General features: G+C 35.8%; 2 protein-coding genes across 14 annotated transcripts; both read left to right on the forward strand.

The window, feature by feature from the left end:
- The first annotated feature begins 36,701 nt into the window (after window positions 1–36,701).
- LOC110892799 lies at window positions 36,702–37,082 on the forward strand. Its single transcript, XM_022139946.1, has one exon. It carries the CDS (start codon window positions 36,702–36,704, stop codon window positions 37,080–37,082), a length of 381 nt encoding a protein of 126 aa, XP_021995638.1.
- Window positions 37,083–44,009: 6,927 nt separating this feature from the next.
- On the forward strand, window positions 44,010–48,365 carry LOC110894801. 13 transcript variants are annotated; one of them, XR_004874924.1, is made up of 11 exons: window positions 44,010–44,280; window positions 44,386–44,501; window positions 44,568–44,782; window positions 44,894–44,937; window positions 45,211–45,266; window positions 45,361–45,402; window positions 45,506–45,574; window positions 45,658–45,757; window positions 46,944–47,742; window positions 47,842–48,035; window positions 48,117–48,365. XR_004874924.1 is itself a non-coding variant. In XM_035980985.1 (10 exons), the coding sequence occupies exons 3-9, from the start codon at window positions 44,736–44,738 to the stop codon at window positions 46,218–46,220; spliced, it is 381 nt and encodes a 126-aa protein (XP_035836878.1). In that variant the 5' UTR covers window positions 44,011–44,280; window positions 44,386–44,501; window positions 44,568–44,735; the 3' UTR covers window positions 46,221–46,254; window positions 46,944–47,036. The 13 variants fall into 13 exon arrangements, 1 of the variants encoding a protein (XP_035836878.1); XR_004874923.1 differs by having other exon boundaries at window positions 47,948–48,035; XR_002566702.2 differs by adding an exon at window positions 46,198–46,254 and having other exon boundaries at window positions 44,020–44,280; window positions 44,568–44,744; window positions 46,944–48,035.
- The last annotated feature ends 23,724 nt before the right edge of the window (window positions 48,366–72,089 follow it).

Raw genomic sequence — 72,089 nt, forward strand, 5'->3', positions numbered from 1 at the left:
TTATGCCAAATTCTCGAAATGTGAATTTTGGTTGCAAGAAGTACAATTCTTAGGAGATGTGGTAAATCACGAAGGCATCCATGTAGATCCTGCTAAGATAGAAGCAATTACAAAATGGAAAGTCCCGCAAACAGCAATGGAGATAAGAAGTTTTCTAGGCTTAGTTGGATACTATAGACGATTTATCAAAGATTTTTCTAAGATAGCCGTACCTTTAACTAAGTTAACTTGTAAAGCTGCTAAGTTTGAATGGGGATCTAGACAAGAAGAAGCCTTTAAGATTCTAAAGCATAGATTGACAAATGCACCAATCTTAGCTTTACCCGAAGGAACAGAAGACTTTGAAGTATATTGTGATGCTTCAAAATTAGGCTATGGATGTGTGCTGATGCAACGCAAGAAGGTAATTGCGTACGCTTCTAGGTAATTGAAAAAGCACGAAGAGAATTATACGACTCATGATCTAGAATTAGGAGCCATAATCTTTGCCCTTAAAATCTGGAGACATTATCTGTACGGAAGTAAGTTTACTGTCTATACAGATCATAAAAGTTTAAAGTATATATTTGGGCAAAAAGAATTAAACATGAGGCAAAGAAGATGGATGGAGATGCTGTGCGATTACGACTGCGATATTCAATATCACGAAGGAAAGGCAAATGTAGTCGCAGATGCCTTAAGTCGTAAGTACCATGAAAAACAGAAGCGAGTCCGTGCTCTGAGATTAAGTCTACAAGTAGATTTAATGGCACAAATCAAAGAAGTTCAGAAAACAGCAATCAAAGATGATGCTGAAGGAATGAAAGGTTACCTAAAAGAACTAGAACAAGGAAATGATGGAATTTGGAAATTCCATAAGAAACGAATTTGGGTACCTAAGCAAGGAGAGTTAAGAAATAAGATCTTAGAAGAAGCTCATAAATCTAGATATACCATGCACCCAGGAAACAATAAAATGTACCAAGATTTAAGAAATAATTTCTGGTGGATAGGAATGAAAAAGGATATAGCCGAATACGTATCCAAGTGTTTAACTTGTTCACAAGTTAAAGCGGAACACCAGAAGCCTTCAGGATTACTTCAACAACTAGAAATACCAGTATGGAAATGGGAACTCATAACAATGGATTTTGTTACTAAGTTACCCAAAACCAAAAGAGGTAATGATGCAATTTGGGTAATTGTAGACCGATTAACCAAATCAGCTCATTTCTTACCAATGAAAGAAACCTTTAGCATGGAAAGGTTAGCACAACTGTACGTGGACGAAGTAGTATCCCTACATGGAGTCCCACTCTCCATTGTATCGGATAGAGATAGTCGATTTACTTCTCATTTCTGGAAAAGTTTTCAGAAAGCAATGGGAACTCGACTAAATCTAAGTACTGCATATCACCCACAAACAGACGGACAGAGTGAACGGACAATCCAAACGTTAGAAGACATGCTCCGAGCATGTGTAATTGACTTTGGTGGTAATTGGGATAGCCATTTGCCATTAATAGAATTCTCCTATAACAATAGTTATCATTCGAGCATCGAAGCTGCTCCATTCGAAGCATTGTATGGACGCAAATGCAGAACTTCAGTATGCTGGGCAGAAATAGGAGAAAGTCAATTATCAGGTCCAGAAATTGTGCAAGAAACAACTGACAAGATAACCCAAATCAAAGAAAGACTGAAAACAGCTCGAGATCGTCAAAAGAGCTATGCAGATAATCGTCGCAAACCTTTAGAATTTCAAGCCGGAGATAAAGTACTTTTAAAAGTTTCTCCTTGGAAAGGTATAGTACGATTCGGTAAGAAAGGAAAGCTAAGTCCGAGATACGTTGGACCATTCCCTGTGATTCAACGAATAGGACCAGTAGCTTATCGTTTACAACTACCAGAAGAATTAGCAGGAGTACATGATGTATTTCATGTATCCAATCTCAAGAGATGTTTATCCGATGAATCCCTGGTAGTCCCTCTTCAGGAAGTAGAGGTAAATGAAAAATTGAAATTCATAGAGAAACCATTAGAAATTGAAGATTGAAAAGTCAAATTCCTCAAGCATAAAAGACTAGTATTGGTCAAAGTCAAGTGGAATTCAAAGAGAGGACCAGAATACACTTGGGAGCTGGAATCCGAAATGAAGCGAAAATATCCTCATCTATTCCAGTAAATCTCGAGGACGAGATTTTTCTTAAGGTGGGGAGGATGTAACAACTGTCAATAAAACCGGTAATTAGGATAATAATCATTCAATAAGAAAACCCTAATTAAGACACCCAAGTAATTTAGCATAAACCCTGAAATTTCCGGAATAATCGGAATCAGGATCAGGGCCCCTAAAACTCGTGGGGGGGCAAACCCTAATTGATAATTATCTATTTTAATACGTTGCTAAGATCTGATTGGTTGGAATTTTTGATTCATCAAGGCTAGAACCGAACTCAGCTAGGCTAGGAAATAGGGTGCAAGCTTTACGGACCGTAAAGGATTAGCCTTACGGACCGTAAGCTGACCGGGTTCCCTTACGGACCGTAAGGGCTTAGTCATACGGTCCGTAAGCCAATCGAAATTTTAGCTATAAATAGCCGACCTTGGCATGTAAACTGGGGTGCCAAAACGTTTCACAAATCCTCTGTGGACGTTCAGTTATTTCGAAATCAGTCTAAACACACACACACGATCACGAAACGCTGCCGCAATCAGGGTAATAACTCGATCGCTATTACGATTCAACGTCCGATCGATTATAACAATCCAATGGTAGTCCGGGTGCTGCTCAATTGAGCTTGTACTTTGATTATTCGTCGTGATTTCGACTTGAATATTAGAGTGCTGTTCGAATTCGGACTATGCTCTGTTATTCGTTGTGAATCCGATTGAATTATCGAGTATTGCACTGATTAACCGTTGTGAGGGTTTAATCTCGTGAATTGACGTAACTGCTGTATTAGTTACTAACCTGTCTGTGTGTGCATTGTGTTAAACTAGGTGTAATCAAGGCTAATCAGTAGGCTTGTATCTATTTGCTCGTTAAAACTGCAATGTGAGTCATTCTTCTTTTTAAACTGTTTTCTCACAGTTTGTGAGTAAGTATTACAAAACTCCAAGTTATTTTCAAAGTTATAATTACAGGGATTAAGTCTTTGTAATCACCAAATTACAGCTGGTATGTGGGGTATTGTGCACATTACTATCTTTATTACTCTGGGTGAGTGAACCGTCACTAATTGGGGCGACGGGACCCAATAGTGGTATGACCACAGTCACAGATCCGGTCGAGTGACAAATACCTATTCTTGATAATTGGTTGATGAAAACATTGTAATTCCCCTTAATACTGTAATTTATAACTAACGGGTCGTTTTAGAAAATTGAATGATTCACTCAGTATTTCCCCGCTGACAAAACCTTTTTCCAACATGTTTCAGGTGATCTGTGTGATCCAGGAAAAGTGCAGTAAAGCACTACCAGCTCAGAGAAGTGGCTCAGTGTGAATAAATCAATAAAACATGTTTTGGAAAATAAAGATTTCTGTGTGAAATCAACGTATTGTAAATTATGGGATTTATCCCCTAAAACTTTGTGTAATATATTAAACGAGCATTTTCCGGTGAAAAGATCCTGTAATAAAAGACTTCCGCTGTCGCATAAATTAAATACCACGAATACCACGGGATCTGCCTCGCAGCCCCCGACTCCGTCCAGGGTGGGTCGGGGAGCCGTGACAGGTATCATTTATTTTGCGATTATCGATTAATTTTTATTTAATTTAACCTGATTTTAGGAAATTATGGTTATATGTATATTTATGTTTATGTTTTTTTAACTTTTTTAGAAAAAACAATTGTTTTAACATGTCAATAATTTTTAATTAAATTTCATTTATATAGAGATGCTATCTAGGTTAGATGTTATCATATTTGTTGTTGATCTGCAAATGCTAATATTAGATACAACACATAGAGGAGTGAATTCTGTTATGTTTCTCAAAACTGATAAGTTAGAAGGTGCACACCAACTGCTCGATGAAATGCTTCAACCAAAATTTCCTTTAGTACTGGTATGGTTAATATTATAATATCATTTAAAAAAGTCTACATAGAGTAGAATGTGCATACCAACTACTTGATAAAATGCTTCAACCAAAATTTCCTTTAGTACTGGTATGGTTACTGGTGTATGTAGTCTCTCTCTCTCTTTTTGAGATCAAATTTATGGACTGCTTCCTCTTGAGATTCTCTTATCATTCTGAAAACATTCTGAAAACTGATTCGCTCTTTTGAGTACTTTTTTCATTATCATTTTCTATAGCTTTACTTTACATAGTTAAATACTTTGCTTGGATTTCCTATAAGTTTAAAATATAATATGATGTACAATATTTCATCACAAATAAAACCAAGCTACTAAGACAAGCTACACACATGTCTGCTAGAAGCCTAGACTTGATACATTCAGTTGAGTTATCATTTGAATAGAAATCAAAAGTTAACATTTTGATTTGTGATGAAATAACGCCCAGTTGAGTTATCATTGGATTTCCTTAGTAGCTTGGTTTTATTTGTGATGAAATAACGCCCAGGTGGTGGAGCAAGGACCGCTTCCTCTGCTGGTGGATCAACCCCTTCTTCCACCATCTCTTAAGGTTCTCATCATAATAGAATTTATTAGTGTCCCCCAACTTTGCCTACAAACATCAATGTAAACATGATGTATGGTGGCTATACATGGGTCTATTAGTAATAATATGGTTTGTAATCATATATAGACCATTCTTTTTTCTTTATTCATAGTATTCCAAAAGTGAAAACTGTGTTTGCTGGTCGGCCCAACCCGTTTTGACTTGTTACCCAACAGGCACGGCCCGCCCAGTTTCTACCTCTATTTAGGATAAGTTGTACTTGTTTGTCCTGGCGAGGCGGTAGAATCCTACCCACCATTTTTTCGAAAAGCATGGCCCCCAAACCGAAGTCGCAACGCCCTGAAGTCTTCCCAGATGCTTTACTTTGTGAATCAGCAGAGTTTTCCTTCAACGTTTATCCTGATCCAACATTGAAGTCCCATACGACCAGAAGAGTTATTTCATTTTCAACGTTTCAACAATGTAATGTCAAATAATCGGAATCAAAAATCCAGCTATAAGAAAATATAAATTTGTGACAACCTGCATGGGAGAACGACCAAAAGCAGGTGTAGGACCATGTTTCGGGACCGAAACTGTGATTCTTGTGAGATCAGTTCAAGACGAGAGAGATTAGAGACGGATAAAAGTACTTACTTGTATAGATTTGAAACATAACAAAGCAAGTCGGCCCGATTAACAAGCTAACCGAACCATACCAAAGGAGTACACATCCTGGGAGAGACCAAGTGGTGATCTCTCCCTGGTGAGGTCTCAAACCTCCTAAAATCTCCAAGTGTTTGAAATGGCAAGGGTTTTCTATTTATAGTCACACCCCTTGTCTTGCAAACACACACGGTCAACCGAATAACCCTCTCGTTTGACCACTTCAAACGAGCGGGTCTATACACGTTCGATAGACCGTTTCACTAACTATTACAAATTCAGCGTAAAATAAAACTGATCTATTCGACAAGCATCGGACACAAAATCTGCATCAACAAATTCCCCCTTGTCCGTTGCTGTCGAATGCTGAAAATGCAAATGCAATCGATCTTCAGTCAAGTATTCATCTTCTTTGTGTTACCAAAATTCCCCCTTGACCGATGATCCAGGTAAGTAGTATCTTGATGCTCCTGGTATAATATTTCCCCCTTAAAGTACGCGTATCCGTGTTGGGTGTTGTACAATTTCCTTAATTGGCCGATCTTCCGCTGATCTTCCAATACTCCAAACGGCATTTGATAAGGGTTCCATTCTTTAAAAACTGCATCAAGTCTTGATCTTCAAGCATACTACATTGATAGAGATTTCTGGTGAACTGTCTTCTTTAAACCGTCTTTGTGGAATCGACCAAGTAATGCACTTTAATCTTCAGCATCAACACTCAGGAAAGTCAGCTAGACCAAGTGTATCCCTTGCAAGCTCAACCAGCATGCTTAGTTGATCTACATCCAGATCTCATTGTCTTGCCTTTGTGAAGTTGACCACGTAATGCACTACGGATCTTTAGCATCAGTACTCAGGAAGTCAGCTAGACCAAGTACATCGTTTGCAAACTCAACGAATTGAGTTACCCCCAGATCCCTGTAAAATCCCAAAGAAACATCAAACCCAAAACCGAATCCTGCAGGTCTTCAGTCTTGAACCATCAGCTTTCATAAAGATTCCCACAGGTCTTCAGTAAACAGCGCTTTGAAACAAATGTCGACTTTAGATACCTGTATGTTTCCGTGCAAAACCCTTCACGCTGGCTGGAGAATTAATTAAAATCCTCAAATATGTGTCTGTGCAAAACATTCCACGCCGAACCGTTTGTATCACCAGAAAATCACAAAGTCTACCACCTGTGATTGCGTTTAGAAATTTACCGAAGAAATTCAACATTTGAAAAATTTTTATTCCCCCATTTCTTTGGTAAAATCTCTAACCCATAACAGATTCTCTCCACTTCGAAGAAACTGTCATCAATTTCATAGAACAAATTCTCTCCACTGAGTAGAATTTATCTTCAAATGTTCACCAATTCCCTCCACAGAGCGGAACTGTCGTCAATCTTCACTGAACAGATTATCTCCACTGAGCAGAATCTTTCAAACATTCTCGGTTTTTCTAAAAATCATGAAAGCAATTTTCTTCTTTGCATATTCTAGTTGATAATGAAAGTCCCCTAGCCCCATAGGATCCGACTTGTATCCCCCCAAAGTTCTGCTAACACCTAATCTGAAAACTTCCATCATAGGCATAACTCTTCGACTTTGTGAACTCGTTAGGACCTGTCTTGGCTCTCTAGGTTCCTCCAATCGTTACCAAATGCGAGAATATGACAATAAACAAAATTCTTTCGAGCATGTACGAACACCGATAATCAATCATAAACATTGACGTGCAGAAGTGAACATACCGTTTTGTTTTTGGCCCATAGTAGTCAAGTCACCAAAATTTGACGTTTGCATCGGTAACCGAGACTACCCCACATTTTTCAAAAAAAAAAATAGTTTTCATCATCAAACCCTTGAATTTCTATATAAAAGTTATCCTTGCAAAGAACAAAAAAAATTCAAGCCAAGTATTCCCTAATTTGTCACTTACCATGTGGGCCCCAACCATACTAAAAATTCATAATTTCAAATGTGGCATAAATGTCGTCATTTACACCTTCATGGTGGGTCCCAAGAATAACCAAATGAAGGTGAGATATGAAACCTTAAAACCCCATTCACAACAATTCAAATTAATTCATCTCCTGTTCGTTGGCTGGACCCAATAATCAAAACTTGTGGCCCACAAAGAAAAAATCAGCTGCAACAAACAGGTGCCATCATCTTTTGTGAGCCCAAAAAAAAATCATTCCATTAGTCATTGGGCTCACATAACCTAGCCCATGCAACCACTTAACTTCCAAACCTTATCTGCAACTTTTTCAGCCGACAACATACTTCCATTCTCTCACTTCTGCGATGCACAACAAGCAGAAATTTCAAACCTCAACCGCCACTGACTTCCAACACCTCTTTTGAATTTTGAAAGAAACCAGAGGATTTTCTGAAGTATTGACTCTCTGTGAGCGCATAAAAGGGGCATGATATCCATCTGTCCATTCTTTGGAGACCTGTCGACATTTGAATAATGATTTTGCAGGAAGGTAACGGATGATGTGATTCTTCGCCACTTCTCTCATTTCATCTCCTTCCTCTTTGATTTCCCTGAATACCGAGTCAAACCAGCGAGTCGAACAGACTCAGCAGCAGCCCGGGCAGCGGCGAAACAAAAGGGAGATCTGGTCCGACGAAACAGGTTGGAATTGATGTGCGACGAAACAGTTGGGGATTATGACGAAACTGTGATGTTTTGTTAAGCGACGAAACTGGTCTTGTGTGACTGGTCGACGAAACAGGAACACTGTGTTTCGCCGAAGGATTTTGTTTCGTCAAGGGTAGTGATGTTTCGTCGGAAACGCTAAAAAAATTTTAACAGCCGCCACCATTTCTTCAAGAACACAGCCTCTGTTAACTTTGCAGATCTGACGAAAATCCTTAAAAAACATGATATTTGATGATGAAAACTTGTTGATTTCGGTGTGAAACATAAAACCCAACACTTTGTACGGTCCGACTCAGCTCAGATCCGTATATTCGGTCTTGAATCTGGGTTTTTCTTCATTTTCACCATTTTTATATCTTGAACAAAAAGCACAAAAATCACAAATCTAGAGCACATGTGACTTAGTAAACGGTTAGATTTACTAAATCGGGCACCATGGCTCTGATACCAATTGTAGGACCGTGTTTCGGGACCGAAACCGTGATTCTTGTGAGATCGATTCAAGACGGGAGAGATTAGAGACGGATAAAAGTACTTACTTGTATAGATTTGAAACATAACAAAGCAAGTCGGCCCGATTAACAAGCTAACCGAACCATACCAAAGGAGTACACATCCGGAGAGAGACCAAGTGGTGATCTCTCCCTGGGTAGGTCTCAAACCTCCTAAAATCTCCAAGTGTTTGAAATGGCAAGGGTTTTCTATTTATAGTCACACCCTTGTCTTGCAAACACACACGGTCAACCGAATAACCCTCTCGTTTGACCACTTCAAACGAGCGGGTCTATACACGTTCGATAGACTGTTTCACTAACTATTACAAATTCAGCGTAAAATGAAACTAATCTATTCGACAAGCATTTGACACAAAATCTGCATCAACAGCGGGTTCTGAAGCACTGCGGTTATGCATCATATTTATGTTGTTTCCGTCTGCCTGATAGATAGACGCAGATGGCACTAAAGATGACACTTCCATTGCTGATTTACTAGATAAAACCCTAGGACCCATCTGCGTTTGTTGATGGTGGTCATGTTGGGCACCACCACCAAAGGTTGATGGAACAAGCGGCGGTAGGCCGTCAACAACACGATGTGCAGTGTTATCAATAAGGTTGAGCAATTTACCAACTATTTTACCCGGAGCCACTAAGTTTGCATAAAACCCCCCTTCATTCAGTACAATATTTGGGGTTGAGCAATTTACCAACTAAGTTTAAAATATAATATGATGTATAATATTTCATCACAAATAAAACCAAGCTACTAAGACAAGCTACACACATGTCTGCTAGAAGCCTAAACTTGATACATTCAGTTCAATAAGTTGTTTATATTATAAGATTACATGTACGCAGTTCGTAAAAACATTTATTTAACATGTTAAGAAAATATTTATCTGCTTTTTAATATAGTTAACATGATAAGAATATAACTTTTTAATATAACTTGTTGTGCTTATATCAGATATCAAATCTAAATTTTAAAACTTGCGTAGGTTTTTTGTCATTTAATTTAAGTGATTTGTGTTCTAAGATTACAGGTATGCAGTTGGTAAAAGCATTAATTTAACATGTCAAGAAAATATTTATCTGCATCTAAAGATATTTAACATGTTAAGAATATAATTTTTTAATATAACTTGTTATGCTTATATCAGATATCAAATGAAAATTTTAAAACTTCTATAGGTTGTTTATCATTTAATTTAAGTGATTTATATTCTAATATTACATGTATGCAGTTAGTAAAAACATTTATTTAACATGTTAAGAAAATATTTATCTCTTTTTAATATAGTTAACATGTTCAGAATATAGTTTTTTAATATAATTTGTTGTGCTTATATCAGATATCAAATGTAAAATTTAAAACTAACATAGGTTGTTTGTCATTTAATTTAAGTGATTTATATTATAAGATTACATGTATGCAGCTAGTAGAAACATTTATTTAACATGTTAAGAATATATTTTGTATTGTTTATAATTATTCGCAATGGTATATTATCGGGAAAGCTCCTAACCTTCTATGAGGTGATGTATCTGATCTCACCCAGATCACTGGTGATCTAGGAAAGCATGGTGACACAAGACGTACCTTGCGATTAATAAAAACTAAAATATTAGTTTATCAATATAACTTGTTATGCTTATATCAGATATCAAATCCAAATTTTAAAACTTGCGTAGGTTTTTTGTCATTTAATTTAAGTGATTTGTGATCTAAGATTACAGGTATGCAGTTAGTAAAAGCATTTATTTAACATGTTAAGAAAATATTTATCTGCATCTAAGGATATTTAACATGTTAAGAATATAATTTTTTAATATAAATTGTTGTGCTTATATCAGATATCAAACGAAAATTTTAAAACTTGCATAGGTTGTTTGTCATTTAATTTAAGTGATTTATATTCTAATATTACATGTATTGTGACAACCCGACTTCTTGAGGTTAGTATTATCCTATTTTCCAACTCCCGTGTTGTATTTACATATCCTAGATCCTTGTGTTAGTGGGTATATGTGCAAACTTGTACTTGTTAATGAGTAACGTATTGGAATACTTAAGTTAGACTAAGACATCTTTCAACCCAAGATCCTTCGACCGAAGGATCCTGGAACCGAAAGATCCAACCTTCGAAGGATCCAACCTTCGAGGGATCACGAAGCATGGGACCTAACTTTCGATAACTTTCGATCCGAAACTCTATCTTTCGGAGATCTTTCGATGTAAGAAAGATCCTTCGATACGAAACTTCATCTTTCGAAGATCCTTCGAGCCAAGGCCCAGTCTTTCGACTAAAGGCCTTAACCTTCGGCCCAGGCCCAAAACCTTACGTATATTAAACGGCAGTTACGTAGTAATGCACAGAACCAATCGAAATTCCAAACCCTAGAAACCTGTGGGCGACGGCAGAAGTCAGGAACTCTCTGTGTGATCATCATCATCGTATCATCTGTCATTCGGTTAGTGTTTTATGTTACTTTTAAGATTGTGCGTCTATGTGAAACCCTTGTGTTGTATGTCGTGATAACTGTGTAATTAGATTCAATGATCCGAAACTATTAACCTCTGCGATACCTATACAAGTATGTGTTAACCGATTGTTAGTGGCATTTGTGCGTTTCGTAACATGGTTGGGGTTATCGGAATGGGTTAGAAGTCGTATAGCGATCACATGATAAAGCGGTTAACTGTTATTTCTTAATTGATTGTTTGGTTATACATGAATTGTGGAAATCCTTGTGAAATCGTATGAACTGAATGATTAGCAGTTAGATCGTATGATTAGGGTTCTGTAACCGAAAAATGTTGAAACCGTTTGTTAATTGGTAATTGTAACCGAAGGATAGCTGTAGTAGTCGAAGGATAACAGGCATAGTCGAAAGATGAACAGTGAGTTCGAAACATATCTGTTGTGCTCGAAAGATAACTGTGTTAGTCGAAACATAACGGGGTTTGTTGAAAGATAACTGTGGTTGTCGAAAGATAGGTCATGTGTCGAATGATATCTGATATGTCGAATGATGATGTGTCGAATGATAACCTATGTGTCGAAAGATGAGTGTGTCGAAAGATGGTTGTTGTGTAGAATAGAAATATGAACCGAAAGATGATACTTGTGTGCACTAGCTTGTGATCAATGTGAAACGATATGTGATGTGCTTGTATGCAACTGACTGTTAAATGTGAATATCATAGGGTTTGGTAAATCGCCGTGGTTAAACGAATAATTAATTCTACCGAGCTATCCCAGGTGAGTTCACTACATTCGAGCATGCGTCCCAGTGGTTGGGGACAGTCAGTGGGTATCCCATGGGGGGGGATAAGTCTTTGGGTAAAAACGGGTATATTGGTTAATATTCTCACCTATCATCTTTTGTAAGTCCCTCATCGGGTATTAGTTAGTAGCGCTACTTAGGTTTGGCACCCTCACCCCGTGCCTGTAGAGGACGGAGGTGAACTAATGACCCAGTCTGGCCCAGTACTAGATAGGAGTACGTGGGAAGGGCAGTCCGTGAGCCGTCCGTGTTTGGAAACGAGATATTAACAATATTACTTGCATTGGGTATTAAACTGTTTTACATACACCGGGTAACAAACGTTTTCTAAAACTGTGAACTCGCCAGCTTTGTCTGATACGTGTGTTACATGCTCGCAGGTCCATAGGTACTATGAAAGCAGGAACTTGCTGGCTGGAGGGCGTGAGTGGTCATGGTTGCTTGCTGGATTTATTATCAGACTTTTTATACTATGTTCGTTTGGGATAACACTTATATTACGTTACATTAATGCTTCCGCTAAGCTTAAGGTTTTTGAAATATGTATGTTGGGATTTTATTATCGTTAAACAACGAAGTTTTATTTCAAACTTGTGATTCAATGTAATTGGTGGCTCATTGCTAGTCGTCACACGCCTAACAGGGACACTCCCTAGGTGGTAATTTTGGGGGTGTGACAGTTTGGTATCAGAGCCACTGGTTATAGTGAATTGGTTTTAAAAATGTTTTATAAAACCAGACTATAACTGAACTGATACGACATACCGATACGACATGGACCATGACACTCAGCTCCAGGCAACAAGGTTCGTCTCTTGTTTACTATTGTAGGGCATAGTTAGTATATACTCATGATTGGTATCACACTCGAACGCACATATGATGTTACGATATGAATTGCTATGCTACCTGTCTATACTACGTGTTTTAAGAGTAGGACTCTACTTGTGTTTGCATGCGCTATGTTATGATATCGACGGTCGTACTGTATGAATTAGGGGAAAACTTCTAACATGAGTAGGGAGGAACTGAGATAAGCATGCAAATCAGGTTATTATTATGGGTGCACACATAATAACAACGTGAGGTGCATGTGAGTCCCAGTAAATCTCGACTAGTGTGAAAAAGGAACCCCGCGTTGTTAGTCAATGTTGTATTAGAACCTCGAAAACTGTGAATGCTATAGCAATACTTGACACTCGCCTGCAATGGTCTGTTAATTTGTTACCTCTTTCCATACTTATAGAATCATGAACGGACATGGTGGAGGTCGTCGTGGTGGACGCGGTGGACGTGGTGGAGGCCGTGGTGACGGACAAGGCGAAATTCATATGACTCAAGCTGAGCTAGAGGCATTACTCAATGCCCAGGTGGCTGCAGCCTTGGCAGCTTATCAGGCTGGTATGACATGTACCAGACATTCTTCCCTTTAAATCGTGAACTTGAGTCTTACTTGTTGGTTTATTTTCTTTCGTTAATAGGTCAGCCGGCGCCACAAAACCAGCCTCACCCACCGGTCTGCACTTTTAAAACTTTCATGGATTGCAAGCCACAGACCTTCAGTGGCACTGAAGGGGCTGTAGGACTTATACGCTGGTTCGAAAAGGCGGAATCAGTGTTTGCGATATGTAACTGCCCAGTTGGGGATAGGGTAAAGTTTGCAGCAGGCACGCTTCAGGATGGTGCCTTGACCTGGTGGAATGCCCAGGTCCAACTGCTAGGTATTGAGGCGGCGAACGCCACTACGTGGGATGACTTCAAGGAACTGATGAGAGAGGAATACTGTCCTCGAGATGAAATAGCGAAGTTAGAGAATGAGTACTATCATCTGACAATGGTGGGATCTGAAATCGAGGCGTATGTGAAGCGGTCGTATGAGTTAGCTGATTTGTGTCCGAACTTGTCCCGACCCATGCCTCGAAGAATCGAGTTGTTTATTAAGGGGTTACCTCCACGGGTGAAGGGTTTAGTTACAGCAGCGAACCTCAATAACCTAACCCAGATTGTTAGATTGGCACATAAAATCGTTGACCAGGAGGTGGAGAGCGACTCATTGCCACCTCGTATTTCTAGCACTACCACAGCTGCCACTACTTCCACTGTATCTGCTGCAGATGGCAAACGTAAGTGGAACGATACGGACAAGGGGTCCAACTCTACACAGCCTCAGAAGAAGACGGATACTGGCAGCACCCGCAGTTTCAGCCAGACAGCATCAGTAAATCAGAACTCGAGTAACAGATCAGGGCAGGGATCATATGCGGGAAAGCTACCCTTGTGCAGCAAGTGTGATCTTCATCACAAGGGGCAGTGTACTCGAGTTTGTTATCGGTGTAATCGACCGGGGCACAAGGCCAGGGATTGTAGGACCACACTTCCAGCTCAGCAGCAGCCAGTGCAGCAGGCGGATAGGCAACAGCCTCAGCAAACTCAGGGTAATCAGAAAGGGTGTTATCAGTGTTGGGCCGAGGGGCACTTCAAGCGAGACTGCCCTCAGCTGAGACAGAACACAGGGGGTGGTAACGGGAATAACAATGCAGGGAACAACGGGGGTAATGTTGCGCGTGGGCGCGGGTTTGTGCTGGGAGCTGGGGAAGCGCGGAACGACGGCAACGTGGTTACTGGTACGTTTTCGGTAAACGGTGTTATTGCTTCTATTTTATTTGATTCTGGTGCCGACTGGAGTTACGTGTCTTTAGAGTTTAGCTCCCAATTAGGGTTAAGTCCTACACTTCTTGTAATGAAACACTTAGTAGAAATCGCAAATGGTAAAACAATCGAAGCTACACATGTTCTATTTGGGTGTAAAATCGATCTCCTGGGTCAAGTCTTCGACATTGACTTGATTCCTATTACTCTTGGAAGCTTCGACGTGATTGTTGGTATGGACTGGTTGTCCAAGTATCAAGCGGAGATTCTCTGTAAGGAGAAGATCATACGTGTTCCCCTTCCCAGTGGGGAATTTTTATCAGTTCAGGGTCATCGCAGCGGGACCCCAGTTAGTATTGTTTCGGCAATGAAGGCTCAGAAGTATTTGCGTAAGGGCTATCCTGCTATATTAGCTCTTGTTACCGATTCATCGTCTGATGAAAGGAAGATCGAGGATCTTCCAGTTGTTCGGGAATATCCTGATGTATTTCCTGAGGAACTCCCTGGGTTACCTCCACATCGTCAGGTGGAATTCCAGATTGATCTTGCCCCAGCGGCAGCCCCAGTTGCTCGTGCTCCTTATCGTCTAGCGCCGGGAGAACTGCAGGAACTATCGAACCAACTCCAAGAGCTGTTGGATAGGGGTTTCATCCGACCTAGCTCTTCCCCCTGGGGAGCCCCAGTCTTGTTTGTGAAAAAGAAGGACGGGTCCTTACGAATGTGTATAGATTATCGCGAGCTCAACAAAATGACGATCAAAAACCGATATCCTTTGCCTCGTATTGACGACCTGTTTGACCAATTACAAGGGTCGAGCTTTTACTCTAAGATCGACTTAAGGTCTGGTTACCATCAAGTGCGAGTCAGAGAGGAAGACGTTCCCAAAACCGCGTTTCGGACTCGATACGGTCACTATGAGTTCTTGGTTATGCCATTCGGGTTAACCAACGCACCAGCAGTTTTTATGGACCTCATGAACCGCGTGTGCAAGCCATACCTTGATGACTTCGTTATCGTTTTTATTGACGATATTCTAATTTACTCCAAAAACAAGGAGGATCATGAGCGGCACCTACGCCTTATTCTAGAACTCCTGAGGAGGGAGCAGTTGTACGCAAAGTTTTCTAAGTGTGATTTTTGGATACGGGAGGTACATTTTCTGGGGCATATAGTCAATGAGGTAGGCATACATGTGGATCCTGCCAAGATTGACGCCATTAGAAATTGGGCGGCACCAAAGAATCCTTCGGAGGTGCGGCAATTTCTCGGCCTAGCAGGGTATTATCGTCGTTTCATTCAGAACTTCTCAAAGATTGCACAGCCACTAACCTCGTTAACACAGAAGAAAGTAGTTTACTCTTGGGGGACGAAACAGGAGGAGGCTTTCCAGCTTTTGAAACAAAGGTTATGCAGTGCACCCATCTTATCTCTACCGGATGGTACTGAGGATTTTGTAGTTTATTGTGATGCTTCGATTCAGTGTCTCGGTTGCGTGTTGATGCAACGCGAGAAAGTGATAGCTTACGCTTCTCGACAGTTGAAGGTTCACGAGAGGAACTACACGACACATGACTTGGAGTTAGGAGCAGTAGTGTTTGCGCTAAAGATCTGGAGGCACTATCTATACGGTACTAAATGCACCATCTACACTGACCACAAGAGCCTTCAGCATATTTTCGACCAAAGAGAATTGAATATGCGACAGCGTCGTTGGGTGGAATTGTTCAATGATTACGAGTGTGCCATCAAATATCACCCAGGTAAAGCTAACGTTGTGGCGGATGCACTTAGCCGCAAGGAAGCAAAACCTAAACGCGTCCACGCATTGCAGCTCATTATCCATTCTAGCCTTCCTGATAGGATTCGTACGGCCCAGGCTGAGGCGTTGAAGGAAGAGAACATTAAAACTGAGGGTTTGCGCGGTATGGAAAAACAGCTTGAACAGGGGTCTGACGGCATCTACTACATCATGGGAAGAGTATGGGTTCCTCTGTTTGGTGAACTTAGAGAACTTGTAATGGATGAAGCACACAAGTCACGATATTCTATTCACCCGGGATCAGACAAGATGTATCACGATCTTAAGGTTATGTATTGGTGGCCGAATATGAAAGCTCTCATCGCCACGTACGTGAGTAAATGCTTAACTTGTGCTAGAGTTAAAGCGGAACACCAGAAGCCTTCGGGTCTACTACAGCAGCCAGAAATACCTAAGTGGAAGTGGGAACAGATCGCTATGGATTTCGTTACTGGATTACCAAGAACTCAGGCTGGAAACGACACCATATGGGTGATTGTTGATCGACTCACGAAATCGGCACATTTTCTAGCAATCAAGGAAACAGATAAGTTTTCGCAGCTTGCAGCAGTGTATCTTAAGGAGGTCGTTGCTCGGCACGGAGTGCCAACTTCTATCATCTCGGATCGAGATCCGCGCTTTACTTCTGAATTATGGCAGTCTATGCACAAATTGTTCGGTTCGAAACTTGATATGAGCACCGCTTACCACCCACAGACGGATGGTCAGAGTGAGCGCACTATTCAGACACTTGAAGACATGCTGCGGGCATGTGTGATCGATTTTGGGAAGGGATGGGAAAGACACCTGCCGTTAATAGAATTCTCCTACAACAACAGCTACCACACAAGTATTCAGGCAGCTCCGTTCGAAGCATTGTATGGGCGGAAATGTCGTTCTCCTCTCTGTTGGGCAGAAGTAGGTGACAGTCAACTCACAGGTCCTGAACTCATTCTGGAAACTTCGCAAAATATAGCTCGGATAAGGGATCGTATGGCAGCAGCGCGTGATCGTCAGAAAAGTTATGCTAACAAGCGCAGAAAGCCTTTAGAGTTCGAAGTTAATGATCGGGTTATGCTGAAAGTTTCACCGTGGAAGGGCGTTGTACGCTTTGGGAAGCGTGGCAAGCTTAATCCACGTTACATTGGGCCATTCAAAATTATTGAGCGGATCGGTAAAGTCGCTTACAGACTCGAGTTACCTGCGGAATTGGGTAATGTTCACAACGTCTTTCACGTTTCGCAACTAAAGAAGTGTCTGGTTGATGAGACACTGGTTGTGCCATTTCAAGAGCTCAAGTTGGATGACAAGCTGCAGTTTGTTGAAGAGCCTATTGAAATCATGGATCGGGAGGTCAAGGTGCGTAAACACAGTCGAATTCCGATTGTTAGAGTTCGTTGGAATTCAAGGCGTGGACCGGAGTTCACGTGGGAACGCGAGGATCAGATGAAACTAAAGTACCCTCACCTCTTTCCCAAAGACAAGGCAGAGTCAAGCAAAACTAGTGAATCTCGGGACGAGATTCCCCTTCAAGTTGGGGATGATGTAACACCTGGGGAAAATCCGCAACAATCTTGAATTGTCACTTCACCCTCTCGTACCTACTTGCTAAATTTCGGGACGAAATTTCTTTCAAGTTGGGGATGATGTGACAACCCGACTTCTTGAGGTTAGTATTATCCTATTTTCCAACTCCCGTGTTGTATTTACATATCCTAGATCCTTGTGTTAGTGGGTATATGTGCAAACTTGTACTTGTTAATGAGTAACGTATTGGAATACTTAAGTTAGACTAAGACATCTTTCAACCCAAGATCCTTCGACCGAAGGATCCTGGAACCGAAAGATCCAACCTTCGAAGGATCCAACCTTCGAGGGATCACGAAGCATGGGACCTAACTTTCGATAACTTTCGATCCGAAACTCTATCTTTCGGAGATCTTTCGATGTAAGAAAGATCCTTCGATACGAAACTTCATCTTTCGAAGATCCTTCGAGCCAAGGCCCAGTCTTTCGACTAAAGGCCTTAACCTTCGGCCCAGGCCCAAAACCTTACGTATATTAAACGGCAGTTACGTAGTAATGCACAGAACCAATCGAAATTCCAAACCCTAGAAACCTGTGGGCGACGGCAGAAGTCAGGAACTCTCTGTGTGATCATCATCATCGTATCATCTGTCATTCGGTTAGTGTTTTATGTTACTTTTAAGATTGTGCGTCTATGTGAAACCCTTGTGTTGTATGTCGTGATAATTGTGTAATTAGATTCAATGATCCGAAACTATTAACCTCTGCGATACCTATACAAGTATGTGTTAACCGATTGTTAGTGGCATTTGTGCGTTTCGTAACATGGTTGGGGTTATCGGAATGGGTTAGAAGTCGTATAGCGATCACATGATAAAGCGGTTAACTGTTATTTCTTAATTGATTGTTTGGTTATACATGAATTGTGGAAATCCTTGTGAAATCGTATGAACTGAATGATTAGCAGTTAGATCGTATGATTAGGGTTCTGTAACCGAAAAATGTTGAAACCGTTTGTTAATTGGTAATTGTAACCGAAGGATAGCTGTAGTAGTCGAAGGATAACAGGCATAGTCGAAAGATGAACAGTGAGTTCGAAACATATCTGTTGTGCTCGAAAGATAACTGTGTTAGTCGAAACATAACGGGGTTTGTTGAAAGATAACTGTGGTTGTCGAAAGATAGGTCATGTGTCGAATGATATCTGATATGTCGAATGATGATGTGTCGAATGATAACCTATGTGTCGAAAGATGAGTGTGTCGAAAGATGGTTGTTGTGTAGAATAGAAATATGAACCGAAAGATGATACTTGTGTGCACTAGCTTGTGATCAATGTGAAACGATATGTGATGTGCTTGTATGCAACTGACTGTTAAATGTGAATATCATAGGGTTTGGTAAATCGCCGTGGTTAAACGAATAATTAATTCTACCGAGCTATCCCAGGTGAGTTCACTACATTCGAGCATGCGTCCCAGTGGTTGGGGACAGTCAGTGGGTATCCCATGGGGGGGATAAGTCTTTGGGTAAAAACGGGTATATTGGTTAATATTCTCACCTATCATCTTTTGTAAGTCCCTCATCGGGTATTAGTTAGTAGCGCTACTTAGGTTTGGCACCCTCACCCCGTGCCTGTAGAGGACGGAGGTGAACTAATGACCCAGTCTGGCCCAGTACTAGATAGGAGTACGTGGGAAGGGCAGTCCGTGAGCCGTCCGTGTTTGGAAACGAGATATTAACAATATTACTTGCATTGGGTATTAAACTGTTTTACATACACCGGGTAACAAACGTTTTCTAAAACTGTGAACTCGCCAGCTTTGTCTGATACGTGTGTTACATGCTCGCAGGTCCATAGGTACTATGAAAGCAGGAACTTGCTGGCTGGAGGGCGTGAGTGGTCATGGTTGCTTGCTGGATTTATTATCAGACTTTTTATACTATGTTCATTTGGGATAACACTTATATTACGTTACATTAATGCTTCCGCTAAACTTAAGGTTTTTGAAATATGTATGTTGGGATTTTATTATCGTTAAACAACGAAGTTTTATTTCAAACTTGTGATTCAATGTAATTGGTGGCTCATTGCTAGTCGTCACACGCCTAACAGGGACACTCCCTAGGTGGTAATTTTGGGGGTGTGACATGTATGCAGCTAGTAAAAACATTTATTTAACATGTTAAGAAAATATTTATCTGCTTTTTAATATAGTTAACATGATAAGAATATAACTTTTTAATATTACTTGTTGTGCTTATATCAGATATCAAATGTAAATTTTAAAACTTGCATAGGTTGTTTGTCATTTAATTTAAGGGATTTGTGTTCTAAGATTACATGTATGCAGTTAGTAGAAACATTAATTTAACATAACATGTTAAGAAAATATTCTGTATTGTTTATAATTATTCGCAATGGTATATTGTCGGGAAAGCTCCTAACCTTCTACGAGGTGATGTATCTCTGATCTCACCCAGATCACTGGGGATCTAGGAAACCATGGTGACACAAGACGTACCTTGCGATTAATAAAAACTAAAATATTAGTTTATCAATATAACTTGTTGTGCATAATAAGATAAGAAATGTAAAGATTAAAAATTGCATAAGTTGTTTGTCATTTAATTTAAGTGATTTATATTATAAGATTACATGTATGCAGTTAGTAGAAACATTTATTTAACATGTTAAGAAAATATTTATCTGCTTTTTAATATAGTTAACATGATAAGAATATAGCTTTTAATATAACTTGTTGTGCTTATATCAGATTTCAAATGTAAATTTTAAAACTTGCATAGGTTGTTTGTCATTTAATTTAAGTGATTTGTGTTCTAAGATTACATGTATGCAGATAGTAAAAACATTTATTTAACATGTTAAGAAAATATTTATCTGCTTTTTAATATAGTTAACATGATAAGAATATAACTTTTTAATATAACTTGTTGTGCTTATATCAGATATCAAGATATCAAATGTGAATTTTAAAACTTGCATAGGTTGTTTGTCATTTAATTTAAGTGATTTATATTCTAAGATTACATGTATGCAGTTAGTAAAAACATTTATTTAACATGTTAAGAAAATATTTATCTGCTTTTTAAAATAGTTAACATGTTCAGAATATAGCTTTTTAATATAACTTGTTGTGCTTATATCAGATATCAAATGTAAAATTTAAAACTAACATAGGTTGTTTGTCATTTAATTTAAGTGATTTATATTATAAGATTACATGTATGTAGTTAGTAGAAACATTTATTTAACATGTTAAGAAAATATTTTGTATTGTTTATAATTATTCGCAATGGTATATTGTCGGGAAAGCTCCTAACCTTCTACGAGGTGATGTATCTCTGATCTCACCCAGATCATTGGTGATCTAGGAAAGCATGGTGACACAAGACGTACCTTGCGATTAATAAAAACTAAAATAATAGTTTATCAATATAACTTGTTGTGCGTAATAAGATAAGAAATGTAAAGATTAAAAATTGCATAAGTTGTTTGTCATTTAATTTAAGTGATTTATATTATAAGATTACATGTATGCAGTTAGTAACAACATTTATTTAACATGTTAAGAAAATATTTATCTGCTTTTTAATATAGTTAACATGATAAGAATATAACTTTTTAATATAACTTGTTGTGCTTATATTAGATATCAAATGTAAATTTTAAAACTTGCATAGGTTGTTTGTCATTTAATTTAGGTGATTTGTGTTCTAAGATTACATGTATGCAGTTAGTAAAAACATTTATTTAACATGTTAAGAAAATATATATCTGCTTTTTATTATAGTTAACATGTTCAGAATATAGCTTCTTAATATAACTTGTTGTTCTTATATCGGATATCAAATGTAAAATTTAAAACTAACATAGGTTGTTTGTCATTTAATTTAAGTGATTTATATTATAAGATTACACGTATGCAGTTAGTAGAAACATTTATTTAACATGTTAAGAAAATATTATGTATTGTTATAATTATTCACAATGGTATATTGTCAGGAAAGCTCCTAACCTTCTACAAGGTGATGTATCTCTGATCTCACCCAAATCGCTGGTGATCTAGGAAACCTTAGTGACACAAGACGTACCTTGCGATTAATAAAAACTAAAATATTAGTTTATCACTATAACTTGTTCTGCTTAAATCAGATATCAAATGTGAAGTTTAAAACTTTCATAGGTTGTTTGTCATTTAATTTTTCTGATTTATATTATAAGGTTACGTCTATGCAGTTAGTAAAAAACATTTATTTAACATGTTAAGAAAATATTTATGTGCTTTTTAATATAGTTAACATGATAAGAATATAACTTTTTAATATAACTTGTTCTGCTTATATCAGATATCAAATGTAAATTTTAAAACTTGCATAGGTTGTTTGTCATTTAATTTAAGTGATTTGTGTTCTAAGATTACATGTATGTAGTTAGTAAAAACATTTATTTAACATGTTAAGAAAATATTTATCTGCTTTTTATTATAGTTAACATGTTCAGAATATAGCTTTTTAATATAACTTGTTCTTCTTATATCGGATATCAAATGTAAAATTTAAAACTAACATAGGTTGTTTGTCATTTAATTTAAGTGATTTATATTATATGATTACACGTATGCAGTTAGTAGAAACATTTATTTAACATGTTAAGAAAATATTCTGTATTGTTTATAATTATTCGCAATGGTATATTGTCGGGAAAGCTTCTAACCTTCTACGAGGTGATGTATCTCTAATCTCACCCAGTTCACTGGTGATCTAGGAAACCTTAGTGACACAAGACGTACCTTGCGATTAATAAAAACTAAAATATTAGTTTACCACTATAACTTGTTCTACTTATATCAGATATCAAATGTGAAGTTTAAAACTTTCATAGATTGTTTGTCATTTAATTTTACTGATTTATATTATAAGGTTACGTCTATGCATTTAGTAAAAAACATTTATTTAACATGTTAAGAAAATATTTATGTGCTTTTTAATATAGTTAACATGATAAGAATATAACTTTTTAATATAACTTGTTCTGCTTATATCAGATATCAAATGTAAATTTTAAAACTTGCATAGGTTGTTTGTCATTTAATTTAAGTGATTTGTGTTCTAAGATTACATGTATGTAGTTAGTAAAAACATTTATTTAACATGTTAAGAAAATATTTATCTGCTTTTTGTTATAGTTAACATGTTCAGAATATAGCTTTTTAATATACCTTGTTGTGCTTTATATCAGATATCAAATGTAAAATTTAAAACTTGCATAGGTTGTTTGTCATTTATTTAATATGTTAAGAAAATATTTTGTATTATTTATAATTATTCGCAATTGTATATTGTCGGGAAAGCTCCTAACCTTCTACGACGTGATGTATCTCTGATCTCACCCAGATCACTGTTGATCTAGGAAACCATGGTGACACAAGACGTACCTTGCGATTAATAAAAACTAACATATTAGTTTATCAATATAACTTGTTATGCTTATATCAGATATCAAATGTGAAGTTTAAAACTTTCATAGGTTGTTTGTCATTTAATTTTACTGATTTATATTATAAGGTTACGTCTATGCAGTTAGTAAAAACATTTATTTAACATGTTAAGAAAATATTTATCTGCGTCTAAGTAAGATATTAAATGTAAAGATTAAAAATTACACAAGTTGTTTGTCATTTATTTTAACTGATTTATATTATAATATTTAACATGTTGAGAAGTTGCCTTTTATTTTTGTTACAAAGGTTCATTGAAACTTAAAATGGATTTAATGAATGATAAATATTTAAAATGTTAAATAAATATTTAAGATGTTAAGAATTTAACCTTATAACTTTTGTTTTATAAAGGTTACATTGAAAATTCAAAATGGATGGAATGAATGATAATCTTATAGTAGGACCAAGTATAAGTACAAGTGAAGGACCAAGTGAATTTGAAGGTGAGGGTATTAAAATTTTTTCTCTCTGTCTTATAATTATTATTGTTATTAATATCATTATGTTTAAAATTATATATATATATATATATATATATATATATATATGTTTTGATTTTCCTTTTTTTTCTTTTCAGCATCTAATTATATCTCAACAAGTGAATTTTACAACAGTTATGCAAGTAGCACTCCTCATGGATCTTTATTTTGGGTACCAAATGGGCCAGAAGAAAATAGACTGTCTGTGATACCGAGCAGAATCTGCAACAATCTTGATTTCTCGCTTCACTCCTCTGTGGTTACTTGTCAAATTTCGGGACGAAATTTCTTTTCAAGTTGGGGATGATGTAACAACCCGAGCTTTCAAGGTCAGTGACGTGTAATTTGGGATCTCGACTCTGTTAAACTAAACGTTTTATAACTCAATTAAATAACTTATTGGAAGTTAATTGGGCCGCGTGTATCTTGGGCTTTATATCTACACCTTACAAACACTCACTGTATCGACCCAACTAAATCTCATGAGTTCAGCTAGTCCCTAGTGTGTTTGATGGTTCCTTGTGTGAATGAATATTGGCATGGCCCAAAAGAGTGTAACCGAAATAATCTTGTGATCGGCCCAACTTGGTTTATTTGATTTAATTGTTATCTTTATATTAGGCTCATGTACGTAATATCTTGTTAACCTCCAAATCATAACAACAAACCCTACTCCCTTAACAAACTATCGAACGGCAGTGGGTAACGCCCTCTCTTTCGTAACCTTCTGTGCTAATCATAAGCTTTTGATTAGGTACGTTTCCCTCATCTCATAGTTGTAGAAATAATTATATTGTTACGCATGATTTGTGAATATGGGTAGAATCCAAGCATGATCTTAGGGCTGCTTATAAACTGTATCAATTCTAGTCATACACAATTATTATATGATGATCGATGTCTCGGTTGCGCAATTAGGGATTGATGGTTAACATGGCATAGTGTTAATCGAAATAGCTTATTAATAAGTATGTGTGGGGTTGTTCGGACCTGAATTACTTGACTGTGACTTTTGATAATCTTGTCTTATATGCATATTACGATCTGATAATTCTTGCTTAACTTTGTTTTATATGTGTGGTATGATCGATGACGGTTTGTGTGTCACTAGGGAACTTTAATGATCTTGATAGGATAATATTCAATGTGTTGATGTTCATGAAAGTGAATGGCAATTAACTGATCGCTCAGCATGCTTAGGATATTGTGCTATGTGAATTTGGATTGCTAGTTGCATGGAATTAGACTACTGAATGCTAAGAATGATAGTTAATTTGTTTGGGCCGAACATCTTAGCAGATTACATATCTATGGTTTGAGTTAATAATTGGTTGAATGAATTATAGAGTTGTTTGATGGGTTTTTGAGTGGGCCACACACATCTATTAGACACACACACATAATTAGGCCAATTAAGTTTAGGCTTGATGCTTCATAAAAGGGGCTGCTTGTGTGAACAAATTTATTGCTGATTGGTTACCCATTTGCATGCTACCATATGTTAACAGAATGATAACACCAGTTGATCGATTCCTCTTTTGTAACGAATGAGATGATATGTGATGACATAGTGGTTGCAAATGGTATGTGGAAAGTGTCAATTATTGAAATAACCATACAATGAATCAAGAATAGGATTCGGACTAATAAACAAATGTGAACAGTTGGGCCACCTCGTTTGGAAGTGTGGGCCGATGATTAAAAGAATGATTACGTTAATTATTCTAAAGAGTTAATTACTGTTTTCGTCCCTGAGGTTTGTCAAAAATAACGGTTTCAGTCCATTAGTTTAAAAATTGCGATTTCAGTCCATTAGTTTCATTTTCGTAACCATTTCAGTCCACTAACTTAACTCCATCCATTTATTTTGTTAACATTGAGGTAACTAACTAATTCAGGGACGGTTTGCGTCAGTTTTAGAAACACATGGACTTAAGTGTAAACTCTAAAACATTAAAACAAAAAAATAGTAAATTCCAAAAATAAAAAACATTCCAAAAAAACCAAACAAATTCCAAAAAAATCTAAAAAATAATAAAAATTCTAAAAAATCCAAAAAATCCGTTTCGGCGCGAACTGTTTCGAACCCGAACCGTTTCGAGCTTAACCGTTTCGACGCGAACCGTTTCGACCCGTACCGTTTCGACCCGAACCGTTTCGAGCTGAACCGTCCGTACCGTTTCGACCGGAACCGTTTCGAGCTGAACCGTTTTGACGCGAACCGTTTCAACCGTACCGTTTTGAGCCGAACCGTTTCGACCCGTACCGTTTCGAAGCCGAACCGTTTCGATCTGAACCGTTTCGAACCGAACCGGTTCGAAGCCGAACCGTTTCAAGCCATACCGTTTCGAACCGAACTGTGTCGTTTCGAACCGAACCGTTTCGAGCTGAACCGTTTCGAACCGAACCGTGCCGTATCGAACCAAACTGTTTCAAGCTGTACCGTTTCGACCCGAACCGTGTCGTATCGAACCGAAACGGTTCGGCTTCGAAACGGTACGACTTTGAAACGGTTCGGGTCGAAACAGTACGGTTAGATACGGTTCAGCTCGAAACGATTCGGTTCGATACGGCACGGTTCGGTTCGAAACGGTTCAGCTCGAAACGGTTCGGTTCAAAACGGCACGGTTCGGTTCGAAACGGTACGGCTTGAAACGGTTCGGCTTCGAAACGGTACTGGTCGAAACGGTTCGGTTCGAAACGGTTCAGCTCAAAACGGTTCGGCTTCGAAACGGTACGGGTCAAAACGGTTCGGCTCGAAACGGTAGGGGTCGAAACGGTTCGCGTCGAAACGGTTCAGCTCGAAACGGTTCGGGTCGAAACGGTACGGACGGTTCAGCTCGAAACGGTTCGGGTTCGAAACAGTTTGCTCCGAAACGGATTTTTTGGATTTTTTAGATTTTTTTAGAATTCTTATGATTTTTTAGAATTTTTATTATTTTTTAGAATTTTTTGGAATTTGTTTGGTTTTTTGGTATTTTTTTGATTTTTTGGAATTTACTATTTTTTTGTTTTAATGTTTTAGAGTTTACACTTAAGTCCCTGTGTTTCTAAAACTGACGCAAACCGTCCCTGAATTAGTTAGTTAACTCAAAGTTAACAAAATAAATGGATGGAGTTAAGTTAGTGGACTGAAATGGTTACGAAAATGAAACTATGGGACTGAAATCGCAATTTTTAAACTAATGGACTGAAACCGTTATTTTTGACAAACCTCAGGGACGAAAACAGTAATTAACTCTATTCTAAATGATAATTGCTAGTAACCGTAATATACAAGTCCATTGGGCCAGGAACTGTGCAGTGGGCTGCACATGTAGCGGGTGTAAGCCTAGGGCCGATTAATGGACCTTATACACACTTACTTGGACTGGGCCGGTTGGTTCTCAAACAAGGGAAACAAGTTTGTTTGGTTGATTAGACCGCGGATGGTTGACCGGACCTAGGCGGACCGAATGGTTATACGGACCCTATTCATATGTGGAATATTTATTGGTGATGGGTGTTGATACGTGACCCAAAGTCCCTAGTGCTAATCTGTTATGTGGTTAATTGATGATGTGTTATAATGTTAAATGTGATTATAGAACTGTTTTAGAGCTGGGACGCGTAAAGTTAATTGTGAACGAAACCACTTGTGGTATAGCCTGATAGAAACTTGTATTGTCTGATTCAACTGCTTGTTACGATCTGTGTGTTAACATAAGTGCTGTTATCTGTAACCTGTATGATAAATGCAAAGAACGCGTATTTTACGTGTACATGAAATTAACTAACTCTGGTAACCGCAATAGGGATTAATTAACCAACTGTGAACGTAAACGAATACCTATTCTTACCGAGCAAACCTAAGGTGAGTTCACTGCTCTTTTTCCAAGCATGCATCCCAGGAGGGATATCGGATAACGTTCCAGGGAGGAATGCTAGTTCATTGGGTTGTTTGTTATTATTACTCAGTATCTATCATATAAGACCCCTTACATCTACCGACGGTTGCCGGGAGGCAACGAGGTTATTAGTTGATAGCGCTATTAGGTTTGGCACCCTCACACTGTACCAGGGTGGTCGGGCGTGAACTAATTTCCTTAAACCATGACCAATGTTTTGATAGAGACATTGGGGTTGGGCAAACACATATTGTAGCCATTTCGGTAATCGAGTTAATAACAACATCAAATCAACTTGATAAACTGTTTTATACATGTATCTGGTAACTAAACACGGTAACAAAACTTTGAACTCACCAGCGTCGTCTGACACACTTGTTTGCATGCTTGTAGGTCTTTAGCTGTTTGCATTGGAACTTGCTGTCTGGAGTAGCTGGAGAGGTCATGGGTCGACTGGGGGAATTAATGCTATTGATTTCTTGATACTATATATTCGTTTATAAACTATTTAACTTCGTTTAATTTTGCTTCCGCTGAATATTTTGGTTTTTTTTTTAACTTGGATGGTGTTTTATTAATAATCAAGAACTTTATTTTAGAAACATGTATGGGTTCTATGTAATTAGTGGCTCATTGCTGGTACGTCACACGCCTATCAGGGACACTCCCTAAGTGGTATTTTGGGGGTGTGACACTCTCTATTGGTCAAAAGTTCAAAACCTTAGAGAGTGCAATTCAAGCATATACAGAATATGCAGAAAAATGTGGTTTTGATACCAGATTGTCTACACAAAAGCACGATAAAGATGGAAATATTAAAATAAAATATATACTTTGCAACAAAGCATTCGCTCCTAAAAATGTTAGTGTTGATACGTTGGATGAAAAAGATCGTGGTAAACAGAAAAGAAACTCCAATGTTCAAAAGACAGATTGTAAAGCTAGAGTGAGATTTAGATTATGTGATGAAAAAGATTGTTATATGCTTTATAATTTTGAAGATAGACATAATCATGAGTTAGTTTCTTAAGAATACAAGCATTTGTTAAGAAAAAGAAGGAAATTGGATGACATGGAAGAAAAATTCATTCATAGGGTTGCTTCAAATAATATAGGAGCAACACGTGCTCATAACGTATTAAGCAGTATTAGAGGTTCTAGATATCTTGTGCATGGAACAATAACAGATTTTAAAAATTGCAGAAGGAAACTTAATGTTTTTATTGGTGAGAATGATGCTCAAATGTTAAAGGATAAAATGGAAGGAAGAAGAGAACATTTGCATAATTTCTCATTTTAATATAAGTTAGAAAACAGTGAATTGTCTGCTTTCTTTTGGGCTGATGAAACTGCAAAATGCAATTATGAAGCGTTTGGTGATATTATATCTTTTGATGCAACTTATAGGACAAACAGGTTTGTTATATTTTTTATATTAAATATTTATTGAATTTTAATTTAATTTTTAATATTATTTTTTTAATTGTTTCAGGTATTGTATGGTTTTTGTACCGTTTACTGGTATGGATAATCATAGGAAATGTGTTACGATTGGAGCTGGGATGATTGCAAAAGAAAATATTGAATCATTTACATTTCTGCTAGAAAGTTTTCTGAAAGCATTCAAAAAACAACCAAACATAATTGTTACGGATCAAGATCCGGCAATGAAGGTTGCTGTAGGACCGGTTTTCACACCGTTCGATTGCGTAACGTAAGTTCGACGTGCGGAATCTGTGAACGTACGTGACCGAACACACAATAACGTACAAGAAAACGTGATTCTATTGATATAACGTCGTGTACAATGCCGGGAATCACGTAGAGAGACTTTCTCTCTCTAGACTTTCTCTCTCTACAACTAGATCTCTAATTCTCCAAATGAGCTCCAAGTCTTCCAAAAGTCTTGACCTTTACAACTTAATGAGCTATTTATAGGCACAAGGATTATAAGGATTTCTCCTTATTTACAAGTTTGCCACCTTGCCCTTTTTAACTAGTTGTAACCTAAAAGCTTAAAATTCTTCGGTTTCTTCGATTTCTGCTACGGAATAGATTGACGGAGGCGATAGACAGATATTGCACTAACAGACTCCCCCTTGGATATTGTCGTAGTCAATCTCGTAGCGCCTTCTCTTTCTCTCTCTCGAACAGAATCCCCGTGGATCTGTCTTCAGGCTCCCCCTTTCGTCAAGCTTCCGTGCTTTTGGGATCGGCACCTGGATTTCCATATACAAGCTCCTCCAGGAATAATACCTGGCTCTTTGCACGCTTTCGTTTGCCTTGAGCTCGTCTTCAGACTCCCCCTTAGACTCAGCTGTCGGGATCGTAGTCTGGCTTTCATCGTTTCACAAGTTCAGGATCAATTCCTGGCTTTGTTCTGCATCTGCTCAGGATTTGAAACCTGGTTAACCTGCATATCCTTTACCTCACCATAAGTTTCACAAATTTATAACAATTGAATTTAGTAAACTTACTGGTAGATATCATTTTCAACAAACATATTAGTTACATCAAGTTCAAATAAATGACCTTGATTAACCAAATACACAATCTTTCAAACCATTTATATAAGTCATTTAAAGTTTTCAACATATTCTCCCAAACCTGTTCATCATGATTATCCCTCGAATTTTGAATATCAGTTCTTCAAAATCAGTTGTCGAAAATCTTTTTGACTTTTCAAAAAATTTATGCTAAAACACTCCGAAAATCTTTTTGGATTTTTGTTTTTGAATGAAATGCAGTAAACAAATATATACAAATAATATTTTTGTGAGTTTGTGTAAGAGGATCATATCAGTTCTTGAGACAAATCACTAGCACCGTTAAGCTTTAATCATTTTAAGTTCTAAATGATTCACCTCGATTGACGATATAGTTGTCCTCTTAAATTTTCACACAATTTTCAATCTATTCAGGATACAATTTAGATGTTTTAGGAACTTAGCTCAATTCATGTGTCCCACCTCTTGAATATACTCCCGTATCCAGAATCTCAATATTCAGTCTTACAGGCAAGAATACTACAATGATGTCTGTACATAAATTAGGGATTAAATGCGAGAACTGAGGGATCTCAGGTCAGAACTTCCGTTCAGCAGAGAGATATCAGCTTCGACTTAGCAGTGTGTCCCCTTTAGAGGATCTTTTCAGCTACAACAGATGATTATCAATTTTATTGTCTAATCAGCTGAGGGCTTTATGCTATGTTTCAAGCATTTTGGTGAAAGTATTAGCCAGGGACTAGGTCAGAACTACCGTCCAGCAGAAGTCCCGGAATAATACCCCAGACATCATAGAGTATAAACACCTAGTATATCAGAATACGAGACCTTTCAAACGAGATTTCAGGGGTTACCTATATATCCAAGTAGTGTTCCCCACAAATTTCGCAAGTTTGAAATTTTATGTTTATATCCCGAATATATCTACTAAATGTATGAAAACCTATCGTCACATCATCAGTGAGACCGTTTATCACATTTGACAATTCATTTCCTTAGCGTGCTGTGATAGTCCACTGATGTACTATCATTTCCTCTTTTATCAACAAAACTCATTTTTGCTTTTTCAATGTTTTTGGAATTTTCAAATTTTCAAAATTTTTTAAAATTTTTCTCCCCCTAAAATCAAAATATGTTTCAATTTTGATTTTCAAGGAAAATTTGAAAACTGTACAAATAAGATAACAAACTGATATCGAATCACTTCAATTCGCCATTCATTTTGGCATAAACAATCAGAACTCCCCCTGACAACAAACTATTTTCCCATTTAGATTTCAAAATACTTAAGTTTGTTTTAATCAAAATGGTTTTTCCGGAAAATTAGTTTTGTGTGTCATGACAAATTCAGGGTTATTTCATCACATTGTTTTCCTTTAATCTCAAACATCACTTGTAGAAAATCAAGTACAACTTAATGTCCCTGATTTACCACATGTAAGACGAAAAATCACCAGAGTGAAATTTCTCAAGAAATATGCCGATTCATGTTCCACGCTTACCAACCTGGGAACTCCGGCAAGTCAGGGTTTTTCATTTGAAAAGATTCACCCAAGCCTGACCAGCCTTGGGTTTGATAATTTTTACCTCAACAACTGGCTCTTCTGATTTTGTCAAACCGGAATCATTGCCTGAGTGTGGCTTGTCTGACTTTGATCTGTCAGATTCATCGCCGACATGTTTGTTTTTCTCCTTTTTCTCTATTGTCCTCAAATTTGTAACTGATGAACTCGGCTTGTTTGACTTTGAAGTCGATTGAAGCGATTCATCAGTACTCTTATTCTTACCAACTGAAGAACCCGAGGACAAAATCTTCTCCAGATACTCTCTGGCCTTCTTACTCTTCTTTCGCAGTCTGTCTTTTTGCCCCTGAGAAAGTTTTACTTTTGCTTCCTGAACTTTAGGTTCCTGAACCTTCTGTTCGTTGGGCTTGACATTGACTGTCTTCTTTGCCATTCTTTGAGATTCAGCCCTCGATCTTCCCATCGATCTCCTTGGGCAATCTCTGGCAATGTGTCCTCGAATTTGGCAGTTAAAGCATCTTCGCGTTTCATAACTCCAATTCAGGCAGTTAACAACAATGTGACCTCTAACTCCACAAGAGTAACACACTCTGTTATCATACCATATATCACCTTCACCCCAAATGCTCAGATCATAACACTGTCTGGATTTGTGGTAATCTGTACTCCTCCTCAATGTTGGATTTGGCTTTGAAGCACTGTGGTCAAACCTGCACCACTTATTACCAACATTTTGTAAGTTTTCATTTTTAAATTTTTGTAATTTTTTATTACGATTGGATGATTGATCTGATGAGCTTTTATTATCCTTTTTAGAATTTATCAAATTTTTATCTTTTTGTTTCTGTTCCACATTCTTCTTTACAGGTTTTTGCGTTGAGCATTCACCTTTCTCAGTAGAATGTAAAACAGTATTTTTAAACATTTCATTTAATTTCAAAAATGTTTTTCTTTTTTCTTCGTTTTCTTTTTCATCATCAGATTTGTCATCACAATCTTCAATTTTGACTTTGTCAAAATTTGTGACCTTGTCACTTATTGGAACAGAATTGATCGGTTTTGGACAGGGAAAATTCAACCAGTCTGATGAAGTCACAAAACCTTTCAATTTCGTTTCAAGTTCATCAATCTTGATCCTTGAATTCTCAGCTTCATCTTCAAGCTGAGATATTCTTTCAAGATGAGACTTGATTGATTTTTCATTTTCAATTTTAAGATTTTCAAGAACAGATTTTTCATTTTCCAAGACTTTTAACTGTTCTTGTAATCTTGCTTCATTCTCTTTCAGATTTTTGTTTTCCAATTTTATCCAGAACTCTTCATTTTCTGAAGATTTTCTTTTGCCTTCAAAATCTTTTTCAAACTCAGCAATTTTCTTTTGAGCATCTTCAGCTTCATGCTCAAGTCGAATAATTTTAGCAAGATGAGAGTTTATTTCGCTTTGTTTTTCCAAATTATTCTTGCCAAAAATATCTCTCTCGTCTTGTAAAATCTTTATTTGACTTTTGAAATCATTTTCCAATTTTTTAAAATTGTTGTTTTCTAATGACAAACTCTCAAGACTCTTTAAAAGTTGGTCATTATCAGATTTCAATTTTTCACAGTTTGAACGTAAACCCAGAATCTGTTCTTCATCAGCTTTCTTTTCGATCTTCAAATTTTTGTTTTCCAATGTCAAACTCTCTACATCCTTCAGAAGTTTGACATTGTCTGTTTCTGATTTTTTGCATTTCAAACCATCTTCATTCATCTTTTCATATGTACCTGCACAAAAAAGTTTAACAAAATCAAGAGGATTCGAATTTTTATCAATATAACAACCCCTCTTAATATCGTATCTCATACTCTTTTTTTCTGCAAGATACACATCAATTCGTTTTTTCATTTAAACAATCACATTCAAATCTATATTTTCTAAGTTCTTTTCTAACTTCACTATCAACTCTTTCTTTTTCTTTTCAATTTCACAATTTTGTGTTCTAAGCTCTCCAATGAACTCTCTTGAACTAAATTTTGAGAACCTAGAATCCTTTTTCACCTTACACACAAATTCATCCCACTCTAAAGGTAATGCATCTTCAAACTTAGATTTCAGTTCAGCGTCTGAAATTTTTACATAATGCATTCTCAAACCGGAAAGTAAATCATCATATCGCATTTCCAGTTTTTTAAAATTCTCATGTTCCTTACGCATAAAATATTTGAATCTTTCAAGCACGACCTCCTTTGATTTAAGATAACTATCACCATACCAATCGTTTGATTTTTCAAGTTTAATGTTTTCTTGTTCATCAAACATTTTCATCACACTTTCTTTGTTAAGTGATGTGATTAAAGTTTTATTTAAGTTCGAAGTCCACAAAATTTCAATGTCTTGATATTTGCTCCTTGTAAAAACACTTCGAATCTCCTGCAACCACACTAACAAATGATCAGTTAAAAAAATATAAAACTCTCAAACACAACAAATTGTGATTAGGCCTTAGTTATTAAAATGGACGGTGATGTTGGGCTGGGATTGGGCCAAATTATGACTTCAATTAATGGGCGGTGTTTACACTATGATTGGACCTCAATAAGTAGGTCTTGGGCGGTGGTGCACATGGGTGGCAATACACTTCGAACAGAATAGTCACATGCCACAACCAACGTGATTGGGCCAAATGGGCTGCACAAACAACAATTCAACAACCGTGATTGGGCGGTGCACTAATGGGCGGTGCTTTAATGATCGGTGAACAAAAAGCTGTATTGGACCACATTTTGTAAGTGGGTCGGTGTATTTAACAACAACAACTAACCAACCATCAATCAATTTTAATTGAACCGATAAGTGTATTTGGGCGGTGACTTTATAACAATGGCCGACAACCTTTAGTAATCAGAACTACCACGTGAAGAAAATGACTAATGAGCGAACCAACATGTGACATATCAGCAAGCCTGTTATATTTGACTAAAAAGCGAACCACAATTGAAACCTTTGGAGCGGACCACACTTGTCACAATGAGCGGACCATAAAATTGTCTTAAGAGCGGTTCATACCAATTGCCCTATGAGCGATCCGACCTGTTTGTTTGAGCGAACCATACACTTGTTCGTATAAGCGACCCATTAGTTGTTCACAAAAGCGGTCCTCAATGATCTGATCGTATGATGCGAAATCGGACCAAAAAATCGCGATTACTCCTAAACGACTTGGAGTTTCGATCTGAAACTTGGTAGGGTTGTAGATCAGGTCTAGACGCACAACATATCCAAAAATCAGACGAAACGGACCATGAAAACCTGTTCAATTTGATGAATTTCAGTGAAAAACGTGAAAAATAAGTAGAAGATGAAGAAATAGATGAAATCGGATCTAATTCAGCTGAAATCTGGTACGAAAACGATGTGTTTGATCAAGCAATCGAGCTCCTAGCTCTGATACCACTTGTAGGACCGGTTTTCACACCGTTCGATTGCGTAACGTAAGTTCGACGTGCGGAATCCGTGAACGTACGTGACCAAACACACAATAACGTACAAGAAAACGTGATTCTATTGATATAACGTCGTGTACAATGCCGGAAATCACGTAGAGAGACTTTCTCTCTCTACAACTAGATCTCTAATTCTCCAAATGAGCTCCAAGTCTTCCAAAAGTCTTGACCTTTACAACTTAATGAGCTATTTATAGGCACAAGGATTATAAGGATTTCTCCTTATTTACAAGTTTGCCACCTTGCCCTTTTTAACTAGTTGTAACCTAAAAGCTTAAAATTCTTCGGTTTCTTCGATTTCTGCTACGGAATAGATTGACGGAGGCGATAGACAGATATTGCACTAACAGTTGCTGTGTCAAAAGTATTCACTGAATCAAAACATAGACTTTGCACATGGTACATTACAAACAAACTTCCAACAAAGGTAAAACTTAAGTTTTTTTATATTTATTAATATCATGTTCAATTGAATTTTTTTTACATGTTAAAATAAATGTTTTTAGGTTTGTGGAGATGTAGAAAACAATGCTGAGTTTAAAAGTAAGTTTCATAAACTTGTTTGGAGTATTTATACTAGACCTGAACAATTTGAGAAGGGATGGAGAGAGTTGATGGAAGATACAATCTGTTGGGAAATAAATGGCTGTCAGATATGTATGAAATTCGACATCGATGGATTCCATCTTATTTTAAAGATGTTGAATTATGTGGATTGATGAGAACAACTTCAAGATCAGAAAGTGAGAATTCATTTTTCAACAGTTTTACTCACTATGGAGATACGTTGATACAATTTATGTTTTCATTTGATGCTGCTATGGACAAACAATGATATATACAAGAAACGCTAGATCATCAAACAAAAAACACAACTCCAAAGTATAAAACTCCTTTGAATATTGAAAAGCATGCTGCAAAATTATATACTAGAACAATATTCAGATTGATTCAAGTTGAAATCGAAGAATCTGTTTGGAGATGTTCTCATAATGTTGTGAATTCTGAAGGAGTAATTGAAACTACAATCGTAAAAGAAAAGAGAAAAAGTCAACCTGTTGAAGATGACTTAGTGCCTTTGCAGATGTATAACACTGAACCAATACATGAATTCAAGGTATGTTTCAATTTTTGTTTAAGTTTAGTTATTTATGTATAGCTTTTTCATATTGTTTTTTGTATCAATTTGAGGTTGACAAAATACAAAATTTTTGTTTTAAGTTTTATTTTAGTTTCATAAATATTTAACATGTTAAATATTATTTGTTTTATAAAGTCCATCTTAGTTATTTATTTATAGATTTTTCATATTGTTTTTTGTTTCGTTTTTATAAGACTTTTTAAAATCAACATGTTAAATTAAAACTTTAATTTCAGGTTACCCGTAATACAGAAGATGGAAATATTGAATGTTCATGTCAAATGTTTTTGAGACTTGGAATACTATGCAAACATATATTCCATGTTTTAAATAACTGTGATATTGAAGAAATTCCTCAAAAGTATATATGCAAACGTTGGACGAAGGACTTGATTCCTGCAGATGTAAGGCAAAAAAAAGTTCTATCAAGTGAAACAGATAATGAAGTTGAAGAAATGGCTAACAAAGCAATATCTTCGGTTGATTATTGTTTAAGGGCTTTGATGAATAATAAAGCTGAACTTAAAGAGTTCGTGGAAAAAATAGAGGATATGAGAACAGAAATAGAAGCTAAAGAGCTAAATCAAGAAAAATTACCGAAGGAAGCTAGGTATGAATCAATGCTTGGAGTACGTGTTAGAGAACAAAATGAAATTCAAAATCCAACTGGAATTAGAAACAAAGGTTCTGGTACAGGCAAAAGATTAAAGGGTCCAGGCGAGAAGGCTATTGAAAAGAAAAAGAGGACCATACGAAGGTGCAATTTATGTGGAATTTACACAGATACACATGATAGTAGAAATTGTAGAAAGTATCATGAGGAATTAGAAAGATAGGCCGAAGAAAACAAGAACAAAGAAAAAGGAAATTAGGAATGTGAAGAAAGCAAGAAAAGAAATGGTCGTTTATGTTGTAAATCATGGATCTTTAATCTTTAATGATGGTTTAATGTAGTGACTTGGAGATTATTATGGTTTAAATACTATGACTTTTTTTTAAGTTCTTTTATTTGTTTTTATATGTTTAAATGTTTCTACATGTATTTTATAAGGAAACAGTCTGAAAAAATATTTAGCAATGTGTGATTTAAAAAAAGTTGACAAGTTAGAATATAAGAGTTCTTTTAGAAATGTTTATTATAAGATTACATGAACGCATTTAGTAAAACAATTGTTTAACATGTTAAGAAAATATTCATATTAATGATAAATAATTTTAGTGGAATATTACAAGGTCATGTATCTCCAATCTCACCCGGATCACTCGTGATCTAGGAATCCATGGTAACACAAAAATTACCTTGCAATTAATAAAATTTATAATAATAATAAGATACAAAATGTATTATAGTGTGAGGTTCATTGAGGAACACAAAAAAAGTAGGATACAGGAGAACACTTGAAAAAATTTAACTTAACTTGTTAAAATTATTTTTTATTTTGATTAGTTTATACCCATTTTTATAAAAAAAAAAAGACCGCTGAAAAAATTTCAAAAAAACAATATTTTTAACATGTTAAGTTAATTTTATAATATATATATATTTTTTAACTCTTTTTTTAAAATAATTTTACTTTTTGTTTTTTTTCTTAAAATGTTTCTACATTGAAAAACATTTAGAATTTTTTTTTAACATGTTAATTTTTAAGATTGTACTTGGTTCCCCACGTTTTTAGTGTTTCCCAATGAACCCTCCCTGTATATTATAAGATTACTTGTTTGCAGTTAGTAAAAACTGGATATTATGAAAATATAACAACAAAACTCATGTTTTTTTAACATGTTAAGATTAATTTTTAAGAGTGTTCCTCAGTTCCCCAGCTTCTTAGTGTTTCCGAATAAACCATACCCATATAAGATTACTTGTTTGCGGTTAGTAAAAACAATGATTTAACATGTTAAGAGAATATAATATCAAAACTCATGTTTTTTTAACATGTTAAGTTTAATTTTTAAGAGTGTTCCTCGGTTCCCCAGCATTTTAGTGTTTCCCAATAAACCATGCCCATATAAGATTACTTGTTTGCAGTTAATAAAAACAATAATTTAACATGTTAAGAAAATATAATATCAAAACTCATGTTTTTTGTAACATGTTAAGTTTAATTTTTAAGAGTGTTCCTCGGTTCCCCAGTTTTTTAGTGTTTCCCAATGAACCATCCGCATATAAGATTACTTGTTTGCAGTTAGTAAAAACAATAATTTATCATGTTAAGAAAATTTAACTTCAAAACACATGTTTTTTTTAACATGTTAAGTTTAATTTTTAAGAGTGTTTCTCGGTTCGCCACTTTTTTAGTGTTTTCTTTATAAGAATACTTTTTTGCAGTTATTAAAAACAATTATTTAACATGTTAAGAAAATATAACGTCAAAACTGATAATTTAAAAAAAAAAAGTTGTCCTGAAGAATTGAACTGAAAGAATACATTAACTAAAAAAATTAAATTTTTGATAGAAAAATTCAATACATCTTCAAACCTCTGTTATTCCAGTTTTTTATAGCATAATCTAAAATATTGTTCTTCTCTTCTTTTCTAAGACAATGAAAATGATTAGCTTCTACTAGAATTTCTTCTTTCTTCAAATTCAGTTGTGATAATAGAATTCTTGTCGCATACTTCCTTCTTAAAACTTTTAATTGATTTACTTGACCCGAACATTTAGCAAAAATTCCACAAAGATATTCCTTTATATTTTCTCCCATGTAAGTATCCATGTGACACATAAGAAATACTCCAGAATCTGTATGATTTTTTTCAGTACTCCATTTGAAATCAGCTTTCTTTGGTTCAACTTTATATATCTCTTTTGCATTCTTATGTTTAAAAGAATTTAGATATTTTCCAAATAACTTCCCCTGAAAAAAAAAAACAATTGATAGGTTCATATATTAGAAATAAAGAAAAGGATAAAATTTTAAGTAAAATATAAATAACGGACTTACTATGGTATATGGTACTTTTTCATAATCATCAATATTTTTGCACTTGTTGTCCATAAGAATTAGGGATACATCATTCAAATTGAGTACTAAATAATAGAAATCCTTTGAACTTAACACTGGTATACAGACCTGATATAAATTAAATTATACAATAAATAAGCTTTGTTGTATATAAAAAAAATATTCAAAAATTATAAATATGCATACCAGATCAATATCCTGAAATGATAAAAGATGCTTCTCCTTTTCCATTAATACTTCTAGTCTTCTTTTAAACAATTCATATATTTTTTCAAATTCTTCAGCATTACCTATCAACTTGTTATCCTAATTGAAAATTTATTAAATAACAATTAAATAATATTTTGCAAAAATATTATATATAAAAATTAATCTTACCATTAAACTTGTAGAAAAGAAGTATCTTCTTTTAGAATTATCTGATCTATACATTTCTTCATTATTCAAAATATAAGACCAAACATCGACTATTTTCTTACCATTAAACTTGTAGAAAAGAAGTATCTTCTAACGTCTTAGCATCCACAATCTGCAGCATTGACTGAACCACCTCCACTAACTGTCACCTCAAAAACCTTGGTTCAGTTCCAGCCAACTCAATCAACGTCTCCAATGCCTCTTGTCCGGTGGCCTCTTGTCCACCGTTCAAAGCTTCTGTCAAAGTCGTCATCATCGCAAGAAGTAGATCTTGAAACCTATCCCTATCACCGGAGTTTAAACACTGAATAAAATTAATCACAACACTTAAGGCGACAATGCGCAAATTGGAACTACGAGATGTAGTCAAACACTGCAAAAACACAACGTGAAGATGGTTAATATGCAGAATCAAAGTCTAGCCAATGTACTGTGACAATTGAGCAAATATAAAAAACGCAGACTCCTGAAGCTTAAAATTTATCCAACGAAACACACTGGAACATGAATGGTAACAAGCTCAGGCTAACCGTTATCCAGTAATATACTCGAAGCAAGTTCTGAAATCGTATCTCATAACTTTTTTATGATAATTTTTCCTTCTCCTTGCTGCACACAAGTCAACAATATAGATGTAAGTGAAGACTGATTGCCCGGAGATAACATATTCCATATCAACATAAAATGAATAGAATACTAAACCTATTTTGAAAAATGAACATAAAAAACCTACATATGATCAAGTGTTTGATAAAAATATTAATTAACTTTTTATATCGTTTTAATTTTATTTTTAAAAAAACTATATAAAATCAAGTTAAAAAAATATTAACATGTTAAAACAATATATTTTTTTTTTTGGAAAATTGGTTTTTAATAAACCAATCTTTGTCCTGTTGGTAAATAATAATCTTAACTACGTAATTGGTATACAATAATGCTACCTATCAACATGTTGGTTCTTAATGAACTTCCGTTAATTATTTTTAACTGAAGTTAGTTTTTAAGTTTTATTTATTACACAAACAACCCTGTAGTTATAATTTACTAGTTTTAACTATTTTGTAAAAAAAAAAACGTCAAGCAAAGGGAGAAAGTGTGGCGATAAATAAGTTAAAACTAGTAAATTACAACTACAGGGACTGTTTGTGTAATAAATAAAACTTAAAAACTAACTCCAGTTAAAAAAATTAACGGAAGTTCATTGATTACCAACATATTGATAGGTAGGATTATTGTATACCAATTACATAGGTAAGATTATTATTTACCAACGGGACAAAGGTTGGTTTATTAAAAACCAATTTTCCTTTTTTTTTTTGAAAAAAGCAACAACACATGAACAAACATCTAAAAGTACTCATAAATTTCATGTAATCAGGCTAAATTAAGTAAAATTAAAAGAAAATAGTATATATGTGATATCTTAAACTAAGATCTAAATTCTACAAAATAAAATTCCAGAGATCAAAGAAGAAATCAGTAACCGCTAAGATTTTCAAACAGTTTCGGAAATACAGATCCGAAAAAGTGCAAATTAGAACAAACCTAGATGTTACATAGATGCTACATAGATCTAAGATGAAATCGGTAGAGGCTAGGATATCCTAATAGTCTTTGAAAAAGCAGATCTAAAATCATAATCGATCTCCGGCGACGCAGACAACAGCACTCTTCAAAAAGCAGATGTGAAAACAAAGGCGATCTCCGCAAAATCGGATGATGACAGTCTTCAAAAAGAAGATCTGAAATCATAGGTGATCTCCGGCGATGGGGACGACAACAGTCTTCAAAAACCAGATCTAAAAGCTCGGCGGATCTCCGGTGATGGGGACGACGGTTGCAATGTACGGGAAGTCCAGAATAATCTAATTCATACTTTTCTAAAATTCCAAAAATACCCCTCCGCTTTTTTACCTTTAAAATATCTAATTTGATCTCAGCCATTAATTAACTTCATCCAAGGGTTCCTAGGGGGGTTCTCCGGTTCCCCACTTTTTTAGTGTTCCCCAATGAACCCCACACAATAGATATATTCATTAAAAAATATAAATATATATATAAGAAAAAAATTCCAGGGGACACATTAGTCATAGTTTGACTTTGAAGTCAAACCTTTAAAGTTGTGTCGATTTTGTTACTAGTTCCTCACAAAAATATTTTCCCAGCTGTATTATGTTTGTAAGTTTATTGTGATCAAAAAGATTTTATTGATATTTCATGACCTTAGTATAATAAAGGAGTTGAATGTCTCTGTTTGACCTCAAAACGTCAAAATTACCATCTTTATAACTTCTAAAATTCACTTTGATTTGAATCTGAACCGGCTCTTAACAATCACTTGTCCTTAACACTAATCTTTTACCATCTGTAATAAATCAGAAATTGCATTCGAATAGTTAAAATCCCAGAATAGAGGTCCCTCAAGAAGAACAACTGTAATATATCAGCCAAATTCAAGAACGTTACCAGGAATTATCCTTCTGTTTTTTTTCAATGTGTGCCTCTTGAACTTGCGTAATTAAGAATGTCTTTTACACCTCTATTTTCAGCCTTTAAGCCTCGGTCAGCTTGTAAATCTCCTCCAAACCTTTAGCGTCAGTCCTCATGTATGTCCACCAATTTTCTACAAAAACAAATCAGGCACCGGACCGGTAAGTACAAGGCCTAGAAATAATCAACAATGACTAGGGGATGTTAGGTATTGCATGTAATTTTATTGATAATCGCTTCCATACACAATGCCAAAGACTACCTTAATTGACGTCTACGCTCAATCTACGATGTGTAAAACCGGCCAATGAGTCAAGTGCGATATGGTGCATCACTGTATCAGTATTACCTATTCCATGAGATAGTCTATATTGCATCTGTTTCTTCGGGAAAATGGCTGTGGCAATTGGAGGGGCCAATAGGCAGACCATATCTATCAGCCAAAGATGCAGACTCACCTTGAAACAAAATTGGACACAGTATAAAGGACCACAAGAAAATTATTCTATAATCCACTATTTAGAAAATAATTTACAACTTTATATATGTTAATCGCAATGTCATATAATGTCCACCACTCAGATCTCTTACTTCTAAGAGTTATCTAAATGAAATTACAAAGACTAAACATGATAGATATACATATAAACCTTACATCTAAATGAAATTACTTCTAATACCCGTGGATTTGCAGCATGAAGACCATGAAGTGTAACATCCTAGCAAGAAATCACTCGTAAATACAAATCACATACATAATCATCAATTAAATTATTCAGAAAATCTGTAAAAGGTTCTAAAAATCAAACTTGAACTATATCCTTCTTCTTCTAAACCTCTACTTTAGAAAGTATTAGGACGATGAGAATCTAATAAAGTTTTTAATAGAAAGGTTATTTAACATGTTAAATCATTTTAATGATATACTTAACAAATATGTTGAAAATCAAATTGAAATAAAAGAATTTAACATGTTAAAACAATTTTTTTGGTTGAAAAAACTACGAATTATGAATATAAATCTTAAAATTATCATAATTATTTATATTCATGTTAATATAAATAAAACATACAAGTAAATATTAGATAGATGATACCTTATAGTGATATCAAAGTTGTACTAGCAGGTTTTCAGATCTGAAAACTTATAAGTTAATACTCCATAGATCTCAAACGAAATTGGTCGCGGCTAGGGTTCCGTAACAGTCTTCGGCGAGCAGATCTGAAAACCTGCAAATTATTACAACCTAGATCTTAGATACATGATGTCCATAACATTATATGAATGTATAAGCTATCCGAACATTCGTAAAGCATGGGAGTTAACGGATTTCTTTTTCAAAACATTAAACTTACAGTTTCTGATAAATCTCAGCCTGAAATAAACAAAATCGACGGCGATTAGGGCTAAAAAGTGTTCTCCGGCGATCTAGACAATGGTTTCCGATGACCTAATCTGGCGACGGTGGTTAAAAGCTCTCAGATGTGTTCTCCGGCGACCTACTCCGGTGACGACGGTTGAGATCTACGTAATGCTCTCCACTCTCCAGGGACCTGATTCTAACTTTTCAAAAATTCCAAATATGCCCCTCCATGTTTTTTAAGCCTTCACAAATGTAATCTAATCTTAACCATTGATTAACTTAATCCAAGGGTTTCTAAGGGGGTTCCCCAGTTCCCCACTTTTTTTGTGTTCCCCATTGAACCTCACACTATATATATACACACTATCTATATCTATACTACTTTAATAAGCATATAGGAATGGGCAAGAATGGTCATTTACCATTGTACAAGCATTTCAAGCACATTATACAACCATTTTAAGCATAAAAGTGTTGAAAATTTTCAACACCCATGTACACCTCTTTTGTGTTAATGGGCGGTTCTTTTGAATTTTGAATTAGTCTACTGCTGGAGCCAATTTTCTCGATTGAAACATTCCCCAAAGTCTTTTCATCATAATTACTCTGCACCTTCACATATCCCCACCATTGCTTTGCTGAGCTTTTTTGTCACTTGCAGAGAGAGAGAGAGATAGAGGATAAGGAGAAAAGAGAGAGCTCAACCCTAATTCCTTTTGTCGCCACTTCTCCACTGATGACACCACCGGTGCCGTCGAAACCATCTCCTCCTCTGATAGAGCTTATGATCTTGGTAAGTTACGATTCTTTATTTTCCGCATATGATTTTGCTTTGTCGATTTTATGAGGGTGCCTTCTGATTCATCTTTGATTTTATAATTCTATAAATTGTTTCAAGGATTTGTTATTTAGTTCTGGCTGGAATCCGAGTCGATCATTCACAACTACTATGGCGTCTTCTAGGGTTTCATCAAAAGTCCAAATCTAGCAAATCCGTTGGGTCCATCACTAAAGGTAAACTCTCCAACCTCAACTAACTATGTTCTTTTGAGTATTGATGTTTCACTCCTTCAAATTAAGCACTTCGGTCAGATCTGCTACAATGAGCTTTTCTCCGTCTCTAATTTCTCAACAAACGACGATGTAGCGAAGTTTCTTCAGAGATGAGATGATTCTGGCTGGAAGTCGAGTCGATCAGAGACAATGGATGCTCTCGGGTTTCTGAAGGTTTTATGATCTCTGTTGTGTATGCTGCTGGTAATCATTTGCGTAAACTTGACGCCATTGTTGAGGCTGTGTGTATACATAAATTATTTTATTTTCTTTTGCTTCCTGAAAACTGTTGTTGACACTTTTGGTAAGATCTAACATTGTCTATGTGTGTGATTTTTGTTTTTGTTTTGCAGCCTATGGTGGCAACTGTATTTCGTGAAGAAATTGTTACTGAAAGGTATATTTACTTTTTATGATCCAAGATGAAATATATAGATTGAAACATACTGTTGGAAGGGTGATATGTTTGGTGGTAGAGAGTGGATAGATGCAGAGGTGTTTATAAGTATATTTATGTTCTTGACACAAATAACATGTTCTTTTATTCACACTTTGACCTCTAAAACGGTTAAACATTATGAGTGAACTTTAATATATATGCTTTAGAATAAGATTGTAAGTATGACACATTGTCTTCAAAAATCTGAATTAAATAAATTAATGTTGCAAGATTGGCATGAATTAGGAGAGGAAATGGTGCTTTCCTTAACGGAAATCCTATCAAAGGTAAGTATACTTCTTAATCGGCATGCATTAGGTTGATAATATGTTCATGCTAAGGGCTTCTGATGGTTGCTTATTTTTTTTACCACAATTGCAGTATCTTCACTCTGAACTGGTGAAGTGTCTCGTTACCATAGAGGTAACTTTTAACTTGCTTAGTGCATTCATTTGGTTGAACCATGTATGTTATGTTATGATATTCCTATAATAATACATATACATTGATTAATGTCAAAGTGCAGGCTGGAACAAAGCGTGATAAGGCCACTCTGGATGCCACTACAAATAGAATCAATAGCCGACTTCACAAGGTAAAACCAGAACAATTTGCCTTCCTTTGAGATTTTAAATGAGTGACAACTGACTTCAAGTCTCATGTTTCTTATGTAATCAGGTAAGATCAATCAGGATGGGTGGCTCCTATGCATTGGGTCTCTGTGGGGTTGCATGTGGAAGGAATGATCTATTTATGAGATCGGCATTGGTGGTCTTTGGTATGGAACTCCTTTTTTGTTTTTCCGTTTATTGAAATGGCAATTTTAACCAGTTCGTGTCGAAAGGGTAGATTCCGGTTATGTTTTATCTCCAACGGGTCAATTGGGTAAAATAAAAAATGTGTATCTAAAACGGAAGTCAGTCAAATGGCTCAAGAGTCGCTCAAAATGTATTTTCATTTTTTGATGCATAAGGTCCTAAATCGTCTTTTAAAAGAGATCAGATAGTTATTGAAATAATATATTTTTGCAATCATATTTTCATATTTGACACCAATTATTTTTATAAAATTTTTATGTTCTTTGACAAAGGTGTTTCAGGTCAACCCCATCCATACAACAAAGAAAAACCCTTTTGACCAATAACTCAACTAACTCATTTTGACACATCTAACATTTGTCCTTTTACATTGCTATGGGGTTCTTGGTCTTGTCTATAGGGATGTTGCGGCGGCGGTTGTGATTGTTAAAGAAGCCGGTGGAGTCATCTTTGATCCGTAAGAATACAATAATAATACAACGTTGCACCTTATGAAAGGGTTGTTTGTCAAACTGGTCTTCGGGTTGGTATAAACCAGGGTTCTGTGAATTTAAATGTTTTGAAAGTGCATTAAAATTATAATTATAATTAGAAAAACTTATTCAAATCTGGTTTGATTTGAACTATACCGAATTATGAAAGTGAAAATAAATATAAAACATATATAAATAAATAAACAGTTATATGTATTATACATAAAAAAATATAAGAAGTATATAATATTATACCTGGGTTGGCTCAGTTTGAAGATCACAAATTCGAATTCAATTTGGAGACCAAAATCTGAATGGAATCAGTCGTCAACCCAGTTTGAATACTGAACACCCCTGCTTGTGATGCAAGTCTTCTTCCTTTTAGTATACTAACGTGTCGGTCTTAATTTGTGACAGATCTAGCATCGTTCTTTCTAGAGTAAATAATTATACTTTCTTTGATAAAGCGACAGAAGGTTTTTGCACTTTTAAACACATATCGGATGACTTTTACCTGTTTCATTAATACTAAATTCTTTTGTTTAATCCATCTGACCCATTAGTTATAAAAACACAACCCAAAACGACCCATTTGACCCAAACCAGCTGCCTCTGTGATTGCCGAACAAACAAGTGTTGCGACATTTTTTTAACTGCCTTTGTAATTTGACAGTGAGGATGCTGAAAGGCTTCGGTTGCATACAGTTGCAGAAGCCGGTGATATGGATTCCCTAGAAAAGATGGTCGCGGGGATGTGGATTCACTAGAAAAGATGGTCGGCGGTGATATGGATTCACTAGAAAAGATGGTCGTTGGTGTAGATTTAGATCCAGATCGAGATTCAGATTCAGAGATGTTTGAGTTGAGATGCAGTCAGCATGTTCTTCTTGTACCAAGCACGAATTCTCGAAGCACGCATTATATAGTGTTCTACAAGACTACAACTATTACGTCAAGACATATGCTTATGAGTCGTTCAACAAGCTGCAATTGAACCACCTAGCAAGTTTCAAATGAGATGTTTGAGTTGATCATGGTGGTTGTTCTTTGAGTTCTGGCGTTGTTGGTTAAGAACTGGTATGTGTTTGATTGGCATTGAGTATAATCGTTGTGGAGATCGGCTGGTGTCGGGTTCTAATGAATGGCAAGTTGTGTTATCGAATGTGGCAAATAAATGTTTGGTCCTTTTTGTGATTCGGGTCAAAGACACGTCATCAAACAACAGCAACACTCTATTCACATTCGCTGACCTAAGGCTTTCAGATTGGGAACTCCGAACCTTCAAAGATCTAGGCATGAATACACAAACTCATACCTTCAACCACAATATATTCCCCGCATCCTTGTCGGTGAAGACATGTTAGGGTTAGCTCGAACTGGTAGTGCAAAAACGGTTGTGTTTGTGTTGCCTGTTCCTCACCATGTCGCTTTAGGTCCCTACGGTGTGTTTTATCCGGTGGTTACTCCCACACGTAAGTTTGCGTACAAACGTGTCGATGCTCTTTAATTTAAACTGACATTTATTTATTAATGTTTTTAAACATCTTTTTATATCTTTGCGCCTACAATAGCAACCTGGACAAGAAGTTACAAGAGCATGAAGGCATGAGTTTGTGTTTTTCTCTAACAGATTTCAGAATTAGGTTAAGTTAACTTGTGCATCTATCTACATTGCAGAAACTGAACTTGGTCAATGTAGTGCTTTTTACACCTGGATGGTCTAAGAGGGGTCTCTACTTTGATATCATTGAGGGTATTTTTCCAGGTAATTGCACTTTTCTTTTAATTTGAATCATATAATATTGAGAGTATAATCTGGCTATTTAAGTTTCTTTTTGTGATCTAGGTTTGGTTGTGATTACCCAAAGCTATACTACAGCATCTTAAGAGTTTCCTGAAGTTGTTTATAGGTGTTTTAGGTTGGGTAGTAGCTATTATGTAACTTATGTTTTTGGGTGTATACTTAAGTTGTTTGGTTGTTAAAAAAAATGTAGTGTATTTATATTTATTAACCAAAATGACTTGACATTTTGTAATATGCAAGTTGCAAGACAAGGATCGATCTAATGCTTATGACGTTTATCCATTGACGCTACTAACCTGATATCTTTTAGAAAAAAAATACATAATAAAATTTTGTAAACATATGGATGAATGGTTTCAATGTCATTTTCCGATTGACAATCACCTCCATGCATATTTGATGATGTGTAAATGTGAATGTGATTAATAGGTGGGCGCACAAACGCCATTAAATCCCCATGACCGGTTTTGAAGTACCTTAACCGAATTTCAGTTATGATCTAACTGAACTGAACCTTATCATGCACACCCTTAGAATTACTATCAAATGTTGTGTTTTCTGTTGCATCTCGAATTTGGTTTTGGTTATGGCTCAAAACCGAACCGCTCCGTACATAGACCTAAACTCACCAACCTAAGTGATGTGTTTCCCGCCGCATCGCGCGGGTAAACGACTAGTATATATATATATATATATATATATAGGGAAATTATAATGTACTTCAAGGCTTAACCTACATTAACATACATGACAAAAAATATAACGTGCGTTATTATCATAGAACGTGCGTGATTATAGTCTCATGCGTGATTATGTGGTCCCATGCGTGATTATACCCCTGATCCAACGGTTACCATTGTCTCCTACGTGATGTATGATAAGGCTTTTTGTATGTTAACCTTACTCTATATATATATATATAGGGTAGGGTTCATGCGAGAACCGCCTTTATTGCGAGAACCGCCAGAACCAATGTGAACATTGGGCAATTTTGTAAATATCCAAACAATTTTTAATACAAGCACCTGATGTTGGACTTCAATCATATATTCAATTATAATCAATAAAGCCTTTCATGTCCGAACTATCCACAGGCTCTACACATTCTCTCCATCTCTCCACTCCATCTATCTGCATTTCATTCTGATTACATACGAATCGCTCAACATTTCGCCATCACCAGTTTATCGATTACAATTGATTCACCATATCGAAGCATTTGGATTGACATTTTATCGGAGATTTGAGATTTTACAAGCATATATTTTAGATTTCGTCATATAATCGAGGTTAGTTCCCAAATTTTTGTACAAAATTAGTCGTATAAACTTTGTTACGAACATAATCACAGATCGTACTTTTTTTCTTACATTCGTAAATAGGGCAACGTGATTGTAATCACTGTGGATTTATAATCCGTTTGCAATTAGGGCTAATTAGGGCAACTTGATTACAATAATAGTCAATATGATAGTATATTAAGGAATAACCATCGGAATCGCAATACAATCATCGGAATATGTGGTGTATCATTGATAATGTGCATTGTAACATAGACATTGTGCAATGTAACATATATACTTTGTGCATTATAACATTTATATTGCCATGTAAATCGAGCACGTTTGCAAGTTTATACAAATCGTTTGTACTTTTTTATATAATATATATTACGTCATTTGCATATTGTTGATTCGGAATTCGTGTTGTATTGTGTGATATATAGGTATGCACGTGCAGATGTGCATATGTTGACATCATAAGTTTAGCAGAATATGTTATTAAGGTAATGTTTGGTATTATATATGCACATCTGCATAGTTTGCAATAACATGTGAATAATGTATTTTAGTTTTAATTTGATGTAATGTATGGTTATGCACATTTGCATTTCATGTTAAATTATGTTAATAAGATCTTGTTGTGTGATATATACATATATGCACATGTGCATAGATTTACAAAATATGTTATTATGCACACGCGCATAATTTGTCATATTATGTTATTGATATATTTAACAGTTATTAAGGTATTTAACGTTTTTGAACATGTTAATTGTAGATCAGCAATCGAAAAAAAAAAATCAGAAATTTTTTTGAAGAAAGTCACATTTTTATTAAAATCAAGAGATGAAGGATCGTCAAAAATGCTAGACGCAGACACAGACGCAGGCGCAGGCGCAACGAAAGAGAATATGAATAATAAACAAAAAGGTTATATTCTATTGATTATTTATAATTCTTATTTTGATTGATCAGTAATTAAATATGTTTTATGTACATGTGCTTCATTTATTAATGTTTTTTTGTTGATACTATACTCTGTATAAACATGTTAAGTTTATAAATAAAGTTGTGAAAAAAGCGAGGAAGGATGTGCACAAGGACATTAATAGGGGGATTAGCAAGCGGAAACAAGAGGAAACAACAAATGAAGGTTTTGTTGAAGTTCGCATGACAAATAATAGAAGGTTATCAACATTAAAAGCCAATAGTGACAAGGATGTCAATAAGGCAGATAACACTGTTGTTGATGATATGTGTTATTTAAGTTTGTTTAAATAAACTTTAAGATGCACATGTGCATTAGTATGTAAGAACATCTCATAACATGTGTTATCATGTTTGCACGTATGCATATAATGTGTGGATAAACAGGTTAAATGAAAGAAGGGATATCATCAAAAAGAGTTAAGAAACTAGCAAAAAATCAACATCACAAATAGTTAAAACAGTCGAGGAAAAGACAGAGAGTAAAGAAATTGTTAAAGGCACAGAATGTAAGAAAATTGTTAGAGCTGTCAACTGGAGATCTATACGGACACGTTTGTTGCCACATCAAATGTTAATGGGGTTGGACACAATGTCTAAAAACAGAAGGTTGTAGTTAAAAAATGGGGTTTGGTAGTATTTTGAATCTTAAAACGGACAACTTACCATCAAAATTGTCACATTTTGTGGTGGATAAGTTTAAAGGGAAATAGATGGTCATTAAATTGGATGCTAGTAACATAAAGGTGGACGAGGATGTAATTAGTGGGTTGTTGGGGTTAAAGAACAGTGGGGTTGTTTTGAACTGTCAACGGAAAGAGAAAACGAAAGGAAAAAAAGGACGAAACAAAGAAAGACGAAAAATGTGCATAGTTATGTACATCTGCAAACTTTGACAGAATGGGTTATTAAGGTCATTCATGTTGATGTACATGTGCATAATTATGCACTATGCACATGTGCATAATTTGCCAGAATATGTTAATAAGGTCGTTTATGTTGATGCACATGTGCATAGTGTATTAGTGATAATAAAGTTAAAGTTAATGCACATATTCATTGATAAGTTATGTTTATTGATCCTACTTTTTATTTTATTTTATTTTATTTTGTTTATGATTGTAGATCAACAATGGAAAAAAATTGAAGAAAGCATCTTTTTTTTAAACCAAGGGATGAAAGGTCAATTAAAATGCCGGATGGAATGGAATATGATTACACGACGGTTAAACAAAAAAGGTAAAAAATGTTGATTAATGTTTGATGATGCAGATGGGATTTTATGCACATGTGCATCCCTTTATTAAATTCATGTTAAATGATATCACTTATGTAAACACATTAAATATATCGCGCAGGTGCGCAAGAAGAAACAAACACAAAAAAGGCGGGCAATTAAGCGAACTCGTTATGAAACCTCAAAAATAGGAGGTTACGTGATGAAAGATAAAAAAAGGGGGTGACAGAATGCGTGCGGTAAAGAACAAGAAGTTGGCAAGATCAACGATAATGGTGACGGTTGATACTGATGACCATATGGTTGTATTCAGATTCAACATAGGGTATCCAATATAGCGTGCCATTAGGTGTAGAATGTACAATATTTGTAATGGTTCCTGTAGTGTAGAATGTACAACACTTGTAATTGTTCATGTATACAAAAAAATATAACATATAACATTCTAATTAATAAGGTATATGGTGTGTGTACGCACGTGTTCAACATTTATTCGGTGATGATTACGGGGCGTTGGTAATGTGATGCACATTAACAGTTTATTTGTGATTATCATGGATTGTTATCAATATAATGCACATGTGCATGATTATGTAATATATGAAAATAAAAGTAATGAATGTAAGAAATAACAGTTATTTGTTTAATGTTTATTATTGATGATTATTGGGTGTTAATAATGTGATGCACATGTGCATAATTATGTACTATTGGTTAACAGTTTATTTTTTTCATGATTACAGATGGTTGACAACATAATGCACATGTGCAGGATTACATGATGTATGAAAATATAAGTAACTTATGTAATAAACCAATTGGTTGTTTAATGTTTAATGATAAAAAAGAAAAGGATTGATAATTAAATATGGATTATGGTGTATTGACAAAATAATGCACATGTGCATTATTAAGGTATGATTGTAAATAAATGTGATTTACTTGATTAGAGAATAATGAAGCATGTAAAAGTAAACTATGAAAAACACTTTACGGATAAAATAATGAATCATGTGAGTGTAACCTTCGAAACACATATAAATGTATAATGCCGTTAATCTCAAAACGTATGAATTGCAACTCCTGTTGATCTAAATTTGTAGATGTTGTTGCGGTTGATGTTGAGGTGCTATCACATGAGATTGAGTGTTTAGAAATGACAGCATTGCCTGCTTATACATAAGGGTCAACAACTCGAACCAACCACCGATGACTGAGACCACCCACAGGGTGAAAATGAGTTGCATGTCCGCAAGTGTTTTTTTTTTTTTTGAACGGCCAATATAAAATTATTCATAACATTTAGCAAGGTGCTACACCACAATTACATCCACCAACAAAAGGAAAATTCATACAACAAAAAACAAACAGAATACTATACTGGAAATACATCAAAATTGTTCCAAGCCCCCAAGTTAAACTCACCTCCTTTGATCTATTTTTTACCCATAACTAACTCATGTTCTTGATCCCCTCGACTACCTTCTGCACCGACAATTGACTTTGATTAAAAACCATATCGTTCCTCATTCGCCAAACGCTCCAGAGGTAGATAAGGGACACCGCATAAATCGCCTTTTTTTCTTTTTTTGCAGACCCTTGGACAAGATTATGATATTCCAGCAAATCTTTGAGACTGAAAATAAATGCAGCCGGGCCTTTGCGCCATTGAGTAATTACGGACCAAACTGTTTGAGCTAACTGACATGAAACGAAAATATGTTCACATGTTTCTGGGGAATCGCTGCAGAAAACATAGCAGTTTGACTATGTTTTGATGCCTCTTGCGTTAAGTGCCACCTTCGTTGGGAGTCCCTCGACTAGGGCTATCCACCCGACCAAACCAACTTTTTTAGATGTCCAATTATTCCACACAAATACCTGCTCGGGAACCTCCTTATTATATGTTTGTAGCCTAGACTCCAAACTCCGAACAGAAAAGTCTCCCGACGTGCTCAAACCCCAAACTCATAAATCTTTTCAAGTCTCTCTCAGTAGTCATTTCCATTAATTATAAGCAGGCCTAATTGGTCTGGTCCATCATAAGGAGATCAATAGCATTACAAAATTAAAGGTAAATCCAACAAGAATATTCAAATTTTAACTTGTCAGAAAAAAAATTAGTCAGCCTGGATATGGAGTTATAGATACCAAGGTAATCAACTCACCTGTTAACAAAATAAGACAAATTGGGCCACAAGAACAATATGGCCAGAGTAAGTATTAGAAAGTGGCACAAAAAATGGAAGAAGATGGTAGCTTATCCTCTAAAAACAGAAGCCATATGACAATTGCAGAACCAAAAAATGGAAGAACATGCAATAGCTGTATCAATTGAGTATGTCGCCTATGGATTTACCGTCAGAGTTGAGAGTTGATGGGTTCATCGTCGGAGGAGGAGTATTCGATGTGGTTATCGTCGGATGTGAAGTTTTCGTTGTGGTGGTTGGGTGATGTTATTGTCGATTATGTAGACGTGAATGCACCATGAACGCCGTGGGTGAATGTCGTGAACGCCGCCGGTGAACGCCAGCGGTCAGTGCCGCCGGTGAATGTCGTCATGAACGTCGTGAATACTGGGACAACGGTGATGTGTTGACGCTGATCGGTGGCGGAGGTGCCGGCAGCGGCGGAGGTTATCATGGGGGTTGTAGGTTAACGATTGAGATGCAGAACCAGATCTGATATATATTAGATGGAATTTCACTTTAATTACAAAAATGTCATGTGTTCACACTGGTTCTCGCGGTTCTCGCAATAAAGGGTTGTTCCTAACGGATCTTTATCCTATATATATATATATCTATATATATGTATATATATATCATTTGAAAAACAATATTTTGATAAAAAGGTTTATAGTATATATAAGAATATACTTTGGTATTAAGAAAGTCGAATAAGTAATATATTAAAATATATTTCAGTTCCAAAATCGTTAACCCAAGTGTACTAAATTAATAACGCCACGGTATGCAATGTGATGAAAACACTTATATATAAGAAGTAACAACAGCGTATCTACCATGTTTTCATCACATTACACCCGTCCCGTTATCTAAACACTAACCCAATAACCAGTCGTTAAATAAATAGTATATTAAATATACCTTAGTTGTTAAAAATAATAATTTTCAGTAGTATATCAAAAGTATACTTTGGATTTATAAATAACATATTAAACTATGCTTTAGTTATGAAAATAACATATTAAACTATGCTTTGGATTTTGAAAATAACATATCAAACTATGTTTTAATGATTAACAAAACATATGTTGATTTTGTACAATATCACATATGAGAGCATATCAAACTATACTTTTGGGAGTATAACTTAATATACAAAAATAATGTGATTTAAGAATTGATTCAGACCTAGTGCATCAAAATACACCTTTGAGACTATAGAAATACCACAAAGGCAATCCCTATTTGGATGGAGAAACAAATTGCTTTCAGACATTCAGACATTCCATGACAACAGGAATGGGGTGTCAAATCCTATAGCGCTATATCATACAACCAACCGGTCTGGTGAACATAAAATAACTACTATCCAACAATTAATTTTATAATCTTTGAAAAATTAGAGTTTAAACCATAAATAATCATTCAGTTTCTAAAAAGATAAGTACTAATATGTATAATCAATTATACCGTAGGATTGTTGTTGAACCCGAATGAGTCAATCAGAAGAGTTGTTTATCCAATTCAAAGGCGGAATCAATGAATCAGACGCTCAAACTAATTATAATGCTTCTTTGATTGATTTTAACAATGTTTACAACCTGAAAGCAAATCGGTAGCACTTCGCTACAATTTCAGTTCCGTGCCGAATGAATGAAACAATGCACTATTTATAGTGAAATAGTTTCACTTATATGGACTGTCCATAAAAGCGGAACTATTTGCTAATGGTTTCGCTTTTATGGACAATGTCCATATAAGCTGAACTATTTGCTAAAGCACCAACTTTCGTTTCTCAAACCTCGTGCACTGGTTATTCTAACCTATCCTATTCTATTACATGATGCAAGACGAAGTCAATAGACGTAATGCACTAACAGACTCCCCCTCGGATATTGACGAAGTCTTCAGTGACTATTCTCTGTTATGCCACCTCTTCGGTCTTGATCATTTTGCCATCTCAATCAGATTGTAACAATATAAGCATCTATCATTCTTTCTCTTTGATCAGCTTCTAACTTTGACTCTTTTACCAGGATCTCACCACTGGCTTTATCATCAACAACTTCATCATCAGCAGCTTCATTATCAGCAACTTTATCATCAGCATGCTCCCCTTTTCATCAAGCTTCCGTGCTTCTAGGGATCGACACCTAGCTTTTCAGCTACAAGCTCTTTCTAACTTTCATCTTGTCTTCAGACTCCCCCTTAGACTCAGCTTCCGGGATCGTAATTTGGTATCATTCTTATCCTGCAATCACTCAAACACTATATAAGTAACAACATTTTAAAACCAACAAATAAATTCACTCCCCCTATCAACCAACTTAACAGATATGGCAGCATTAAAGAATCCAACTCCCTCACTGTTTATCATCCAAGTTCAAGTCAATGACATTGGAGATATCACAAACTGTTTTTGAAAATTTTTGTTTTTATAATTCAAGTATCAAATTAATGAACTTGTTTTATTTTCAGACACACAATCAGCTTTCTCGGATTTTGAAACTCAGCATGTCAGATATCGGTTGTCGAAAATAAAGCAGAAATCAAAATCTTTTTTGTATTTTCTAAAAATATAAAGCAGTAAAGAAATATGTACAAACATATTTACAAACAATATTTTGATTGAGTATACGATAGAGGATCATATCAGGTTTTGACAAGTTACAAGTACCGTTGAGCTTAGTTACACGTTAAGAATTAAACAATTCACTTAGATTGTCGATATACTGATCCACTTAAATTTTCATACGAACTTCAACTGATTCAGGATACGATTTAGATGTTTTAGGAACTTAAACTTATTCATGTGTCCCACCTCTTGAATATACTCCCGTATCCAGAATCTCAATATTCAGTCTTATAGGTGAGTATACCACAGATGATAACTATACAGGGTTAAATGCGAGGGCCGTGAGAGCTCAGGTCGATACTTCCGTATACGCAGAGAGATGACGGCTTCGACTTTCTGGTGTGTCCCCTTTAGAGGATATTTTAATTACAACAGTAGCGACTATCAATTTTATTGTTTCATCAGCTTGCTGAGGGCGATGCTATATTTCAAGCATTTGCAGAAAGTATTATTCGGGGACTTGGTCAGTACTTCCATACATCAGAAGTCCTGGAATAATACCCCAGGTATCACTGAGTATAAAGACCTAGTATCTCATAATATGGGACCTTTCAAACGAGATTTCAGGGGTTACCAATATATTCAAGTAGTGTTCCCCACGAAATAAGCAAGTGTTTGAATTTAGGTTTATATCCCGAAAAAGTTTACTAGGTGTATAAAAACCTATCGACATATCATCAGTGAGACTGTTTAACACTATTAAATCATTACAATTCTTTAGCATATTGTAACTGTCTACTGATGAACTATCATTTCCTCTTTTTACGCAAAACTCAAATTTTTGAATTTATCATGTTTTTGGCTTTTTCAAATTTTCTAATGTTTTTATATTTTCTGACAATTTTTCTCCCCCTAAAATGCAAAACCATTAAAAGAAATTTGACAACACGATACTAATAGCTTTGTCTCACCATCCATGTTCTGCTAATCATGCACTGAATTACACTAAAAGCAGTAATTACCCCCATGATTTACAACACATTGATTTTTACAGTTTGAAAATTGTGACACCCCGTTGAAACGCTTTTACTTACACTAGCTTGACAGTGGCTGCCTTAACTTTCGGGACGAAAGTTCTTAAAACTTGGGGATAATGTGACACTTCGGGTTTTCCCGGATAACCTTTCGATGTAACTTACGTGTATATGTGTTTTTGAATGAAAACCTGAACTATTGTGTTACATGTTATGTGTGTCTATGTAGATGTGTATATAGATATATATGTGTGTGTTATATATTAGAGCCGAAACCTCAACCCGACTCGAGACATGCTCGGTCTCGAGTGAACAGTAGTGATGGGCCGTTTGGGCCTTGACACCCCTTAGCCCACCCGGAAACAACCCTTGACCCACTCGATATATATACCGGCCAACCCTCACCATTTCACCATTTTGCAACATCTCACACTCTCACACTCTCACACTCTCTACCTCTCACTAAAACCCTAAAACCCTAACCAAGATCACCTTCCTCTCCTTCCTTCTCCCTCTCGGATCAACCAACATCAAGAGCACCCTCGGTTCGAACTCGGAATCATCACTCGAAGGCTTCATCCTTGCACCAACCTGAACACCTTTGTGTCTCACGTGAACCGGTTAGTGTTCATTAGGTGTTTTGTTACATAATGATGATAAATTGCCTTGAAATGTTTGCATGATTATTGGTTACTTAGTTGATACTGTTGATTTCCGGTTGTTACAATGTTTGGTTAGATCGATTATTGTTATATGTTTCGGATCATGTTAATAAAGGATATGTTATATTGTTTAGGTTGAATGATTTTTGTTATCCGAATGATATTAAGGGTCTGGTTAGAGGGTTTATACATAAATTTTGGGTTGTTTATTGATGAATGTGGGTTGAATGTTACTTGAATATGAAGAACACTTTGAAGGTTGCTTAAATATTTCAAATATGCTTTGTTTGATCTGTTTTGTGCACATTTTAGACAAGAAAACATGTTTAGTGGGCATAGTACACTGTTACATGAAAATGCAATTCTATTGGTCAGTACATTGCAGGTTCTAGAAGATTTGTTGTGCACGTAATCACGGTTGCGAGTCGTAGCCTTTGGTTGCTACTCGAGACCACATCAAGTCTTGTCGAGATCTCCCGGTTGCGAGTCGCAATCAACGCGTATCGAATCCGGTTGCGAGTCGTAACCACTGCTGCTAAGTCGGAACCGCCAGTTGCGAGTCGTAACCTCTGGTTGCGACTCGTAACCAAAACGTGATGAACCGAGACCTCGGTTGCGAGTCGTAACCTCGGTTGCGAGTCGCAACCACCCTTGTCTCGACTGGACTATTTTGGTGTTGTTGGGCTTTGACTGTTGGGCTTACTGTTGACTGGACTGCATGTTTGTCACTGCTGATTGTATGATTAGGGCTGACCCAATAACCCAACTGTTTGTGTATTTGCATGTTATACGTGTTTGCTATGTGTATTGCCAAACGTGTTCGCTATGTGTTTACTTGTACCCGACTTGACCCATATTTGGTAACCATGTTAGGACGTGGTGACCAACATACTTGACCGGGTAAAAATATCTACCGAGCAACCCAAGGTGAGTTCACAACTTAAAAGCATGCGTCCCGGTGGTTTGGGACACGAGACTAAAACAACCCTATCCCCTTGTAAAGGGGATACCATTTACATTCCTTCCCTAGTTATTGGGAACAAACTTACTTTTCCTTCCCTTGTCATTGGGAAACCTTTTAGTTAATTACTGTTTATACGGAATGCAACCAAACGGCACTAAACGCAACTCTATCACTCAAGTCCCTACTACATAATACCGATTAGTCGCCGGGGCCAGGCGAACGGGTTATTAGTTGATAGCGCTATTTAGGTTTTACCAACCTCACACCGTGCCATGGTATGGGATCGGTCGTGAACTAATGTACTCAGGCATCCGTCAATGATGATAGAACATTGACATCGGGGCATCCTGCGGAAACGCAAACGGTTACCTAGTGTTCGGTATTGGAAAAACAGTTTAGTCGCTAACTTTTGGGGTAGCTCCCCATGGCATGTATAAACGGATAAATTAACTGGTGAAACAAGTTTTTGGTAATTAAAAACTGGGCAACTAGTGAACTCACTCAGCATTATTGTTGACCCCCCCCCCTTACTGCATGCTTTGCAGGTAACCAGTGACGAAGGAGCTTGCTGCTTGGGAACGAGTAGTGTCTGTCCACCCTTGTGTTGGGTGTTACCTTATTTTGAACTATGAACTTTGTTTAAACTACCTTACTTATGCTTCCGCTACTTATTACTGTTTGAACTTGAAACCTTAAACTCTGAACTTGATATTTGCTAATCTTATGGTTAGTAAGTATTACTTTTTGTTATCAATTTAATTATTCAGTATAATTGGTGGCTGGATCCTGGTCAGTCACGCCCTCGAAGCGGGTGTTAACCGCAGGTGGAATTTGGGGGTGTGACAAAAATCGTTTTTCAATCTGATGAATGTAATCATGTTTGTTCAGCCGTGAGGGTTTCGGCGTATTCAATTAAGATTTATTCTAACAAAAACTAAAACATAACATATTTTTGGTTTTTACTTTTTCAAGTTTTTAGGGTTTTGAAAATATTGTTTATTTATGTACAAACAACACTTAAACTAAACTCCCTGTTCAACCAAACCAGGGTCCTGCAACCTCTTCCTGTGCCAGGCTGCTCCAACTATCATTCTCACAATCTTCAGCTTCGTTGAGCACCTGCACATTTCAACAATTTGATTATTTGAACAATTTGGCCCAGGTCTGTTGGACCTTAGGCATTTCAACACAATAATTTTCATTCAATTTTGGAAATTCTTTGTCATTTAAAACTTTTTTTAGCTTTGATTTCAACTTTCTCATCTTTTACCAACAACACTTGTTTTTTAGCACTCCACACTTGACCTTTCGGAGTACCTCTTTTGTAAAAATTTTTCTCTTTTTGAACCTTTTGATTTTGAACAACATGTTTAGGTTTCCAAAACTCTTGAGGTTTTGTCATATCAACAGATGTTCTCAAACTCTGTATCGTTCTCAATCTGAGTGTATGAGAATTCCAGGTCTGTCTTGAATCGAACCTTTTCAGATTTGATTTCCAGTTTTGATTTGAAGCAAACTTGTTCGTATTGTATCGCCAAGTTTGTTTCGAATCAAATCTGGCTGACCTTTGTTTCACACTCTCATATTTCTGTTTTTCAACATCAACAGGCTTTGGATTTTGACACTTTCGTGCAACATGTCCAATTTGATCACATTTAAAACACACTTTCTTTGAAACATCCTTAGCCTATTGTTGTTTCTTTTTCATAGCATCAAACTCCTCATTAGACTATTGTCCAAATTTGAGTTTTTCCTCTTCTTTTAAACTTTTCCCTTGAACAAAATTCATCTTTTGTTGCAAATTTTGTTTATTACTTTGATTTCCATTCTGTTTCCTTTTATAACCCAAACCAGCTTTCATGTTTTTCTTCTTAAAACCAGGTTTGTTATAAAAAGATTTATGACCTTTACCAACAAACTTTGAAATTTCCGACTTCTCAATCTCAACCATTTTGAAAACTTTATCAACTTTTTCTGAAATCACATTCTGAATCGGGAATACAACATCTATGAATAATTTGTCCAATCCAATCATGGTATAAACCAATCCCTTTGAATCATCATTCAAATTTTTCTCGGATTTTGTGTTTTTTCAGATAACCATCATAAAGATTTCCTTCATCTTCATCCTGTGATTCAGACTTACCTTTTGCATACTCATTTTTCAAAACACTATCAACCACCTTACTTACCACCTCTGAATCATCAGCATCAAAGATTTGGTGTAAGTCACATCGATACTTTCAGGTAATTGGTCAGCTATATTCAAACCCTTTGCCACCTTTTCTTCATCATAAAAAGTATGATTGTTTCTCAATGGTGGTGGTACCTGATGAAATTCTGAACCAATACCCTTTTTGCAATTATTAGTATCTTTGTCATCTGGTGTAATGTTGAAAATGCGTTCGAGAATGTACGAAGAGTTATGATAACTTTGAAATTTTGTAACAATCTTTTCTTTTTCAGCCAAGACTTGTTTAAGATTAGCAATTTCATCATGTAGGATCGTGTTCCGACCTATATGAGTCGTTCGGAAGAGCTCTCTTTTAAAGTGGCCTTTTTCCGTGCAACGAAAACAGACAACTTTAGATTTATTAAATCCAAGATTAGAAAGGTTTGCATCCAAGAAATCATTTCTCCTGGTGACCAATCTAAACTTTTCAGCTCTCCTCAAAACGCTCGCCAAGGCCCACTTGATGTCCATCAATTCTAACTCCTCTGCATCGATCTGGTCATAATCTTCTTTTGTTAACATTGGATTGCCAATTCTTCCTGCAATCAATCCTTCATACGCTTCCAATGCAGTGACCAGTAATCCCATATGACTCTTCACAATTTCTTGAGTATAATTCTATCCATTTTGAAGATGTAGAGCTACATTGCACTGAATCGAATGTCCATTTCCAACAGATGCACTTTGAACACTTGGAGGATTCACTGTTGAGAATCCACTAGTGTTGACTGATCCTTGACTGCTAGGTGGAGACTGATTTCCAGCACTAAATGCAGTTTGTATCTTTGGACTGGCTTCAGCAGTTTGAACCCTTTATAGTACAATTTGATATCTTGTTGATGAGTAGAACTGTTCATTCTGGCAATTTTCTGCTGCTCCAGATCCTGTGCCTCCAACTTCTCTATAAACTGTGCAACAGATAACTTTTTAAACTGTCCAGAATTTTTCAAAATCATCAGATATGTACCCCATTCCTGTTGTGGTAGCGCATCTGCCAGCTTTTCAACCCATTCTGCTAGAGTTTTTGTAATCTTTAACTGTGACATGGTGCGAACCAGATGACAGTATCTCTCAATAAGAGTTTTCGTTGTTTCACCAGGCATGCACGTAAACAGTTCAAATTCCTTTTTCAACAAAGCTGCTTTGCTTTGTAGCATTTCAGTACTTCCCTCAAATTTCTTTTCAAGAGCTTCCCAAATAGAATAAGCATTATCATCATGTTGAAGCAACACAAATATATCTTCTTTAACAGCTTGTTGTAACAGATTGATCATCATCTTTTCTCCTTTGTAACTCTCTCTTTCTGGCTCCGTGAATTCTGAAATGATTTTATCAACACCAGCTGAATTCATTGGCCTCTCATATTCAGTTTTGATGCTCTCCCAAGCTTTTAAATGATTCGCCTGAACCCAATTCTCAAACCGTTTCTTCCATCCGTGATAATCTTCAATTCCCATAAGTTTCGGAGGTTTTTGTATTGTTCCGGTTTCATTTTCCATTGTCATATTCTTAGCAACATCAGACAGACTAGCAGAAGTTGTAGCGAACGCGTTGTAAAACTCAGTATCCATGTTTAACAAACTAAATAGCTTTCAAACGAACAACAAATTTTCAAACGGTATGCTATTTCAAACGATCAGTTTAATTTCAAACGGAACACACGTTTTCAAACATAAGTTGATTCAAACGATGAGCTTTCAAACGATCAGGACAACTTTCAAACGGTCAGTTCAAACGGAAACCCCCATATCAAACGGTAGAGATTGTTCAAACGGTTGGTTTCAAACGGTATACCCTTTTTCAAATGATAGGATCGTTTTTCAAACGATGGAAAGCAGTTTCAAACGGTATGCAGCTGTTTCAAACGGAAGTCCAAGTTTCAAACGATAGACAACTATTTCAAACGGAATGGTCTTATGACGTCATCATTTCACGAACAATTTCAAACGGGCAGGTACTTTTCTATCAATTTTACTACGAATCTCGGTCAGAAACTTTTAAGGCTTTGTTAAATGACAATTCCGAACACAGTGTGAAGTTTTGAGCCGATTTGACCGTGAAAAGTATCGGTTTTGAACAGAAGGTGTAGAAAAAGAGATTTTCAAGCTGAATATGGCAAGAACTCCTCATCCTGAGCTCTGATACCAATTGTAGGATCGTGTTCCGACCTATACGAGTCGTTTGGAAGAGCGCTCGTACGTTTCAGAGGTGGAAACTAAGAAACGCACTTGAAAAACAACTAGAAAATCACTTTAATCCTCTTTTATATTCAATTAACAATGTTTACATTCAAAGGAAATACCGGCAGCACCTCGGTATCAAATTCCCGAACCATTTCAAATGAAACCGTTTGACAACTATATATAGGTGATGCATGACCGTTTGAACATGCTCAAACGGTCAGCATTACACTCAAACGAAGTGCCTCAAACGGCCAACCTCAAACGACCAAGTCTCTTCAAACGGTCAACTCTCAAACGGAAGGTCTTCAAACGGAAGCCTCTTCAAATGGCCAGCAACCTCAAACGGAAAGGCTTGTTCCAAACGACCATGCTTGCTTCAAACGGCCAGGAATCATTTTCTTGTTTCGAGATGACATGCTTGATCATTCCACGCCGAGACTGAGAATCGACATCAGACGAAGACGACAGATGACTGCACCAACACATCAACACACTTGTTCAATTCAATTTGCTTTTCTTTAAACTTTCTTTCATACATTTCTTTAGTTGTTAAAGTTTCAGACAGTCTTTGATCAAAACTTTTGACTTGGCTCTTCAAAGTATCATAAGCTTCTTGTACTCTCTGACTCGACCATTTTAAAGAATCATATTGTTTTTGTAACTCTAGAAACTTTGATTCTTTCTCAACACAATCAACACATTTTGCGGCACATTTTTCTTTCAAAATCTTACTTTCTTCTTCAAGATCATGACATTTCTGTGTTAACTTTTCAACTTTTAATTTTAAAACATCCTATGTTTCAATTCTTTCTCTACATTTCATTTTTAAAACATTTTCAAGTTTGTTCATTTCATTATCTTTTGTTTTTATCAGTTCATCTTTATCAATACAAGCTCTACATGTTTCCATGCATTTCTTGCATTGTTCAATTGATTTTAAGATCTTAGAATCAGAATTAACCTCAGTGAATGACACTTTGGCATGCTCAGCTGCCTCTGTCTGTTTCAGCTCTTGTATCTTCTTGTTATCAGCACCATCATTACTAACAATCTTCACCTTCTAAATCTTTTCTTCAATCTCTTTCAGCACCAATTCTTCTTTCTTCTTCTGTTCTTCCTCAACTTTTTGATCCTCTACAACAGTAAGCTTTGCAACAGTCTTCACTTCTTCAATCATCTTTTTCAATTCTTCTTCTTTTCTCTTCTTCATTTCTACCACCTTCGGTAGACTTGCTTCAAAAACCTCTCTTATCTTCTTATCCAAATCAGGCAAATACTCTTTATCAGATAACCTTCGTGTGTTGAAAGTAGCCTGCCTTGGAAGCAAATCTGTTACAGCTTTGAAATCCACTTTTGATGGGTCAGCAACTGGATTACCCCGTGGATCCATGTAACATTCCAATTCTTCATTCCATCGTTTAGCTCTTTGGGCTTCTTTGAAAGGTTCATTTAATATTCCAATTTCCCATCTTGCATAGTCTGCTTTCCACCATCTATCAGGATCAACATCAGCAACAAAAGCATACCCAACAGCATCTTCTTCAGGTAAAACTTCTTTGCTCCAATCATATCCTTCATCGTCATAGATAACTGCAAGAGCCCTTGATTTTTCTTCTGGCTGTTTCAATCATGGTGGCTCAGACGTGTTCTGATGGTAAATCGCTTTCTTGTAGTAATCTTCGTTGAATGGATTCTCAGAATCATCAGCAGCATACGCATTTCTGCACTCGCGTTTGAAGTGACCTTTTTGTTTGCATTTGGAGCATGTCACTTTGGATTTATCAAATCCCAGTTTGGTAGATGGTCCACCAATTGACTTCCTCCCCGTGATCTCCATGAGCCGATGTGCTCGACGAACCGCACTGGCCATGCACCATCTTATGTCCATTAGTTCCATCTCCTCGGGGTCTAATTGATCATAATCTTCTTTCTTCAAATTGGTATTGCCAATCTTCCCTGCAACGAGGCATTCATATGATTCCAGTACAGATGCCAAGAAAACCATCTGTTGTTTTGCCGATTCTTCGCTGAAATTCGGCCCATTCTTCAAATCAACTGTGATATTACACTGGGATAGATTCTTTGAAGCAGATTGGTCTGAAGTGTTTGAAGAAGATCCACTGTGAAACCCACTGTGAAGATTTTCATTGTTCACTGAGTTTGAACTTTCTGCAGAAAATGCTGTTCTTGGAGATCCAGCCTGTGGAGCATTTCCTCTGTAGTAAAGTTCCACATTCTGCTGATAAGCTGGACTGCTGACTTTGGATCTTTTTATCTCCAATTCATGGCTTTCAAGCCTTTCAATCAGCAAATCCACTTTTAAATCATGAGGCTTGATTGTATTTTTCAGCATTAGAGCGAAGTATTGCCAATCTTGATCATTTGGCAATGAATCAAACAATTTATCCACCATCTCTTCATCAGAATATTTGATTTCATGTCTGGCCAACTCCATTTTCAGATGTCCGAATTTCTCAATCATTTTACAAACAAATTCATTTTTCATACAACTGAATAAATCAAACTCTTTACGCAACAATTTCTTTTTGTTTTTAACAATTTCATTACTACCAACACACTTTTTCCCTAATGCTTCCCACAAACTCTTTGAAGTTTTCTCTTCTTCAAGTAACGAGATAATATCCTCTCTCACTGACTGTTTGATTAATGTGATCATTTTATATTCAGCTACAACATTTTTTATGTCAATGTCAGTGAAATCTTTTGGATCTATCAACTCTCCTCCCTCTTTCACTGGTTCAATGTATCCATTTGTCAATTTTTACCAGCTTTCAGGAGCGAAAGCTTTTACCCAACCCTCAAATCTGTTTTTCCACCAGTTATAGTCTTCGAATTTCATTAGCTTTGGTGGTTTCTGTTGACTTCCGTACATGTTCTCAAACTTCAAATTCTCTGAAATCTCTCTTGAATATTCTTTCAACTCAGATCTTCTATCTATTGATTCGGAAGTGAAAGCATTGTAGAATGTGTTGTAGAACTCTTCACCGTTGTTTGACATCTTTAATCACCTGAAAGCAAACATACAAACTTAATCAGTTTAAACAATATCAAGTAATCTGAATACACTTGGTTGTCGTGAAATGATCTTGACGCGATAAACTCCACTTTCAAGCAAAATATGACACACGGGCAAAATCAGATCGAATATATGAATGAAAACCAAAATGACTAATGAGCGAAACCCGTTGATGTCCAGATAAGCGAAAGCATGTAGTGACAAATAAGTGGAACTGGTTGGACCAATAAGCGAACCCTGTTTAACTCAATAAGTGAAACCTTTTATGACAAATAAGCGGACCAGACTATCTCCAGATAAGCGGATCTATCAATTGTTCGTTCAAGCGAAAGTCAATTGTTCGAATAAGCGAATCTAATTTGTCCGTTCGAGCGAAACTCAAATTGTCCAGATGAGCAGAACTACACAGCTCGGATAAGCAAAACTAGTGACCTTTGAAGCGGAACCTTGATAAATGATGACACAAAAGTGGACCTATCAAGGTGAGTTGGAGCGGAACTATCAAATATTGTGACACTGAAGCGAACCTAGATGGTCATATAAGCGAAACTACGTGTCTTTCAAGCGAACCTATTTACTGTCCGAATAAGCGGAACCACATCCGAAGGTCATTTGGTCCATTTTTAGGTCGAATTTTGATATGAAACTTTCAAGGGTTTGTTATTATCCACTATTACACATACTGGGAAAATTTGGCTGATTTTAACCGTCGAAACTTGTTCAAATCGAAAAAGAAGGTGTAGAAGACAGAAAACAGATCCAATTGAGCTAAACTCTTCCTCCTGTGCTCTGATACCACTTGTAGGATCGTTGTTGAACCCGAATGAGTCAATCAGAAGAGTTGTTTATACAATTCAAAGGCGGAATCAATGAATCAGACGCTCACACTAATTATAATGCTTCTTTGATTGATTTTAACAATGTTTACAACCTGAAAGCAAATCGGCAGCACTTTGTTACAATTTCAGTTCCGTGCCGAATGAATGAAACAATGCACTATTTATAGTGAAATAGTTTTGCTTATATGGACTGTCCATAAAAGCGGAACTATTTGCTAATGGTTTCGCTTTTATGGACAATGTCCATATAAGCGGAACTATTTGCTAAAGCACCAACTTTCGTTTCTCAAACCTCGTGCACTGGTTATTCTAACCTATCCTATTCTATTACATGATGCAAGATGAAGTCAGTAGACGTAATGCACTAACATATACTTTTGAAAACAAGAACATAACAAATAGGTACACATGCCTCACCCCAAAACATTGAAAATAGTATAAGAGGGGACTATGTACTCACTTGAGGGTGCTTAGAAATCTTGAACAACTACCAAGCAAGCTAGAGGGAGCACAGAATCAAGCGGCTCCTAATATAGGTAACTACATAAATAAACCGGACCTAAAACGGGAGATCAGATAGTATAGATAGTATGAGGTCTTGTGAACCAAATGAGCGTGGGTGTTGGATCGACGTGTGACCCTAACGAGTCAATCTGAAGAGTTCAACATCAAAATCAAAGGCGGAATCAATGAAATTGACGTAATACAGCTTGATACTTTCTAATTATCTTCTTTTACTAATTTCCTGAGCTTTTACAAATCAGATAACAATCCGGCAGCACCTCGGCTCTCAAACACACAATCTAATTTCGTTCCAAATGAATCAGCAAGTTCAGTATGTGACAACCCTCACCAAACCAGGTATCCGTACAAATTAATTAACATTTAATTAGTGCTTAATTACTGTGCTTGATTACAATTATGAATAAACTGCGTTCTGTTACTGATACATACATGTTCATGCATCATACTGTATTACTGTCACTCCATTTATTTCACACAAAACCATAGTGACAAACTTGATGCACAAAAGCACAGTTAGCACAGTGAGCGGATAACCCAGTAAACATGTTGACATTGCCAGCACTAGACATACATTGTCTCTGAGGCCAGTATGAGCCGGGAATAGATTACTACACTAGTAGGGAGTGTAGGGAGATGAGGATTATAAAACTGCGTCACTAGGTGATAGTTATAGTGACCGGATGTGCGTAAACCATACTTTAATCACAAAATTCTGCACTTTATACAAAAATTCAGCATCTAACATAACTAGTAAAGTGCAAAAAGTTGGCAAACTAATACTAGACACTTTCCAGGGAATTTATTGTGTCACTAAAAACACTATGAAAGACACCTTAAGGCTTTACTTGACACTTTAACGGATCAATATCCAACCGAACAACTGGACTTTACCCGGAACATAAAAATATTGCCAAAGACATTGTTTATACTTTTCGGAGCTAGTTAGGAACCCCGAACACCCTAACACCCTTTATATTTCATAACACACTATTATATACTAACCTTAACATTCTAATCCTAACTAGATCCTAACTATACCATTACAAACCAACCATACCCCCCCTAGTTCGAACGGTTTGTGGAGTGGGGACACACCCCACCATTTCTTGATTATTTTATTAAACTTTGTCTAGTATCTAGTTAGCATATTACATGTTGGATAAACACCAAATTTGGATCATAAATAAGCACTTAGGGTCACCAATCTCTCACTTCCAACACAACACCAAACAACCATCTTCCTCTCTTCTCTTGTGGGTTCGGCCGATACCAAGGACCACCACCACCATCATTTGATCTTTCTCATGCAATCCATACATACCCTAAGGTGCTAGAGATCATTCAAGCAAGCCCGGTGCACTCGGAAGCTCAAGAACCTCTCTATATTTCTTTTATCCACCTTGTTTACGCCTTGTTTCTTCCCTAGCATCGAGCTAGTAGTAAGTGCCTCTAAATACCATCTTGATCTTGTTTGAAGTGGTTAATAGTAGGTGTAATGGTTAGAAATAAAAAAACACTAAAGAACATAACTAAAAGTCTTGATCATATGATGAATAAGTTGGATAAAGAGAAGCTAGTTGTGTAAATCATGTAAATTTTGTCTAGTTGTGATTACTTGATGTTGTTTGTTGCTAGTAGTGGGATGGATCATCATCTAACCATACTAGATCATGTTCAAGAACATGAACTAGTAGTATGTTAGTGTAAAAGTTGTAAAAGATGATGAACCCTTCCACTCATGAAACATGAACTTGTGTAAATATAATTTTTCTTGTAAAATAAGGTTCTAAACTAGTAGATCTAAAGATCTACAAGTGTTTTTTTTGGAAGAACCAAGCGGAAAATGTTAGTCTTGTTAAAAACCTCGGATCTTACATAAACTAAAAGCATTTTAGTGAATAAACAAGTGTGTAAACACTTGTGTGACAAGAAAGTTTGGCAAAGAAATATTTTTATAAACCGTGACTAGAAGTTGTAAAACTTCAAGTTCTTTAAAAATAAGGTTTTTAAGAAACTAGTTTTATTTTTAGAGGTAACGACACTTACGAAATACGCTAGAAACTTACTACATATTTTTACACAATTTTCAAGTTCATGAGTTGTGATATAGACTTATTTTGTCAAGTTTGATGCTTAAATATTGTTGAATGATGATTGTTAAATTGTTTGATTGAATTTTTGAAAAGAAAATAATACGCTTGTAAGCGTGGCCACCTCCGGTTACAGAGGAAACTCTTTCCTCTGGCGATTTTTTTCTCGAAATATAACACTTAGAAATATTTTTGTGACAAGTGTTTATAAATATATTTTTAACTTGATTTTCAAAATAAACTTTGCCATGATTTTTTATTACAAAATTACCAAGTATTCAGAGGTGGATTTTCGTAAATAAAACTTGTTAAATATATCTATACTATATTATAATGCATGAGGGAGGGGTATTTTAAGATACCCAAAAAATAAGAACTTCTTCCCCCCTTTATTTATAGAAAGACCCCTAAAATGAGGGTAGTTTGGTCTTCTAAACACTATTTATTTTTTAGCCCCTAAACTTATTACACTTAAATACTTAAATCCCTGAGGTTTTAACAAAATTATAGATAATTAGTTACAATTCACCCTCCACAACAAACTTATATATTTTTTACGAATTCTTGACATATCTTATAAACTCTGTTGTTTAAAAAAAAAATCCAAAGATAGCATGACGACCTACACATTTTTGTCGACGTTTCGATAGTTGTCTTGTTCAATATCGATGCACTGATTAAAAGGTACAAGTCGATAATGCTTTAATGTACAAGTAATTTACTTGTGATCTAATGCGCATAATCTACAAATGCAAACAAAAACAAAAAGAACTAAAAGTCCCGTAATAAAATGAAGATATTATGTATCACTTTTTATTTTATTAAAACTGCCTAATATATATACTTAGATATATCTTATAAAAACTTACAACTAACCACAACAAACTTCCTAAATAAAGGGGTGACAAATCTAAAACAAAACCCTAATGCACTTCTATAGTTACTACTATAAATACATAGGAGGACATCCCTGTATCTATTGCTAAACAAAGTTAAAAAAATGGATCCAGTTCTGAATTTAATTGTTGCGAAAAACCAAGCATGCATGATTGAAAATTCTAAGGTCAGTTCTATTATATGGCAGCAGTGAATAATTGTTCTCTTTTATTTACTTTTATGTGAATATTAACTTATTTGATTTTTCAGATTCAGTTGCATGATGAACATGCCAATTTAAACAACTCAGTTGTTGAACAAGCTTATAAGGTATTGATTTTGCTGGTTTTAAGTATTAATTTTGCGTATATCTATTAACATGTTTGTTATGTTATTATATGTGTGTTTTATTGCAGGATGATTGTGATAGAAGTGTTGATATTATTTCTTACGGTGCAATGTTCCATACAAGTTTAATCTTCAACATGAATTTAGTGACGAGATAGTTTTAATGTTTATTTAATATTTTTTTTTTTACTTTTGTATTCAATTTTTGTCCTTTTTAAGGATCAGAAGTTTTGAGACTCAAAGGAAGAGATTCAAGAGACTCTTTGAATGGAAATGGAGTTTAGACGATTATGAGGACAATGACAAAGAAGGGGAATTAGAAGATACTGCCGATTCAAGCACAAACCAGAAAACCCGATTAAAAATACCTCAAGTATCAATTCAGAAGCGGAACGGATTTCATGCAGTCTATATGAAATCCATCAAGTGTTTTATGTTTTTTTTTCATTTTTAGTTGTTATGTTTGATATAAACGTATGAATAAAGTTTAGTTTATTTTATTTTTGGACTTTATTTTTTGTGTCAATATAATGCAGGACCATATTAATAAAGTTCAAAATAAAGTTAGTATTCTAAGTTTATAAGTCAACAAAACTTATATAAGTTAATATCATAAAGTTGCAATAAATAGATATTGCAGTTAGATATAGTCAAGCTGAAATTATAAAATATTGCAGGTATTCTTGGATATTAATCTAATAATTTGTATTTCTTAATTAAAAAATAAAAAACAAATAAACTTTAAAGCTAAACTAAAAAACTGAACTTACTATGATATAAAGTTAATCAAGATATAAAATTTTAACATCCTATTTAAAAAAAACTATTTTTAAATTTTTTTAAAAATATAAATTTTGTATATATATATATAAACAATATTTAACAATTAAATTTAGAGGTGTAAAACGTACTTACGAGTCAACTACTATTTTTTTATTTTTATAAAAACA

The sequence above is a fragment of the Helianthus annuus genome, chromosome 12 (assembly GCF_002127325.2).
Source record: "Helianthus annuus cultivar XRQ/B chromosome 12, HanXRQr2.0-SUNRISE, whole genome shotgun sequence".
Classification (NCBI taxonomy): domain Eukaryota; kingdom Viridiplantae; phylum Streptophyta; class Magnoliopsida; order Asterales; family Asteraceae; genus Helianthus; species Helianthus annuus.

Coding starts and splice junctions, on each gene's coding strand:
- LOC110894801 (XM_035980985.1), top strand. CDS start 44,736: ATGCTGCTGGTAATCATTTGCGTAAACTTGACGCCATTGTTGAGGCT. Junction 44,938..45,210: donor GAAGAAATTGTTACTGAAAG/GTATATTTACTT, acceptor TAATGTTGCAAG/ATTGGCATGAATTAGGAGAG. Junction 45,758..46,197: donor ATCGGCATTGGTGGTCTTTG/GTATGGAACTCC, acceptor TCTTGTCTATAG/GGATGTTGCGGCGGCGGTTG.
- LOC110892799 (XM_022139946.1), top strand. CDS start 36,702: ATGGCTAACAAAGCAATATCTTCGGTTGATTATTGTTTAAGGGCTTTG.